Source organism: Andrena cerasifolii, chromosome 5 (assembly GCF_050908995.1).
Source record: "Andrena cerasifolii isolate SP2316 chromosome 5, iyAndCera1_principal, whole genome shotgun sequence".
NCBI lineage: Eukaryota > Metazoa > Arthropoda > Insecta > Hymenoptera > Andrenidae > Andrena > Andrena cerasifolii.
This window is the reverse complement of record NC_135122.1, coordinates 10,665,476-10,736,515: the sequence shown is the minus strand read 5'-3', so window position 1 is coordinate 10,736,515 and position 71,040 is coordinate 10,665,476. Positions and strand designations below refer to the sequence as shown.

The window sequence follows — 71,040 nt, the reverse complement described above, 5'->3', positions numbered from 1 at the left end:
AAGGCTTTAAATTAACGATATGCCTGGCAAATCCTTCGAAATAGCATTGGTTTGCATCAGACATCTGGTGTCTGATTATCTACAGTCCGATTCTACTTGACAACCGTGTGTTTGCCTCATAACTACTTGCAGGATATTTGTCTCCACTACTTATCGGATGTGGCTGACCACATATGGGCCTGCACCACTTACTGCGTGTTTACCCATTACATGGCCCTATTATCACGCGTATATCCTCCATATCTCCCACATGTTATCCCTACATATTCGATCTTTAATTCATTTGCACCGTATTATCCCCCCCCAAAAAATCCATCGCCCATTTTTAAAAATATTTCAAGGAAAGAACAAAAACGCGCACTCGAACAAAACCTTAAACCAAATTTTCCTCAGCACCTCTGCAACAGCCTCCCTCACACCTGGAACCTCCTTCCTATCATCCCCCACAGTGGCCAGCAATCGAATCCAGAGCTGTACAACCAACCTCTCTTCTCAATCTCGAGCGCACCATCGTTCCGCCTCTCAGACTCCTTCGTTCTCCACCTATAACGTAATTAGAAGAATCCCAGAACGTTCTAATCCACTCCCCAAGGCCCAATTAGCCCCCCTCCCCCAACAAATGACCAGGCCGACATCAAAGGGGCACGTAAACAAAACCGCGCGTGGCGCGCGAGCGGAATTTCGCCCACAGAGCATCGAAGCCACTTTCCCCGTCCTCTCGTCTCATTTTCCCTGGTCGTGTCCATCGAGCTGCTTCCCTTCTGGAGGGAATCCCATCGACGTTAGGAGCGAAGCTTGACCGAGACGAAACGACGAACGGGGGGAGGAGAGAGCGACATTCGAGACTGGGAAAGGGAAGGATGTAGCCGGAGAGGTGGATGGAAAGGGTTAGGGTCCAGGATAGGTATTGCCTGGCGGGTCTCGCGACCCCCCAATCCCCTTACGCCGCCAATTCGGCGCAATGGAAACCCGCATTTCCTCGGCTAAAGCGTCTCGTGGCCGGTAATCTGATCCGATCCGAAGAGGGCTGGCCCGCTGTCGAACAAAAGCCGCCGTAAGGACCAAGTAGGGCAGAACAAACCCGGATGGACCGACACTGCTACACGATTCCTTTCCCCGTCTCTCCCTGCTCGCCCTTGCCAAGCATGCGTTCCGTTCTCCGTCGATCCTCTTCCGCAACCCGGGACAGCTGAAATTTCTTTGACCCCCCTCCTGGTTCGTGCCGACGGGGTCACCGGGGAATTCAGGGTGGCTCGGTAGTTTCGGCACGGGAGGATCGATAGGCGACACTCGTTGCTCGTCGATTAAATAAGTTTCGCGGGGAGATGGCTCGTTCGGGGATGATCGATGGGGGACGGTGCCTCCCCGGAGCGAAGTGATTGATCGTGCTACTTAATTCGGACGATTCAATGTATCGCCGGGTTAGATGGGCTGGTAGTGACAGGTCGAGACGCTGGTACTTCGGAATTATTTATTCCCGGCTGCCACAGATATCCGCGGTGAAGATAAGGAAGAAGCTGAGGTCGATGAACCGCTTCGAGGTACAACGTGGCTTGCAGCGACAGCTCGTGATCCTCGGCTGACGTGAAAGTGGAAGCGAGGAACGGTGTCGCGTTTTACAGTCGCCGGTACAAGGATGCAAGTGAACGGAAGGAATCGACTTAAAGGGCACTCAAGCTGCTGGAAACTTTCGGAGATTCGACCGCGTTAAATCTCGCCGACAACTTACCGTGGGAGTAAACAGTTCTGGGGAACAGAGTAGCAGTTTTACGGGGACACTACTGTTGTCTCTTGAACAAAACAAGCCCGCTGAGCTACAAGCCAAGGAGACGAAGGAACACGTAAGCACGATTAAAGAAGAGCCTCGTTCTTTCGGCGCGGTGCTACTCACTCCTCGGGATTGCATGTTTGTCAGTGGAGGTTGCAGGAACAACGAAACGATTGCTGGAACGCACAGTCGTCTGTCAACGGACAGACATTCCCGGTCTTTCGGCCATCGATCATCGGAACGATTAAGGCAGAGATTGATACGCGTTCATCGAGCTCCATTTGTTGGGTGGCGAAAGCTGCGACAATATTTGCCGCGCAGCACCCCTGTTTTCGTGGGTAGAAATTTATTAAATCGTTTATTACGTCGCCTCCTTGTACGATATACCCGACGGGGACGAGGATGGCAGCAGGCGTTTCTTCGTCAGATATTTATCCAAGCCGCTCGAGGGCTCATGGACCGAGACTGGAAGTCACGCGCTCTTACGGAACTCCCGCATGAGGTGGACAGGTAGGTGTTATCTTAGAAGCGAGTAACTGGTGACACAGTGACGAGCAAACCAGGCCAGCTCTCTCTCTCTTGGAATGTTTTATGCATCGGGATTGTAATTGCATCGAGTCGTTACGATGTCTATACGTGACCGCGACAAGAAGAAAGCTGGACACGGGGAAGCTTAATCCCGTGAACGGTCGATCAGAAACAGTGGAAATGACACGGACTGCGTCAATAAAGCACGACGTCCATCAATAACGCCGATGAATATTCAGGCTTCATGAATACCGAATTAAATTTATTTAAAACTCCATTCAATATTCATGAATTTTTATCGACTGCCATATGCTGACAGTTGACGTTCCGTCGTTGATTATCGATTCCTTGGCTTCGTGGCATCCGTACGATCGTTTCACAGTCTTCATCCCCTGGTCTTGAAACAATCCTCAGAAAATAACAGAGGATCTCAGAACCTCTACTCATGCATCGGAACAAAAGTCCTAGATCAATTACCAAGTAGCACATTCGACATCTAAGAGTTACTATCACAGTAACCATCGTCCTTCTCCTTAATTCGACTAAATTTAATTACGAACGACGGAGCATCCTTCCAAGGTGGTCGAAAATATTGTCACAAAGGAAGGGCTGCTTCAGAACCGATCGTAAACCATGGTCTACGTGCTATTGGCCAGAATGGCGGGGTACTTCGGGCAGAAAGGAAGGGACGACGATGTTTTCCAGGCCTGGTGTTGTTGGAGCCATGAACGTGAGCCCTGCTCTAATTAAAGGCGCCTCGAATCCCGTACTTGCTGGCTTTTAATCGCCTCCACTGTCACCGGGATGGGCCGTACGTAACGTTCCACGCGAGGGGGTTGCTCATGAAATTCCCTTTGTCTCGTAGCGAACGGAGGAACAATGACTTAGTTGCCAGGAGGCCCCTTGTATTTAACGAAACTACTTTTCTTCCGAATGTCCGCGTTGCTCGCTAGAAGAAAAAAAAAGAACATACGCGCTACCATCCAGCTTAACGCACTCCGCCTCTACTTACGTAATGAGCTATCCCCGGGGAAACGCTTTGCAGCGCGCACGTTTTAAACAATCCGGATAACGAGTGGAGAAACGTGACTCCTTTATCTTAAAGCAGGAACGTCGAAATTTCATGGATCCTTTTCAATAAATTTGCGTCGCGTGGAGCACGAAGACTGAAGGAGATAGAGTCAACTGTTACCTCAACTACCACGCGTGTATTTTTTTTTTTACCCTGTTAATGGAGGAACAAGAACGACGCTCGTCAATTTAGACATCTATTTTGTTCGCATTCACCGTCGAGGCAGGCCGCAGAAAAGCATCGAAACAGCCGTTCAGCGACAGCTCGAAGTGTTTCATAGAAATACGGGAAGTTTAAGAGGCTCGATGTATCAGCATCGAAGGGAAATCGATTCGCGAAATCGTCGGAGAATACGCGGACGGAAACGGCGTGGAAGCCGCGCCACACGGAGTCGCGGAATCCAATTTAAATAATACTTGCCTTTCTTCCCTCCTTCTTTGCCGCGACTTCTGACGTGCCCATGGGAAAGCATCCGGCTGGATCCTCGCCCCCCCGCCCCCCGTCGCTCGCGACTATTCGTCCCAAAGGAGCTTAAAAAATGATCCGTCGAAAGAAATTTCGAACGCGACGCGACCGTTCGTCTCTCGCCATCCTGTTCCGCTGGATTAAATTCTCTATTGAATTCCACGCTGCGTCCGTTCGACGATCCGACGCTTCCGTGCCGTGAATGGCTACCTCCTTTCGTCCAATATTCCACGGGACCAGTGTTATTCCGTGGATCGTCTTCGTAGGGAAATACGACCGACATCACGCTCCAAGTAAGCCTTATTACTCGCGATAATGGAATAACGATGATTGTACTGGTGATCACGTAGCGGTGAATAGTGGGCAGAATCTAAAGCTCTTCTTATCGAGGCGAAGCTAGAAACTCATGAAAGAGACAGATAATAGACAAAAGTCCGTAATGAATTAGTAGCAGCTGGTGCCGCCCTGCTTTACGCGAAGTAATTGCCGCCTCATCGGTGGGAACTGGGGACGGGATTGAAATCCTTGCTTTCGTCGCTCGATAGGAGCGGTTATCTGCATTATATCGGCTGAAAAGGGCTCGTCGAGCAATTATTTATCCGCTCCCATCAGTCGGCGAGTTCGAGGCGCTCGCGTGACGCGGTGAATCGCTTGGCCCGTCTATTTTTAAGTGATCCATCCGCGTGCACTTCGGGACACCGGGTTTGGTTTTTCGCCAGGGACGTCCGCCCGCGGGGAAAGCCGCATCCTAGATACCGTGATTCGCGACACGCTGCACGAGCATCCGGATCCAGCCGATCTATCGACGTTACAGCCTTTCCGTTTTCGAGTGGCTGACAGGCCGGATCCATCTGCTTCCGCATCATCCTTCAGCTTTGGCCCCGAACAGGCCGACGCGATCGAGTTTACAGATTTCCCGGGCTTCCACCGTTTCGGCAAAAATGCTCCGGGAAATCTGTCACTCCCAGTGTCGGCCCCTTTAGCAACGCGAGCAGCTGCATATAAATTGAAAACTTAGGAGCAGCAATGCAAATATTGTAATAGATTGATCACTCCGTTTCGAGCAAACATGAATATCGCGTAGGGGAGTATATCGAGGCCTGCCTTTCCAATTTTCCATTCGAACCTGGCAAGAAGGCGTGGGTAGAAAAGGGATCAGCTGGTTTTAGAGCGAGCTGTCTCGGTTAACCCTGCAGTGCCCACGTTGTGTCATTATCCTGTGCTTTAGAGATATTAATCCGGGGCTTATCTTATGTCTGGTAGAACTCGTCAGAAGGCAGAATCTACTGACGCGGTGTCTGAACTGATCGCATTGTTCTACTAAGTCAGGCTTCTAATCTGTTATTAGTTCTACTGCTATTTGGTACGTCTGACCAGTGGCGGACCTGTTCTACTTATCCCTCTATTAGCTAAACTGTACAACACGGTGGCTCTTATTTACTCTTGGTGAAATTTTTTTCAAGATTTTCTTCGCGGCACCTTTTCCCGTTATCCCACCGGGCTCAAACTTTACACAGATTTTTTTTATTATTTGGAACTATTCAGGTGGCTGCCGCGAAGAAAATTCAAAAGTCGAAAATAAGAGCCATCCTACTGTACAAAGAGTGCGGATAGATTCAATTTGAATCTATCTGCACGCGTACCCATAGAATTTCCAACATTTCTTCGCTTGTTGAGGATCGTTTCACCAGCAACTCTTTCAATGATCATAACTCCTTCGTTAAAACTATTCACCGAAGTGGTCTCCGTACCACGTGACATCACTCTTTTGAACAGCAGGAGGTGGAAATGTCCACACGGTCCCGGAGGCACCATTTTAACACTGAGAACTGCGTGCTCTTTCTGAGGCATGGCCTCGTCGAGGCTCCCGGACATTTCAGGGTTCAGATTAGGATCCGCCGGGGTACGCAGATGCTCGCTGGCATAGAAATTTTATTAACATACAGACGTCCGCGTCCACTGCTCGCCCCGTGTCCCTTAATTCCCAGCGTCCCTCCGTGTTTGAAATTCTGAAAAAGCGGTGCGAGAGTTCGTGAAAGGACCCCGCGTCGGTACTGCGCACCGTCGCGGAATAAAATTTCAGTTTACGCGCGTGACGCTTTGTTCCTCGTCGACGTAACGGCGGCTAGGTCTTTGAAACGCCCTGTCACAAAGATATGTTTAGCAATCCGCGAATTCATGTCCACCTAGCTACGGATCTTTTCACCGATCCACGTGAATATGCTCCAAGAGCCAGCCATTCCTCGCGCGCTCATCAAAGCGCCCTAGTTCGTTGAATTATTACAAATACCGCTGTGGAACAGCTAAAATTGAGAAGAGCTTCCATTTACACATCAGTGGCACACTTTCGAGCCACCGAATTCCTCGCTCGGATACCTCGAGACATCGCGCTTTGTTCGCATTTCAGCGACTGGAACATCGATCATCCGGCAAGGAAGATCGCTGAATTATACGAAATCCGTGTCGAAGGAAAAACAGAGCCACGAAAGAAAGGAAATACCTACCCCTGTTCTCCTTAAAGTCCCTCATATATCGTTAGGTTCCCTCGTAACTGCTGTCGTCGATGAAGTCGAAACTGCCGTTCCGTCCTGGAAACTGTCTCGACTTGGCGAACGCCGGTCCCTGGAACAGTACCCTCGGCTGTGAATGGCATGGTAACGGCCTGAATCTCGCGTCTGCCTGGTGAATTACGACGGCGGATCGTCGTGGGAACGACGCGTCGGCGCGCGAGAGGACTGTTACGTCCATCTAAGTAGCTAAACGAGAGAACGTGCCGCGGTAAACAGCCCCCCGTCCGTGCAGACGAGAAGATGAACAGTCTGGAAGTACCAGGAAAGGCAACGATCAGACTCCAGCCCGAGGGATGAAACGTCAATCCGAGCAAACAGAATGAAATCATAATTCGGAGCGCGGAAGCATCGGGCAAACAAGACGTCCCGCATCGCGAGCGGGAAGAAAAAGATTAATTCAAGCGGGATACTCCTCCTCAGCCTGAAACACTCGTCTGCCCGTGTGTAAACGGGTGGGAAAGCGGATGGGGCGGAGGTGAATAGAGGCAGCGGGGGCGCGAATTTGCATAGCGGTCGACTCGAGAATCGCAGCCGCGACGGCTGCGCTGAATCCTAACGACGACACGGTGGAAAGAGTCGTGTCCGAGGGCGTCGAACGTGAAGATCCAGGGTCGAGACGCAGTTGAGAAAGCAGAGAGAGAAAAGGAGGGATCGTCGGCGTTTAACTGTTTCGAAACGTTTGCGCTGCCAGTCACGGACGCTCCTCCACGTCGATTTCCTTTCGCGAAACCTTAAAGCAACCGGGGGGCCCCACCCACGTTCCTCGAGCTTCTCTCCATCCCTCTCCCCACCCCCCTCCTGTTTCCGTCTCTCAACCCTAATTCGTATGGGCGATCACGCGCCGATACCCTCCTATCTGTGCCCCATTTTTCACCCCTCGGCGCTCTCCTCGCGAAAAGATAGCAGCCTCCTGATAATTTGTTGGCTTCCCGCTGGAGGTATCGTCGCGATTCTCTGACAGTATATTATCAGCCGGTGTATCTGACAATTGGGGGAAAGATCGATGGGGGCCCGGGTCACGGAGTGCGAATTCTTCGCGATCGGTGAACGCCTCGTTAAGGAGGACGTTACCGGGGATGGAAATCGCGGGATGGTTTAATTATACGATGGAAATTAGCTGCTGGAAGTTCCGAAGAAGCCTCAGTTTTGTAACTCGTTGGTTATAAATGCATTCGTCGAGACGCAATGTAGCAGGGATTCGTGTAATTGCGTTCTTGACGAGCTCGTTGGAAACTCGTTTGCGCGATTGGGGAAGGTTAATGGGCGGTTTGGAAAGTTGATAGTGTTTCGAAAGTTGTTACTAGGAATAATAAGGACCGGTGAACTGTTACTTTCCGAGGAAGTTGTTTATTGAAGCCTCGATAAGCAGGAGAGTTTCGCAGTGGCGGTATCATTCGCCGGATGCGTCTTGAATTTCAGCGCCGGAGTTGACAATAACGGACGATTCCGGGCGAGTAGTGCCTAAGGAGAGACACCTGAAGGCGGGGAGCGCTCTCAAGCTCAGGTGCGAGGCCAGGGACGTGCTCGAGTCCCTCAAGGAGTCTGTCATTTGGACCAGGGGAGATGAAACGCTCACCGACGACGTCAGGTAGATCTCTCCAGTGCTTTCATTCGCCCCCCAACCTCTAAACTCTCCCGCGTTCCCACCATTCCTGAAAGACAGACACGGTCTCTGTTTAAATCTATCCGAACAACCCTGAATACAAATCCATGGATCGTTCGTTAGCGAACACGTTGCGTTCGATCGCGAATTCCCGTGAAGCACGAAACGCGGACGGTCGCGAGCCATCCTCCGAGAGCACTTTCACGGAAGGACCACGCTGTCTTCCTCGCCACTCCGAGTTAATGAAATTATCAGGCACGCGGACTGTAAATGGAGCGCAAAAACACCCCGAGACCCATATCCGTGAAACGATAGGAGACTCGGTCCCGCCTTTCGTCAGCTCCTACCGCTACCAAGAAATCCCGGTCTCCTTTCCTTCGGACCATAACGTGGATACGTATTCCTGCGCGGCGGTATTACCGCGGTACGTGAGCCGGATGTGGGTTAACCCCGGATATCTCGTTTCCAGCGAGAACAGGACGACGGAGATCTCAGCTGGCATGGAGGTCCTGGTGATAGTCAGCACCCTGATCGTCGAGAGGGCCAGCCCGAGGCACGCTGGCAACTACAGCTGCGAGGTACCCGGAAAGGCCAAGACCACCATCGCGGTGCACGTTCTCAACGGTGAGTATTCTCTCGTTTCCGCGTGATTTTCGAGAAGAAAAGAAAGGACGAAGAAACGGGATGTGGTCAGCTGGGTCCTATGTCGCTTCATTAACATCTTGTTTCTTAACTATGCTCGCGCTGCTGGCCACCTGTAAATGCGTTCAAAGGGACTGGACCAGGGGATTAAATTACCCCTCGTATGAAATTTAACGCGAGAGGATAGATATTAATTACTATCGAACGGCCGAGTACCTTCGCATGGAAATTACTGCCTTCGCTACGTTGGCTCGGTCCCGTTGAAAAATTCATTAATTTAAATCGCCCGATCGTATATTAAAGCCTTCCAGGAGATGATAAAAGCGATTCCTGTAAAAGATGGGCTTGTTCTGCAGCGGGAGGGCTGCGATTTATCGCGCCGTCCTGTTTTTCTGTTACAATTATGGTGGGCGGCGGACATCTCCGACCGTGCAAACTGCTCGCGATCCTTTGCACCAGCGATCCCAGCGAGTCGAAAAGAAAGCAGCAGGTGAAAATATGACCGGCTGAATACCCTTTGCGCTGCAATTGATCAGCATTCTTCGTCCACTCTTTAATTACAAGAGACAGAGGGGAATTGCAAACATTCTAGAGACGATCGCCAACAAAAGAAGCGACTGTACGGCTGGCGGAGTAACGGGTGCAGACGTTTGAACACTACCGAGGAAGAAAACCGACAATATGTTCGCTCCGTATCGACAGAAGTCACGTGAATCGCCGAAAGCACGACGAGAACGCGACGAACTCGTCGGCATTATAACGGGGCTCACGTTTTCAGGATGAAAGGAGCTGAAAGCTCTCGCGAAAAACCGCTTTTTCCCCAGAAATCCTTCCGGTTTTTAGATACAGAGAGAAGAAGTTCTCTCCCCTGTTCCCTCGTTCTCGATTGTGCGATCGCGAACATAACAGACGTTTCTACTTTCACGGGGGGGGGGGGGGAGGTACACACCACCGCGAGTCACTTTTTTCCCCCTCGGTGTTCCAGCGCTGCGGAAAATAGGACGGTCACGATCCACCCCAACCCTCGACGGTCGCGATGCCTTTCGATCTTCGTCGACTCGAGCCCTAATAACTGGGCTTCTCGTTGGAATTACAAATGGCTTCCGACCAATGTCCCAGTGGGTGTAACCGCGGGGATAACGCGAGATTAATCTGGTCGTTAGAAAGGTAATCCTCGATCGAATTACTTTGACCCGTTTCCATTCTGCTCTTCGATTCTTTTTTTTTTTTTTCTTTTGGTTCTCAGTCGTGACTCGAATGCCGCGGTTGCTGCTCAGGAGCACCGGAGTGGCACGAGTCACTCTGCGGAATATGTTAGAATTTTTGCATGAAACCCGATCGATATTCCCACGTCCTCGGCATAAACGGTCTCCGTGCACAAGTTGCACTCGAACGTATCGCCGGCATCGCAGCTATCTGCTGCGAGTATCGATTGCTCCGCTGACGAGGGCACGTAACCTCCTCGAAAACGTCTCCAGAGGCTTCCGTTTCTTTTCTATTCCTCCATCGGAGTCGCGACGAGTGGCTTTTCGAGCTCTGCGGCGAATGAACGGAACAGTCGCGATACTGATTCGGAGGCGCCTCGACTCCCGCTTTCTCTCAAGCTATGCCCATTCTTACACGAAGGCTCGCCGCTCCCCCAAGAAACAGCCTACGCTCTCCTCTTGCGAAATCAAAAGCCCAATTCCCCCCGGTGATTTCCTCCGCCACCGCGGCCGCGGCTCTTTGCAGACCCCTAATCAGGGTTCAGAAGCGTGAATCGGGCCAGGCTGACGCAGCTGGGGCGCGATAATGCAGATTAACCGGCGGCGAGGTCGAGTCGACGCCCACGGATGCAATCTTTATGCGCGCAGCTTGGTCCCGCCGTTAGCGAGCCGTCGTTCTCGTCGACGACACGCGTTTCATGAAAATGGAAGCGCCGCCAGTCTAATGTGACGGCGTGGTTCAAAACGAGATGACCGAGCTGCCGGTTGAACGGGAGAAACTCGTTGAAGGGTGGTGCCAGGCGCGATGGGGGCATAGAGAAGCGCGACCTACCCGGATGAAAGCAGACGTCGACGGGAATAGGGGAGCGTCGGGGGGCCGAGGGTGCCGGCGTTATCGTGCGGGCCACTTTTTTCCCCCCCCCCCCCATTTGCAAGCTTTATCCACCGTGCCACGTAGGCTCCCCTGGATCTTTGACGGTTCGTGACTGTGCGGGCTCAGGGGGCAGCTTCTAATGCTTCCTGGCCCTAGGGGCTCCGCGAGACCTGCCATAAGAACAACTCGAACCGGCATAATAAAGGGATGGAAGGATGGAAGGATGGAAGATGGACGATCCCATGGCACGTTAGACTCGTACCGCCAGAACTCTGCCTCTTTTTCGGCAAGCAAAACCGCTGGCGGCAGAGCAGAGAAATGAATTTTGATCGAGGATGTGGGTGAAGGGTGGTCTATGAATATCGTGTTCATCGTCTGAGAGCTTCTCGGGGTATATAATGTTTTAATCGACCCGCGCGGAATCCGTGTGTGTTAGTGGTATTAGGAGATGAGAGTTTTAAGTGATGAGTCTGGAATTATTCTGAAGGGACGGCGCTGGTGAGCTGGGAAATATAACATAAATGGGGTAAGGTGAGGTCCCACAGACCCAACCAAATAATCTATGTGGAGAAACTACGCTGAGGCACGACTCACTGCCACGTATTGTTAAAACTTATAGTCAATTTAAAATTTTTCGGGTCTGTCACACCCCATCTTACTAACGCCGCGTTAAGGGCTCTCCTTACCTTGACGAAAAATGACGCGGACTTTGGGAATTTTTTAAAATAAAACCATTCAATATATTTATTTCCAGCTTTGTGGCTTCATTTGTCGATCTTTAGAGAATATGAAAAAAAAATTGTATGCAAAAATAGTGATTATATCCGTAGTTATAGTGCTTCAAATAGAGCGCCTTACAAAAATCATATGTGCATTGTTAGCATAAAATCAGCCGCTGTAGTTGTTTGAAATAGAAAATTTAAAAAAAATTGTAATTTGTACGAGTGTGGCTATCGCCCAAACTAGATTAAATGAGAAATACTGAAAATTAAAAAAAAATGACAGTGTCTGAAACAGACATCGATTTCTGCAAAAAAATTCGCTGTTTTTTTAAATCGCAAAAGTCTAATTTTGCAAAAACTGACTTAGTTTTAGTACCGGCGAGAATGGGACATCTACTGAAGATATATGCCAACTTTGAAGTAAATCGGGTGATTGGTATTTGGGATATCATGATAACAAGTTCAAAAAACATCGTTTTGAGAAAAACGTGTTTAAAGTTTCAAGTACTGTTTTTTTAATTAAAATTTTTTTAAATGTTGCCTAAATATGTACAAATATAGGCATAAAGTTTACAATTTATATAATTTGAGGGTTTCTCTTAAAAAAAATTTCAGGCCGTCGAGGTAGGAAGACCTCTTAAAGTAATTGTAAGATGATTTTGAATTTACTAGAATCGTGTTTGCTAGAGTGTAGCTACTGCAGGCTGAGACTTTCTCAGCACCTTGGTCACTTATTCATCCAAGAATTGGAAGGCATGAATGAACTTCAAATGAGTCGTACATCGTCTTGGCGACACCCCTCGCGCCGTCTCGAGTTGTACACAAGAAACACCCGGACGAGACAATAGAGCACGGATTAGACCCGTCTGTAATTTGCTGAATGTCAAACGCTGGAGTATCTTAATTGCTCAAAGATTCTAGGGTAATTCGCGCAATTAGCGAATTAGGCTAATTTCAGGCGGGGTAGCATGCATACCGCGTAAGAAGATTAATTATCGACGAATAGAAGATTGATAATTATCGGGATAGTCAACGTCTCTAGAAGCTTGAGACGGTGTTGATCAGATCTCCAGTTAATTTCCAAATTGAATGTCCCGCTTAATTGACTCCACGTTTGCCACTCAACGGTTTATAATTAAATTGTCAGGATCTTAAATCGTTGAAGCCATCGGGGAAGGTTTCCATTATAAGCTAAGCAGATTATTATCCAACGGACTTCGCCTTACTATGCTATCGAGTAGGTCAATAGTGACTCCCCTCGTCACTGATAACGCCACGATCGATTCTCATTCAGAAACTTCCTGACCTCTAACTACGGCTACTCAAGATCATCAATTTCGCGCGAAATTTCAGCATCAAACGCGAATCCCTGTCGGTGAAATTCGCTCAATTTCGGTTAGCACGCCTAACTTCGCTTCTGAGGAGCGATGAAGTCGTTAAAATTTTACGTGGCTCGTCGTAGTTATGCCCTAATATCCATCGTCGCGATATATACGCGACGAACGAGTGATTTCGATCCATCTGACCGGTCCCAGGCGCAAATATCGCCGAGCTTTCGGCGAGCAAACAGCCACGAACTGCGAACTACGTGGCCATTCGGGTCTGAAACTACTCGCGAATGTCGGTGTGCCGGGTTTTACGGCGTTGTTCCCGGTGATACGCTACTGGTTAAACTCTGAACCACTGCAAGAAGCTAAATTCGCGTAAATCGTGGTCGCTAATCCTCGCACAAGCAAGATGTGTAGGATGGTGGCTCCGATTTCCCTGAAATTTCCGTTTTCACTGTTACATTTCAATTATACTGTTGCAAAATCTCTGGTTACGCGGTACCGGCCGTAAAATAGAAAGCGTGAAATTAAAACTTACTGTATGGTAGAAATAAATGGAAGCAATGGGATGCGAGGACCGCGCGCCCCCCTTGTTATAAGAACTCGATTCATCGCCGATATTTTCGCGTGTTACGTATCGCATTTCCGTGGAAATTTCATTTCTGATTTATTATGAACGCGCATATAAAACCGGAAACAAAGTAGAATTTATCAGATACCGTAATGCTTCGCATCGAAAATTCATTATAGTTAATGGATAATTGGCTCTTCTAAACGAACTCGTTAACGAGCGAAATCATTACCAGTTGCATGGCTTGGCGGAAAAATCGAGAACCCGAATATTAATTTCGGATGCAATCAAGTAGCCCCGCTGCTACCGTGCTGATTAATGTTGCATATTAATTTCCTCTTTACGATTGCTGCTGGATTCAAACGAATTGGTCGTTCGCTTTGCTTCAATGTTTTACACGCCGAGGAATCCCATTTTTACCAGACCTATGCTTTCCTACCCGTTCAAACAGAAATATACAGAATGGACTTATTTTCGACCGTACCTTCTCTCGCAGACTTTCAAATGTAAGAGGAGTGTAACTCCATATTTGACAGTTTTCGAGTCATGACGTGTAATACACGTAAAAAAAATTCTACATCGTTTGGTGCACTTTTGATGCAAATCCGATGAAAAATGAGCGATTTATTGGAAATTTCGAACCTGCACCCATTACCGTTTTGTGTAATAATTTTGTTTCGGCCAGCTCCGGATTTGAAAGATTCGCCAAAAATAGAAATGAAGACTGAAAATATATAATTTTCAATTAGTGTTCTCTTTTTAATGTTAAGTCAAAGCAATAGTTTTATAAATAATTTTTTCCAATTTACTCGAAGTTAGTAAAGATGGAGCTACACTCCTCTTAAGGCTGATACAGACGCGTCCAGTAATTTAATCGAGTAGCGAGTAATTTAGTAAGTTACCATTCTTTTACTAAACTACTCGACTAAATTAGTGTCCACACACGGTAAATTACTAAATCACTCGTTACTCGACTAAATTGCTGGACGTGTCTGCACCAGCCAGATCCCCAATTGCTAAAGTTCGTTTGTGCTCGATGAGTGGAACGACTTGCGTTTTCGCGCGTTCTAAGGAAAGCGCGAGATATTCCCCTGTTTAAAATGTCGGCCACGCGTGGCGTCATTTTTATTCGCCCCCGACGCTCGGCTATCATCCACCGGGCCCCGAAAAATCATGCGGCTAACGCGTCACGTCGACTCTTCTTAAACGAAATAACTTACTGCCTGTACGTGCCTCGGATCCGAGGTGGCCCGATAATCGAAGCGGAGGCCAGCCTGCGCCTCCGCGTGCCTCCGTGCTCTCCTACCAAGCTGGCTGCTTTATTTTCCACGAGGTGACGAAAGGACAACTGTGAACTCCCGCCGGAGCTATTTCCAGGGCTCACGACCGCGTCGTAGAGAGAAATCTTACGACGGATGGCAGTCTGTCGGCGCAGCGACTTAATCCACTAATTCCTCTTTCTTCGCGCAAGCCGCGAGGTAAATCAAAAGGCTGCCGAAGCGAGCATCGCGCGGGTCTAATTAAGCCGCGCTCGGGGACTCGATAATTTCGAGTCTCTCCTGTAATTCGCGCCCCCGCTTGATTAAACCGCAACGTGGTTAATTCGTGGACGCAGCTCGGGAATTATTCTTATTCGAGGCTCATCACAGAGGCATACCTTGCCTTCTCTTTCATTCGGATTTGCCGCCGGAGCGGTCCTCTTTATAATATCAAACGCAAATGAGAATGAAGTAGACTTCGAAGTCGCCGCCTCTCAAAAATCCTGCAGGTTCGATAAAGAACGACAATTCTAGGTAAGAGAGGATCGTATCCTCGTATCCCAGCATCTAGACCGTAGTTACGAGGCCAGGAACTGGCCAATACTAAACTCTGCTGCGTGATTCCGAAACGAGGGTTCCGCCTGCAGGAAGTGTGGCCGCATATGAGCCGAAACGGCCCTTCTGACCCGTGGCCTTCCGTTTTATCCCCGTGTGCCGTCGTTTTGACAAGTTTATCGCCGGATCGCGGATGATAGACCGCTAACGCGGGGGATCCCTTTGTCTTTATTAAAAGGGACCCTAACGCCGAGGGTAACGTGAACTCGTGATATACGCGGTTGCGAAATTTTTAATGAAACTTGGGAATGCTGAAGAAAGACACTTTCTTTAAATACTACAAATAAAAGAGGTTTTGTGTATACGTCAAGCATTGGAAAGTAAGGGGACGAATGGAACTATGGATGGATCTCGTTAATAAATAATTTCCATCCTGAAAGTCCACCTGATCTTGTACTAGTAGAATCATAACGTTCGTGTAAGACAACTAAAGAAAAACAGACGACAAGATGATTGCGCGTCGCTTGAAGATCGATAAGTCAACAAGCAGCCGTGTAGTATCACTGAGGAAACGAAAGAAAAGAGCGCGCACTATATAAGAGGACTGAACGCAAGCCCCGTACACTGAAATCCTCTACGCGAAGACAAACTTGCCCGCGGAAAAAGTCAACATAACAGACACACACCGCTGCCAGGATAAAGGATGAAGGAAAACTCTGGTATATCTGAAAAGTGGCCGGCGAAATAGTTTGAGGCGAAACTCCCTTGGCATGAAATGAAACTTCCCGCGTGGTATAAGAAGTTAACCGAAAAATAGAACAGAGAGAAGTTAAGGGAAGCGTCGATGCGCCAAGCAGAGTTGCAAATTCGAAAAACCAACAGTGGGGGATGCCAGTTGCGGCGCTGACCGCGGCTGAGGGTCTTGGAATTGAAATTCCTGACTCCAGAGCGACCAGTGGGGTGGGGAGGGGGCGAGGAAGTGGTCAATAGGAAGTTCTGCTACGTGCACTGCCGTCCCAGAGCACTCTGCTGCGTGCAGGAAATGTATCCAACCGGGCTGAATCGAAATAACAATGGAGGGTCGGCGGATGGTCGAGCTGCGACTACATTGTCCAGTGAATGTGCCGCTGTTGTCCATTGATTAGTAAACCATTCATGCCAGCCAATTGCCGCGACCGTGCACGCACACATACCTCGTTATTTTCTTGTTTTCGAAACGTCACACGCCATAGGTTCGGCGAGGACGCCGCGTTATCCCAATATTACTTTTATCGATCGGCCGCGAGCCATCGAAATTTTCGAGGGGTTGCATCGGGAACCGAAGCGCACCGTCTGCCAAACAATTCCGCAAGGAATTCCGCCAAGTTTCAATTCTGGACTGGATTAATTAGCCCCTTGGTTCCGTTCAGTGGTTTATCGAGGGTTCGATAGATTATCGCGTGGGCTAATACGCGAGCGACGACTGTTCGATATTGTTATAAGCCTCGGAGCGCCAGCATACCGTTGATATTGGGTTAATCAACGCACACCGCTTCGATGCCTCAGGTACGCGTACCGTTCCCCTTTACCTCCGAGCGACGAGAAAGATCAAAGTATTATTCGACAAGGTTCGGAGGAAGGAGTGGAAGGGTAGCTTTAATTTTCAAACGATCAACGAGCCTCTTCGGTTGTATCGTCGAATCTGTTGTCGTCAGCCTCGATATCTTTGCCGAAGCTCGCGTGGGAACGCTGGACTGAGATTAACAGGGGCTACGTGAATTCTAACGTTTCCATCTGGAAGGGGGCTGAGAGGAAAGCGGCCAGATGAAATTGGAAGAAATGGAGGGAAAACGCGGACCACGGCGACAGATTTAAAGAAGATGAAAGGTGCCCGCTGGAAGCGAAGGGAGCAATGGCGTGGAAGACGGAAAGCTCGACGTGGCTGGTGGAAGTCGTTTAAAAGGGCAGCAAGAAGAATCGGTGGGAGGGTAAAATATAGAAAGCGAAACAGGAAACAATGATGGAGGGGAGGGGGAGCTGGACGCACGAGTCCACGGACGAATGTCACGGAAATCGGAGGGATAAATCTCGAATTAGAAGGACGAGGGGGATGAAATTGAAAGATCAAAGAGGCAGTCGCCGAAACGCTGGGGAGCAAGAATGCTTGGTTGGAGAAAAGAAGCAGAGTGGTAGTACGCGCGTGTGTTAGGGGATCGAGGGGAAGTCGTGGGAAGCGACGAAGGAGGTGACGCAGGGACACGAGCAGGCAACGAATTGAAAAATTCCAGGAAGAAAACCGAAGAACGGAAGAAGGCAGAAGCTGGTCCCGCCGGAAGAGGGGAATCAAGACAGACAAATTCCACAGCGATCCTGGACACCGGCCAGGAGCACGTTTCCTATCGAGGTCTCGAGACGAGGCGGGAGGACGTTCCGTCGATCCTCTAGAGGATTCGGATGATCGATAATCACGGGGGTGGCTTCGAGAGCTCGACAACGCGCGGACAGGTATTCTTCCTAGCCCCGAGAATCTCGAATCTCGGACGCGGATGATTAAGTTCCGTTTCAATCTGTGCTGCAGATTTTTTTTTCACGATAGCTCCGCAATGTCAGACAGCGGGATGAGTTAAGTAGATAAGAGATTTGCAATAATGAATTATTATTATTATTATTTTCCCTCAGTCACGGAACGTTTGACGCAATTTCCAACAGCTTTGTAGTTACTGTCAAGTGGCTCTGACTCGATCAGTCCTTTTACTTCGTAGAGATCCACCGCTAGGTTCGAATATACCTGCACCGGGCAATCAGCGACGTGAAAATATAGCGATCGCGCCAAATGCAACTAGAAAGTTGCGCGCAGCGTTAAGCCTCGCGCGTCGAGACTTAAGTCGAGGTGTTTCCTGTCGAACGAGCAAGAGCTGAGAAAGCGCTAGGCTGGTGGCGGCGCGAGGGCCATTAATAAGGACTGCCTAATTTCATGAAAGCCGGCAGCCTCGAACTATTATCTAGGAAACGTAACTCGGTCGAAGAGCGATTAAACGGACGCCACCAAAATACGTCAAGCTGCGGCGGGCTGCGCCTGACAGAAAACCTATAGACGGAACAGCCATTAATGAAATGACAAATGTGTTCTTGTCGGCGGCACGAGCAGTCGCGCGCGACCGTTTACAAGCCTGTCGCCGGCTTAGCCTGCAAAATAAAATACATTCGACCGCGTGATTTACGAACGCGACTCTATGATATCTCTCGCGGCTCTCGACGCCGCGCTACGCGGCTCGATTGATCGCCGCTGCGATTCCACGTCGCTGGGAATTTGTATCGAGGGGGGGGGGGGTGTTTGCGTTCGATTCACTTCGGTAACACGATCGATGGGGTGCGATGGTGAAGCGTGCGAATATACGAATCTGAATTGTGATGTTTGGCGGGGTAGCCATAGGTAAGCCAAGGTCCAATGGAGTTCACTTGGTTCCAGTAGGTACATCTGCGATTTGTTATCGTTGGAAGATGGTATGATTCTCTTGCGGAGACATTGGTAAAGCAGGGGCAGGCGATGTAAGCACAGCTGTGGTCAACATTATTATATTATCAACATTATTCCAAAAATATAATTTTTCCAATATTTTATTCAGTTTCTCGAGAATTCTCGAGAATTCTCAAGAAATATGATCTCATTTCTGATTTCTCGAGAAACAAAAAATATAGAGAAATCAGGAACACTACGCTCAGACTACACCGGAGGAGACGTATTGCGTAGGAAAATGGGGAATACGGTTAGTATTAATTAAATTACTAGAGGATTCATTCCGCCAGTCGCTCGCTCTCCCACATAGACGCAACGAACGACCGATACGCAGCAAGTGAATTCAGTTTTTCCTATTCTCTCGTTTCAGGAGAACTGCCAGCCGCGGTGCACGACGGGAATGGTGTCTCCAGAGCGTTCCTCAACCTGTGGCTAATTCACTTAACGATGAGCTACGTATTCTCCAGATGACAATACTAAGGTGAGTCGATTCTTCCAGCTTGAACTAATTTAACATAGAAGAACTCCACCGCAAACAGAGAGCTGTGCGCACTCGAGTGCTCCACAGGATAGAACAGTTAGACCGAAATAATTTCGTTAGAAGCTTCTTTTATCGGAAAAAGCCAAGGTCATTGTGGAACGCTGTGGGGTTAGTCAGTGAGTGTCGAAGTGGTTCCCTTCGAAATTCGGTAGCACGGAAATTGCGGTGAGATTTCAATTTCGCTCCGGAGTCGTCGTCACGAACGAAGAAGATCCTGTCGAATTCGACGACAGGGTCTTGCTGGAAATCGCAGTGAATGCTCCGGTGCAAACTCCCCGCGACCAGGCTGGCGCTCGCATAAAACCGCCCGCGAACTATGATTGCGACGGCGGTCGAGGTATTATTACATCCGTCGGGATTTCCGCTGGAACTTCGCCGATTTCCGTAATTATTAACGCCGCGACGTCGTAAAGCGCTTAAATCGTTCGATATCCCCGCCCGCGCTTCGAGGCTCGTTCCGAACCTGCCCGAGTTCGGCAACCCCTCGCTCAATCGTCATCGTCCCCCGTCCACCCTTCCTTCCCCTCGTTCACTTCATCAGACCCTTTGTCATCGCAGCTCCTCCGCTATTTATCGTTTAATGAATTTTTTTTAACGCTTCTCGTCGTCCAGCCTCTTACTCGGTGGGATCTCTTTGTTCATCCCCTTGAGCTTGTCTACCCGAGTCCCTTTCTTTCCGCGCGATACGTCTGTTTGCGATCGAAACTCGTTTGCTGCCTTCCCATCGCCTCTCGTCCTTCATTTCCGTCAACTTTCCTCGCCGCGCTCTCCTTCATTTCCCCCCCGCGCTTTTTTTCCCCCGGCCGGTGCGCTTTTCCTGGCTCGTTTCTCTGGGATCTGGGGATCCCTTGGCAACTCAGTTTCCATTTCCTTTCTTTGCCCGTTTTTTTGCCAGCTCCCTCTGCCCGCCTCCCAGCCCTCTCTCATCCGTTTTTACCATTTTATGACCTCCCTTTTCGGTTTACCTACCCTTCTGTCCGGGGATCTGTTCAATTTCACCTCCCTTTATCTTTACATACTGGACTCGCCACTTTGTTCTCCATCGGATCCCCTCTCCGTCCGTGATTCCAGTAATTTCTCCCATATCTTACCTTCCCCCTTATATATTTCGTGTTTCCATTATAACCACAGTGGAAGTTTGCCCTCGTTCCCTCGGTTCGACAAATATTTCTCTCCTTTTGTCCTACGACACTTCGGTATTCGAAGCTCCCGAGCCCCGGCTCTGCGCTTTCCTCCTGCTCCGCTAGCTTGTCGCGTTCTCTGTGCACACTTTTTCTGTTATTTTTTCAACGGGACACCCTAATCCGAGTTTTAGATGAGTTTCCAGACGGGCGCGCGAAAGCCCATCGAGTCATAAGAAAGTTGCGTCTAGTTTCCGGGTTAATGCGAAATCTTGCACGGGCTTCCGTCGCCGCGCCTGAAACCGGAAGAATAACGTGACGCTTTAATGAAGAACAAATTACCTCGAGACTCTCACGCGTCACCGCGCGGCATTCATTTTCGTATTCGCTTGGGGCACAACCTAAACACGAATCGCTGAATCATTAATCGGGATTGGAAAGGAGCACGCAAGATTTTTCTTGCAAACAAAGCTTCTCCGTTAATTAAATTCCCTCGATTAAAGTTCGTAGGAATGAAATTTTCTCGATCAACATTTATAGAAAGTCCTTTCGCGCTCGCCGCTGAGGGATTACTCAGTAATAAAATTGTCGCGGGTTTTTGCTTCTCGCTGGTTGAAAGGAAAACAGGGAAATTAATTTTACTGTTTGCTTTGCGTCCGCGTAAAAAGCTGCAAGGATAAACCGCAAGGATCGATATGATTTTAACGGGTAGCGCGAGTCTTGATCACGGTCCGTTACGAGATTGAATCCACTTAATTGGATTTTACACTGGTTTACGTTCCACGGTCCCCAGCCGGTGGAATAAACACAACTTCAGCGAAAAGGGTGGCTGGGAAATGTCTGCGTCCACGTTTAATAGAATTCTATCGAAGCGTAAAAACACTAATGCGGCTACAGCGTCAGGAAGTGACTAGGAACTTATCCAATGAATAAATTCTACTAACTAAAGCGTGTCTGGATTACTTGGAGATCGGAACAATGGATTTCAATCGCAGATCCATACCATTTCTCTCAAAATCGAAGTCGTTCCCAGTCTCGATAAACTCCAGTGCAAATGAAAATGGCGCCAGGACAACCCTCTTGCAGCGACTATAACAAAGAAACGTCATCTTAAACGTGAAATCAAGATGGAAAATTTCTAAAAATTACCACGCATACACATCTAGGTCCTTTGCTCTTCAATATATTTATTAACCACCTGGGCCATGCCCTTCGCAACTCTAAATTTTTGTTATACGCCGATGACCTAAAAATCTTCAGTAGGATGAATGACATCCAGGATGCGGATAAACTGCAGGCGGATTTGCGGAGTTTAGAGCAACGGTATACGTGCTATAAAATGACGCTGAACTTAGCGAAATGTGCAGTGCTGAGAGCAGGTTTCGATTCCAGGTTGCCGGTGTATAATTGTTGGGCAGTTGACCCATTGAATAGAGCCATGTGGAGTGCGAATGAATTTTTAGAAAACTGTGATCTATTTACCTGTTCACTAGATTCAATGCGCACACAGTTACGGAACCGTCTTCCGTACCGTTAATCGGTGTAAATTGTGTGATTTAAGTTTTCGTAACCCCATTTTGTATTTCTATGGGTTTTCCCGTTCATATAAATAAACAGTAATAATAATAATAATAATAATACATTAATCCTACGTGGAAATTAAGAAATAGGATTGTCAAAGTTATCGTGGCGCATTATCTGCCGATTATCGCGTCACTCGATGGCCATTTTTCGTTCGCATTTCACAATGGAACAGTCGATGTCACGATTCGCGGGTAATATACCGCGAGCAAGCGTATCGGAGCCGATAGGGGCCGTGAATTAACCGATATTCATAATTCAAGCTTTTATCGCGGGCGATCCCCGTATTGTGAGAGTGTAATTTCGGTATGGCAGCCGAGGAGGAAGCTGGGGTGCCACGTGACGGGTGCCGCGGAAACTATAGCTTATGGCCACCCCTGCGCCGCGGTATCTCGCCGTCCGTGCTTTCATTATCAGTTACCATAGATCACTGCGCGGTCCTCAATGACGTTGCGTCCGTTCATCCCTCATTGCAAAACATCCCTGGGCCAGTGACACCGCCGAACATCCTCTTTGTCGCGTTTCCCGCTCCCCGTTCCCATGACTAGAGTAAACGAACCATATTGGCGGGTGGAAGAAAGTTTTCATTTACGGTGCGTCTGGGTAAAGCGCAAAGGGAATCGGAAATTTGTCGGTCGACTGTAGAATCAAGAGGAATTGGATACAGTCGTCCAGGAAATCGAATACTAACAGGATCGACTGGCATTTCAATATTCTCGAGACACATTGAAGTCGATGTTCGCAAAGTACGTAAAAGAGATGTTGCTTTAGATGTTAAAATATAAACTATAGTCGTCATATAATTCCGTTACTCGACGACGTTTACGACCCAACTAGTAGTCGAGGCTAGAGATCGAACCGAGATACGGAACAGAAGTCGCGTGTATCAGGCTTAATATCTACCGTTCCGCGAGGAAAGCCCGGTTATTACGCACCCGAACAAGGAACGAAGGTACGAAGGAATGCAGAAGAACACTGATCCGCCACGTAAACAGTTTAACGACCGTGATTCATCGGTTTAATCCAATTACGAGGCGAGCCGGTGCTATCTCGAGAGACGCAGACCGGCTTTAAAGCGAATTGATAAATTTTCATCGTTCACCGTCGATTCTCAACGCTCGAATATGTATTCCTTAATCCTCGGCCGATGGCGCGCGAGCCCGCGTAAATATTCTTTCAAATCCGTTGTTTGTCGGGGCCAAACCGTACGCGGATTCAGCAGCGCGAGCTTGCAAGTCGCGCGAGTCTTTTAAACGATCCCGGAAACACTTTGACTTACTGGATCGACAGGATCAGCGTAAAAGCGCAGGAGCTTCTCGAAACGAAAACGCCATGTACCATTTGGACTTTAAGCTGCCGATCTTTAAAAGAGCCAAGGGCCTTCTAATTATCGAGATTTCTGTCTCGTCGGGCATCGCAGAGCCCCGCGGAGGAATCGAGCCCAAAGTTAGCGATGGGTCTGGGGAACGATTCAATTAGACGCTGGCAGCTCGATTCGAAAGTTTGACTGTGATTTTAATACGTTTATCGGGGAAGGAGCAGCGGCAAATGGCTCGGGCATTAACTGTAACCCTTGTTCCCTCCAGTCAATTTCTCATAATCTCGATAAAGGCGCAGAATGAATCTGTCAATTAGGCGCGGGGGCGCAGTGCCAATTACCCGTGGGAAAGTGCGCAAAGCGGATTCGTCATTAAATCCTGTGGCTGGTCTACTACCCCTCGCGCTGTCTACTCGGCTCAGCCTAACAGTAACGGGATCAGAAGCACTGTGGCTCAAGAAAACATCCCCCTTCGTTAACGACGTGGCGAGAATATTTCGCGTTCGATATCCCATTATTGTTTCTGACTCGCTAATGATTTCTGGCATTTCGATCTCTGCAACACGTTTAAAACTGTCGAACGTAAATTCAATTAGAAAGGGAAGCTTCATCGGAAAACTGGCCCTATAAGTAACTCTGCGAAGCACCGTGCTGCTATATAGAACAGAATCAATTATTCCTGCACATATCACAAGTGCAATTAATCGACTCTGTAAATACGAGGCCACGAATTCGTCGGCTGACCGAACAGGCGTTTTTCGCGCGCATTCGAGCGTGCCGAACTCCTTTCTTCCACCTCCTGCTTGGTCCACCCACCCCTGGCCGTTGTCCAAAAAAGTGACCGCAAATGGAGAATCGATGGAACAACAAGCGCATTCATCGGACACATTAATTCTGCAACCGCGTCGAGCGGCGCGCGGAATCGCCGCGTATCATCCCCGTCGGCGATTTATCACGTTTCGAAGGAAAATATAAATAAAGCGGGGCGGTGGCGTATCGTTCGCGGGACCAAATTTATGTAATGCTCGGTTGTGCGGGTGGACCGTGATCGTCGAGCGATAGAAACCTGGGAGAGGGAGTTATCGGGGGTGAAATCAAACCCTCCCGCCGTTTTAAATATCTGGGCGATACTTCGAACTATCTAGCGCCTAATAAATGTGCTCGAGTACCTGTGTCGAGATACGGTTTCTGATTCGAGTTACTAGCGTTTCTCGAAGTTCCCTCGAAAGAAAAAGTCTGCCCCCCCCCCTCCCCGGTGCGAGAACTTTGTAGCTTCTTTCATGAAGTTTGCTCCGCAAAGATTCCTTCTTACACGCTCCTTGATGTGCGGCTCCAGTTCGAAGTTATGGTATTTCCAAAACCCAACGCGACCGAGGAACGGTCAAACGCGTGGCCCTGGAGAGAATTGTTTATTTCGCCAGGAGAGACGCGTTGCATTGTCCCTGTCGATTCTCGTGTTCCACCGGAAAGTTTGAATAGCAAATTACAGTTCATAAAAATTTTCGTGCAAATCCTGGATGCGCGCAAATTGACAAACTGGCTCCGATTTCTCGCGGAAAAACCGCAGGAATTTCTGCGAGCGTCGCGTATGTTGGGCTTCGATTTAAAACAATTTTGTACCCGCGCAGTATATGCAAAGCGAAATGGAGATACCCACTTCGCGGCATCTACATGCGCGTTATAAATATTTAAGGAATACTCGACCGTGCTCGGCAGCTTTTAAAAGGGAAGTTTGACGCTCGCTCGTCAAACTACCATAAATCTCCGCGGGAAGAGTTATAACCGACGCATTCCATTGTCCGATCGCGTTTTATCTTCGTCACCGGCTTCCTCTGTGAACCACTCCGAATTTTCAATTTTCTTCCACCCCCATTTTTTTTCATCCGTCAGCCCTGCAATCGTGGCACGCTGGCGCGGGGTTTGCAGAGTCTGCAGCGAGCGCGGCGATTATACCTTTGCGCCGTGCACGGTGCTACACAGTTCGCCCCCCTCCTCCCGTGAAATTCGACGTTGATCGAGTTTCTAATTTCTCGAATTGGACTTCTAGCATCTATCGAAAATGACGTGCTGTAATTACGCCGCTAATCAACCGACCCTCGTATTGAGACCCGATAGGTGTATTCGCAAACAATTAAATCCCACCGCGGCGAATAATTGCTTTCCTTCGGGCAGGGACGTCCAAACAATCGCGGGTGCGCCCCTCCAGTGGAATATCAGTTCCATCGGGGCGAGAATCAGCCGAACAGCGCGTGACAGTGAATGCCAACACGATCCTCGGCTTCCTGTTGCCGCGCGCGTTCCCCGAGTGCGTTTGTTCGCGCACCCGCGACCCAAACAGAAATAATATCGATAGCCGATGAGACCGGTGGCCGCAACACGCGCCCGTTGCATTCCACCGACCGCGGAATTTAAATATCTATTAAAGTACGCGAGCCCTCTCGCCGCGGGGGAGGATTCGCATTTCCGGGCCGATGTTTTTTTTTCCTACTCCGTCTGACCCTGCCGCGTTGGAAATCGGGAATTTATTATCGTTTTATTGGGTCGTTCTCGCGACCGCTGACCAGACAATGGCCCTTGCCCAGTGGTTTGGCCACGCCAGAATCGGATACGTTCGAACGTTAGGCTTTAATAGAGGTGGTTGCATTCAGGGCTCAAGTGCATCCAGGGGTTGCGCGGCTTTCGTTTGATTTATACGTGGTTGCCACGGTGACGTGGTGATAAATGAGCGCCGTGGATGGGCTCAGGAAGGACGTGTATCGATTCTCGCGGTTATATTCAGAAAATAAGGGGCAGGGGGATGAATTGTTTACGATAGCGCGCAGAGTGCTCCAATTTGGCAACTGCATTTCGATGCACACTCGGCAATATTGTTTCGCCAAACGCGCGGAGCGTTGAACGTGTACTGTCCTTTTATTAAGGGGAGGTTCCGTCTAGAGCCCCCCAAAATAGGTGATCTTTAGGAATTAATTAAAGGAAAAATACTATATATAATTTAATGGGACTTTTTGCATTGTATTAAGGATGTCTTAAGTTATAGAAATATGTTTTTTGTTTTACAATTAATCATTGCAGACGGCAGTGGGGAGTCGTTAAAGTCAAGGCGTCAAAAAATTGATTTAAATCGGTGGGACCTGTATCCCCAAAAGTTATTATCCGATTCGACTGAAACTCTTTTTATTTTGAAGAATATACTTCTGGCTAGGGGGGGGGGGTACCAGAAAAAATACAAAATAACATTTTTTTAGAAAATAACGACACTTGATGTTTGAAATCACTTTTTCCCTATATTTTTCACACTTTCAACGCCTTTGAAAATTATAAATCTTCAATTTTTGTATTTTTTCTGGTTTCACCCCTAGCCAGAAGTATATTCTTCAAAATAAAAAAAGTTTCAGTCGAATCGGATAATAACTTTTGGAGATACAGGTCCCACCGTTTTGGGAACACTGTTTCGAGAAAAACGCGTTTAAAGTTTTACGTGAGCGCCGAGCGGCCGGGTGTTACCCATGCATTTGCCGCTACTCAAATGCCTATAACTTCGAGAATCTTACGAATTTCAACAAATCCTTTTAAACACGCATTCCTAAAAGTTTGAACATTCGAAAAATGAAACAAAAAAAATCGACTTTCAGCCTGTCACCTCCCCTTAAGCGTGCTACAGCTAAGTGATCCAAGAATCTAAACACCCGCGCTACCCATCCAGCCGAATGCTTTCGTTTCGCGTAACCTCGACGAACCCCGGACTCCATTAACAGACATGTTACACCGTTTCAGCTTCTTTTCCTCCGGCAGCTGTAATTAGTATACTCGTGCCGTTGCCCGTGAACGAGGCCGGCGGATAATCGAGTTCCCAACACTGTCCCGCGATTCCCCACTAATGACGCATTCAATAATCCGGCGCAGCCTGGAATCCGCGGTGTTCTCATTACACCGACGTATCGGGCCACGCGTCGGTAGGTAATAAATCGGAATCGAGGTTCGATCGTGCCCGAAATACTTAGGCAATCGATGCCCCCGCCAGCCTGGCTGATGGGAGGGTGGGTTGCACCAGGAGGGGCGGGATGCGCGCGATGGTAACGCGGCGTGTAAAATGAATAATTAATATATTCAAATGGAACACACTTAAACACTGTGTAGTGGCACTCATCCGACGGCTTCCACGGCGCGACGTACACCTCTATCTGTCCAAATATCCATTACACCCACACATCGGCACGCGCGCGGCCTCATTTGAATTCACACGTACGCACGTACGCGCCAAGCGCGCGTGTGCGCGTGCACGGATGCGCTTCTGTTCAATATATTCATATTCGAAGTTACATTCCTCCCGCCCTGCCGGTCGACGCTTCAATCTCTGCGGGAGATTGGACCGAGACACGGCTACCTGCGTGCGTACGTCTCGCTGTAACGAAGCCTCTCGAAATTCATAACAACGCCCTCGAGACGGGCCAGCGGGTGCTTTGAATTTTTCATTTCGGCAGTCGTCGAACGGTTAAATGCTCGTTCGCCACGTCCAAGAAGGGGATGGCTTCCTTTCCCCCGGTGTTTTTGGCCGGCAACGATCCGGGGGCACTCCGTTGCGTTGGAACGGCTCGCTTATTTCCTGGGACGTCGTTCCCTCCTCCAAATAGCCGTCGAGTGGAAACGAAGGGGTCTATAGGCGCTAGAAAAAAATCTCATCTCTGCACCCTTGTATTTTCTCTGTTAATACGTTGTTTCGCCTTTATTGCACTGTTCCCGGCGGACAGCGCCCTCGGTGCTTCTCTTTCAGGATCGACTTTGCTCGACTCGTAATGGGGTGGGTGTCCGAGTTATTGGAATTCTCTGCGTGGAAATTATTTAGAAATCAACAGATCCCAGTTGGGGTTCCGATCTGGTATCCCCCCAACGTCAATAGACTCTGCAAGCGTGTATTCAGCTGCAGCGAACTCTGCATGCCCGCAGCGCGAGTCGCAGCACAGACAGCTGTATTTATACCCCCCGGAATCCGCGGCGAAAGTACACAAAGCGACGGTTTCATTTGTTGCAGGCCGTTTTACCAGCGCCGAGGGGTCCATCGGCAATCTGGATTCAATCTCGCGACGCGGAACATCGCGGGACACACGTGGACAGCTGGAACGGTGGAGCGGTGCAATGGTGCAACTGTGCAGGAGCGTGCACTCGGTGAGATTAACGGGACGCGCGGCGATCGCGGGCTGTTCGACCGGGCGCCATCGTGGATCATCCCGGGCCGGTCGATCCTCAGCCACGCATGCACGGGGGCCGGTGAATCGTTTTTACCTTTACTAAATATCCTCTCTTCGATTGATCAGTAGCGAATCCTCGACGGATCTCGGCGATCGTTTCGACGGCGCCGGTCAGCTTTTGCGTTGTCGAAGGGGATCTCCTCGATGGGCCCCGCTCCTTTTCGCCGGGGCAATATCGCCGTTACAAAGTGGGCCATTATTGTACAGTCTAATTTAGGCGGACGCTGTAGAGTGCGCGACGATTCTTTCAAGATTATTCCTAGTGTTCGTTGTCGCGGTGGTGGGGCTATCTCGCGGGTGCTGGCAAGTGGACATCCGCGATTAAAAGTACGGTGCGTGGAAGAGTGTGCTGAAGAGCGTGTTGAACGACGGAAGGTGTGGAAGACGGGTGGGTACGCAGTTCGAGATGTTGCATCGATGCGAGGTCAGAGATTTATCGCGTGTTAGGGGAATGGGAGTGTTGAGTGGAGGATTGGGCGTTGCGTTATAAGTGTGTGCTGTTTTTTTTTTTATGGTTATTGGTTGTGCGATGGATTGCCTGACGCTGTAATTGTATTTCCTCCGCATTCGTGGTGCGTCGAAAAGAATAATTCGAAGTCTGCGAGAATAGATTTAAAGAGGATAAGAAGGTCGATCCTCCAATTTCGATTGTCCCTTTGTCTAATCTAAACGTTAAGCAGTGTCTCGATATTAGAGAATACCGAGCCCTCGGAATGCAGTTGTCGGATGCACCAACGCGGGAAACACTTGGTAGGTGAAGTGGCACTTCGTACCCTGCTAGATCTGTACCAGAACTTTCAGTTTAACCCAGATCCTGCGAGACAACACTGGCATTCGAATAACTCGCCGAGAAGAATGTGGGGCGAGTATAATTAATCAGTCGAGATACCGAGATTCTTTCCAACTATTCCCTGTCGTATGGTAGCTGCTGGTTCCGCAACTCGGCCAAAGATCGGACGGTGATGGAAATTTATTGCCCGATTTCCTCTTTCCTTTCACTTCTTGCCGTCTACTCACCTTCCTCCCCTCCTTTCCTATTCTTGTCTGATTTAACGTTTCCCTTCGTTCTGCCTTTGAACTTTCAGTCTCGTGGTATTTCTACTCGAAATACTAGGTTGAATTATTTGTATACCACTTGCTACACCGCGCCCTAGAGGGGCACGAGCTAGGCGGAAGAAAAGAGAGAGATCGCGGCCTGGTTTGACGCCGGAAAAGACAGGACGATCGCCACGAGGAACTGGCGGTGGTTTTATACGATGAACTCCTCGGAGAGCGTGGCTCGAAAAGACGGTACTCGCTTGAACGAAAAGAGGGTGCATTCGGTCCGTTTGAAAGCTGCGGGACCTCGATCAACGTGAAATCCTATTCACGGGACACGATTCCTTGCTTGAAAATATCATAAACGAGCAGCAACGAACCACCGATCCATCTCCGAGCTTCCCTATTTTATATACACTCTTATTCGATCAAGGATGTGTATTCAAAACGTGCATGAAGAACCAGGTATTAATTCCAGCTCTCTTTCGGCCTTCTTTTACTAAACTGAAGAATATCGAAATCCACTCTTCCGTAACGTTTGCAAAGTCACATCCCAACCATTGTACAGTAGGTACATAATACGCAATAAAATTTCACGTCGAATTGTACGAAAAAATCGATGCGAAGAATGCCACAAGGAGGAAATACAGTTAGAGGAACGTCGAGCTTTAAAAAAAAAACTTCTCCGCTGTACATGTATGTATCTACAGTTCCCGGGATTCAATTTTATTTACACTATGTCGATCCGAATCATCGATGTACGTGCAGTTTAGCTGAGAACTGCCGCGTTGATTACGTCAGGGCTACTTTGACATGGCCCGTACAGGAAAGAAAGGGACTGGTCCAAATTGAACGCTCCAGGAACGTACAAATCTACCCCAATTCTTGCCCGTTTTTCGAGGCTCCTGATGATCGCGACACTCTGTATTCAAACCGCGCCAGCGTTTTCAATATCCGTGATACAAGGGCGACGGGAGTGCCAACAGAGAACGCGCGCAGTTTGCCGCGACGGGGATCAACGGAACAGCGGCCCTCGAGGACGAGGTTCAAGGCAATAGAACGCGCAATTTCCCAGGGAGAAGTGCTCCTCCACTCGACCTTCAGGATGGCAAGGGTCGGTGCAATATTCTCCGAGAGTAATTCAATCATCGCCGGAGCCACGGTGGTAAAACGTAGGTACGTTTGTTGTGTCACGCTTCCCCAACAATTTTTCGCCCTCTATCCCCAGAAATTCGGCGTTTCACTTTAATTCGTAACGAATACGTCTCTCGGGGGCGGTGTAAAGGGAGAACTCTGCGACAGTTTCAATTGAAAATTCCAAGAAAAACAGAGGTAGAATCTAAGAAGGTTCTTACATCATCGCGCTTTACGTTTAGTAAACCGAAGTTCTGTTAAAATTTTCAGAGGCAATTTAACGATTTTTCATATAAAAATCCGCTCGTTTCACTTAGAAGAGGATTAACTTCCTATCAGAGGTACTAATTCGTGTGTCCCTCCAGGTATCCCCTTAGTACTCCCTTTCGCAGAGAATGATCGATATCGGGAGAGGGATACGTCCAGGCAATTAAGAGCGTATCAATTTAGACCAGACCTCCTTTATCAATCGTCAGAGACGGGAGCTTCCATCCGATTACGGCGACATCGATCGCGTTCAACGGTACTTTCAATCGTTGTTCCTACGATCCTCTTTTTACTTGCTCGCGACACAGGGAGAGGCGGATAAACGCATTGGTACGCAGCGTCCGGTGAGCGATGATAACGCGACGCGCGGAAAGGTATCAGGGCGAGGTGGAGCGACCTCTGAAATTGGGAAGATTTTATTCTATACATAATTATCGCGCACACGATATACATATTATAAATAGGCCCGATCGATCGCGATAAGATTATATTTTTATATGTAAATATGGCGTTCCTTCTTGTTATCTCATTTAAATGATAAAATATCGACGAGGCGGTAGATAGAGTACGCGACGAGTGCCGCGATCGACCAGATCGATCGGATCGGTGGACGCTAAAGGAACGATCCCCGGCGTGCGAGCGTAACGGGGGAGGGGGAGGTGAGAAGCATCTCGAAACGGACGAATTGCTTTGCCCCATGAATGTTTCATAAGAAACGAAGAGGCAGGCAGGCGGCACCGATTTCAAAGCACAGACGTCGAGGCTTGTTGGGCACGATCGGTATTCGCCTGACGCCGGTAATATCTTATTTCGCGTGGAAAACAAGCTCGTTCGCGTCTATCGACCTCCGCTTATCTTCCTCGGCGAGCATTAATCCCTGACGTTTTTAATAAGCGCGCCACCCCTCTCAGTTATAAACCAGCCCCACCCTTTGATCGCGACCCGCCGAAACGGTCTCTGGGAGTTCGATGAAATTCTCGTCGGGCCGCTTTGCCGGGTACTTTTTATTAGAAATACCTTGTTTCGCGCTCCGGGCAGCGACGGTCGATCCGAGTTTTAATCGATCAGGCATTCGTTTAAGACGCTCGCGCCGGTGGAATTGCTTGTCGGGCGAATAAAATGCTGGCATTGGGGTTCGTGGAGACGTTCCGTGTTGTTTTGAGGAGCTTTCGAGAGGCACGGCGGTAAAAAATGTTTTACGCAGTTTCGCCCAACTACTGCATGTAAATTTTGTCCCTTGGGGGGTTTGCTGGTGACGTTTATTCCATTCGGATGGCAAATTCGCGCGCGAGGGCCCATATATCTTCCGCGTGTTCGAATAAAGATACTCAATCAAACGCAGATACCTCTCCGCGGAGCGGGAACGGCGTTCTAAGCGTGGCTCTCTGAAAACACGCTCGATACTCCGCTTATTTTCCAATTCGTTCGAAGAGGCTTTCGTGACTTGTCGCTGCCTCCCTATTTACTGGCGGGAAGTACCGATCCTGCTTAACAGTCGGGCGCAATGGAACGTCGATAGCGCGCAAAAATGAAGGGCGCGCGAGGCGTGTGCCTGTTAAACAGGCTGGCGTGATGGCCATCCGAGTTGTCGGGGCTTGTCGTGCTCGTAATGAGATTATGTTTCCGATGCAGCAACACGATGCGACAGGGAACATAGCGCGGGACAGAACAGCGCCGAGATCTGTGCAACTGTGTCACAGCTTCCGGATAAATTTTGTTTTCCAATGAATAATCAGCGGTAGGGTGTGTAAGTCGGAACGGTTATCTTCGAACGGACGTGCACGCCACCTTTATTTAGTTACAGGAGGGTGTTTTATTGCGGACCACTATAGATCTAGATTAATCGTCCGGCTAAAATTCTAAAGACCCTTTGAACGCGCCGTGTAAGAGAAATGCAGAGGGTGTTCGGCTCTGTCACAATACATTTTAACGTGTCCCTCCCTCGACAGCTTTCCCCACATTTCCCACCATATTTTTCGTGCACGTGCTATCGGCCGAGTCAAAAGAAATATCTCCATTCCACCCTGGACTAATGTCAAATGGCGAATCGGGGCTCAAAATTCAAACGGCACCTCCACAGGCGAGAAAACGCACGGCCGCATGTGATGCATGCGTCAGGCTTTCGCGAAATTGCGCTGTCAACGGAGTGACACGATCGTGGCCTCTCCTGGACCACCTGAAAATTCCGAAAAAATCCGCTATCCCGCGTACAGAGGCCAGCCACACACTCGCGGAGGAAGAAAAAAGAACGCCAGTTTTTTCGCCATTTATCGTCGTATCAAACAGTTCACGCAGGTAAATCCATCCATCCTATCTGATCTGTGCGCCCGTGCGACTCTATTTCTTTCCTAGCATTTCCCAATTCGAGTCTCTGCTCCGTAGCATCGAGACACTCGCAGTCGCGAATTCACACGCTTCGCTTTGGAAAATATCCGACGATTTCCACGCGATCGCTTGGTCGCCGTGCGGCAGCGTTTAATCCCCGACGCTGCGGCCCCGGTAGAGTCACGTTTTTCGTTCCGCTTCGGACGCGAGTTATTCGAGGAGGAAGGAAGCTATGGTACGGAATAATTATTTATCGCTTCGTTGCTGTTATTACAGCGGTGTACGCTGTCCCACCCGCGATCGTTAAATTAATTCGCGATTTATCCCCGCGAAGTTACGACTTCCGCCTCGCTCTATCTCGAAAGCCCCTCCAATTCGAAGCCCCAGCCGAAAGAATAACAAGCGAGGCGCCGTTCCGGAACCCTCGAATAGAAAACTACCACCGGCATTCGCAATAATGCGATAGACGCGGCCAATCCGGCAGCACCTTTCGGTCGGATGCAATCGCGAATTCTTGCCGCGGTTCGGGGCCGATCTTCCTCCTACCGGTTGCATTCCTCGGATGCACTCTTCTTGCGCCGAGAATTCGGTCGTTAGGGGGGCACCAATTTCTCGCGTCGGGGCGCTCCTCGTTTCATTAGGCTTCGACTGCAGCGAAAGGTAATTGGAAATTTTTGGCGACAGGAAACGGGGACGGGGGTGGGTATCACTGAGGTGTGCCCTTGTTTGATAGAAGAGGGATTTTTTAGTCGAGAGGAGTCCCTTGTTTGAAGTGGCGCGGGGACAGTTTAATGGAATGATTTCTGTGCTAAGTTATTTTGACATTTGTATCGTGTTCCACGAAGTGAACTCCTTGCTGCTGTCACTGTTTCCTTCGTTTCGCACTTGGCAGTATCTCAGTACTGGAAAGTGCCGTGCTTCGCATGGGATGTTGTAGTGCCCTGTGCAAATCTCACTACGCTATGGGGGATGGACGTTGAAGCAGTGGGAACGCAGACGCAATCGTTTGGTAGATTAAACTGATGTTCCCAGGAACACAACGAGGGGGGGTGGCGTGTCTGTGTTCTAATTTACGCGAATGTATTTACTTGCTGTGCCAGAAGATGCGTCCAGATGGTTAATTAACAACTCCCTGTTACGGTGGCCACATTAGAGGCGTCGTTTAGTGTGCACCGCGTTGTGTCTCTGGGAACATTAAGGGTGGAGTAATTACGGGCTGATACTCGGTCGTCTTTTTAATAAAATATTTGCATGAAACTTTACTGGGATATTTGATGAGAAATGGGACTCTGGGAGGATGCTACAATTTTCTATCGGATTCGGATCGAGTGTGTGTCTGGAACGTGTAATTTTCCATTTAATCACTGTTAAATCTTGTTACCATTTGTAATTTGGACGCTCTTCGGAGTGAGCCTGTCTTTGGTGCATCCAGATATCAAAGTGAATCTGAATGGGACGATAAAACGATAGATAATTATCAGGTGATACACCTCTCTTGAAAGCAATAATTTTACAAAACTCGCTGCAGAATCATAGAAAGCGAAGTCACGAATATTCTTCTTCAACGATATATCAAAGATGGGCCATTCATCAGCAGATATGAGCGATATAAATCAGTGTTGCCTGCCTGCAACGCGCGAGAGAGTAACGAACACAGGACAGAGGGGAGATTTAACGACTACGAGCTAGCGAATAAGTTGTATAGCTGTTTATATATAAAACCGTACTACGATACGATAAGATAAATAATATCTTAAAGTCCCTCGCACTTATCGACATCACCGCTGTAAAAATGACGAAGAAAACGTTACGACGAAGTAATTGGATGCGTCCGCGACCGGGTTAGGGGATGAAGATCGAACGAGTGTGGCGTGAAAGAGTACGGAGTCAATCATGGGAGCGAGTGGACGCGTCTGATCCGAAGCTGTATATGTAAAGCAACTGTCAGTTATTAAATAAACGAATTGAAAGCACCATTCCAGCGGACGTTTCCTCAATACGGAGGGTGATCATCCATTTATATTAGCCCCATCTTTCCAGTTTTCACAATCTCCTCCTGATTATTAAGAACCTCATTTAATTTTTATTCTTTCAAGATGCATTCTTTCTGTTTCCCATGGATATGAGATGCTGCACAGCTCGTCAAGATCGATCTCTCGAGGTAAATGTGCACTTTAATAATTTAACTGCGGCCATACCTCGTCGAAGTTTACGTGGCAAGTTCCTTCCTTTCGCTGAAACAGATTGCCGTACATATTTAACAATGTGTAAGCACGCCTAGCGCTTCCCTGGAAGCACGTTTATTTAAGTGCAATTTGATTAATACACCGATCGAGCGACAGCGACGACCATCGACAGCGCGAAACTTCGCGCAGATTCCACACGGAACTCCGTGCACGTTCAACAACTGTGCAAACTCCGCCGAGTGAACGAGGAATGATAAATATTCCTCCGCGTCGGTATTAGTTAATGAATCAAATACGAGAAGAGATTCCTCTGGGTGAACATTGTCCGACCAAATCTTGCTCGCCGTTTTCCTCGCCCTATCCATCTTAGCCCGCCACTTCGCGGTGAGAACCTACTAATGAAACTCGATCGATTACCAGATTTCTGCAAAATCTCACGGCGAGCCCGCCTGATGTTCGAGCGGCGCGTCGATCAAGGTCTCGTTCGATATGCCGCGCATAGAAAATCGGAGCAGCGATTCATTACGATGAGATACAAGCTTGCTGCGAATAATGGTAGCTCGGTGCTCCGAGAAAAATGCGCTCTTCGAATTACGACCGCCCATCGTCCACGCGGAATGTAATCAGATTACTCACGTCGACTTTATTTATTCGCGATGCGAGAGCCCAGCCTGCGAATCGATAATCATGAAGGATCGCCGCGGTAGAACTTGATCCGCGGAAATAAAGGGTCACGAGGTATTCTATTCTGTCGCGGGTGAATCGCTGCCCGGGATTATCCGGCGGTAATGTGCTCTCGCGATTCGCGGAATTATAAAACCGTGATGAACGCGCGCGCGCGCGCGCGCCACAGTGTCCCGTAATGGCAAACACGCTGTTTAACATGGAATTATCCGCTTAACGCTTTTATTACCGATTGGACGCGATTAATCGCAAGCGTCCGGCATTTCTAGCGAGGGCTCTTAATTTCGCGCGCGATTAAATTCGTATTTAACCTTTGCGCATACGGATTGACGAGTTGACGTTTCCCCCTCTCTCTCTCTCTGTCTCTCTCTCTCTCTCTCTCTCTCTCTCTTTCTCCCTGCCAGTGTGCCTGCGTTTCGTGACGTTTAATATTTCATTTAGAGTTACTGGTGCGCGAAATTCGGAATTGGACCAAGGCACAGGTCGTGCTCGAAATGTCACTGGACGATCGAGTTTCCATCGAAACTGGGATAAGGAGAGTGTAAATGAAAGATAGAAGAGTGGAAATAATGGCAATCGGGGGCGATTGGGTGAATCTCAAACGATAATCGTGTGAAAGTCTATGAAATTGAGGTGGGCAGTGGAATAGGTCGGTCACCGGTCAGACGTCACCATTTCAGTAGATTAAGCTTTGTCTGCTTCAACCAGATAATTCAAACCTGGAATATAATTGCATTAGTAATACAATCTACGCGTGGAAGCGCATTATCGACATTATGTCGGCTTTATTTAAATTCCGACGGTGTTGGAACATTAAATGAAAGAGAAGAATGAAGGTAGACAGATTCTCCATGCTTCAGACCATTAATTTCTAACACAGCTCGTAGATATTTTTCCCGGGGACAGCAGGAGCTATAAGGATTTTCGAAAACACCCTGTGCAGGCAGTCGAACGACTTGGCTGGAAAGCGTGGAAAGTTTATGGGGATCGGCAACGAATCTCACGATCCTTCCGCTGGCCCGTGATTCCGAGTCGCTCAGCGGAAAGATAAAGTGCCGATCGATGCGTTCTGCTCGTGGAAGGATTTATACCCGTGTAGAACGTGCTTTTTTCCCCCCCTCTGTCCGTGGTAACACGCCCGACGCGAGTGTTTGTCCGAGGTTGGCGCGAACCGATTTGTCCAGGATCGATCGGTCGCGTGACATCCTTGTTAAGTCCTGCTATCGGCGATACGATATTTTGCACGCTCGTCTTTCCAGCGCCACTCGACTCGACGTAACGTTGACGGAACGTCTATGATTTACGACAGCAATTTTCGAGACACCCCATTTCATTCCTCCGAGCATTTTAAGCCACCTGTATCAAACCCCCGAAGCACACGACCCTCTTAAAGCCGGCAATTAAAGCGCTGATAAATATTAATTAAGAATTATTATTTTATCAAACTTCAGAGTATCATTGTTCTTTCTTTTGCCAGTTCCCGTTCGCAGTAAACACTATCCAAAAGTGGCGAGCTTCTGAAATGTAAGGGGTCGAACGAAGACCGATAAAACGGTCAGCCCTTCGTCGATTCTCTCCAATTTAAACCAGTCGTGCTCGTTACCTCTTTTTATGACGCTTTTTTTCCAGCGCAAAAAAAGCAACGCTGTGAAGCAATTCGGTTCTTCTCTCGATGGTACGCGTGCGAAGATAAAAACAATCGGGGCGCCGATCGAATCGCAGCTCCCCTGCTGCGTGAGAGCTTTCCCAGCGAAAAGAGCCGTGTTCCCTTTCGTTGGCGAGGGGAATTAATGGCAATTTTTCGTCAATTTCCCTTGGAAAAGTTTGCAACGCTTGAAGTAAACGAGCACTGGCCTGACTGGCGACCAGGTTCTCGCCAAAGTGGCCAAATTATTCGCGTAACAGTGCCCGCAGCATTTTTCCGCGAGGCGACTGTATCGACGACACGTCAGATTTGCTAGTGAAAAAACTTTCGCTGAGCTTGACACACGACGCCAGGCCAGCGATTATCAAAGCCGTGGAAAAGTGCCCGAGCGTTCCGGATACATTGGAGCTGGAAATTTGGGCCAGCGGTTGGGAGGACCGGGATGCGGGTGGTAGTAAAAAGCGTCAAGCAGGCTCGAAACTTCGTGCTGTGTAGCAAAGTTTTCGGGTACGGCCAGTTTGAAAATTTATTCACCGCAGCCGCGCGCGGTCCTGTGTTCCACCGAAAATTAATATATTCCGCTTATGTAAGTAACCCTCCCCGCCGTCCCTCCCCTCTCTGCTCGCCCGTCTACCTTGTTCTACATTTCAAATCAGCGGCAATCCTTTTTCCGCATTAATATTAATAATCTGTCCAACAGTCGCTAACGATCGTTACGAGATCAACGTATTTTACGTTCTGTTTAATCAGCTTACGTACCTCGGTCGTTTTAATACGATTTTGTGTAATTACCGCGTTTTATTTGTCGTTACCCCGGCCTTTTTAACCCTGGCATATTAAATTTACTTTGCCTCTTTTTCCGCCAATTTATCCCCCGTAAAGCACACAGTAGATTACATCCGCTGTTCTATCTGCGCAGTCGTAATTCCCCCGGCTTGAAGCACCGTGAAATCAAGAACAAATATCCTCCTCCGTGATCACGTTTAGTACTTCTCCGCGCGGGAGAAATTTTCACTTACTTCACATTCGACAGCTTTCACCGAATTCGATGCGCGAGGAAAAAGAGAATGAAGAGAAATTTAGAATTTAAAGATTGCAGAATTCGGCTGTATCGCGGGTTCGGTTCTGTGTCTATCAGGTAATTAAACACGAGTCGCTACTTCGCTCAGAATGATCGATTACCGGCAAAGATGGAGCCTCGATATTTTGAAAATAATCCAGAACTGCGGCACTGGTGATTTCCCTCCTCTCGCTCGAGGAAACCTCTGTTCTCTGTGAACAAATCTATTCACTTTTCCAAATCTCCGAATCACTTGCGTTTCCCGCGCCGATTAACGTCCGCAAACAAATTTATCGTCCCTCGACCTCGGAGCAAGAAAAATTCGCCCCATCGGTGGGCAGACCGATGTCCACGATCGTATCGACTTCGAATAACGCCCGGAGACCCCTCGAATATATTCATCCCCCGCGAAATACGGGCTTATAAAGATATACGTGGAAGGGTGGCCTACCCCTGGATGATGGGGGGGGGGGGGCGGACACGAAGCGTTGGAAAATCTCGCCACTTTACCAAGACCGCAGAACAGGCATCTCTCTTCGCGGCTGGAAATCCGATTCGAAAGGGTGGAAAGGGATGCGCCAAGTGCGTCCATCCTGGCTGCTTTCGTCGGGGTTGATCGCGGGATATATGCTCGCCAATTTATCTGGCATTTCGCACGGGGCTTCCGCGGCGGAAAAAATAGAAATTCATCCGTTGGCCACGGCAGAAATTAAAACGAATGTTGCGTCATTAATTGCAACGTTAAGCCTGAAACGATCTGTCGGCGTGAACCATTCGGAGGCTCTGTTTCGCGGCAGGAAGACAATTCCTGCCTGATGGACGTTGTAAAAGTTGGTTGGAATAGATTAATGCGCCCCGCGGTCTCTGTGGTAAAAATTGAATCCGTCATACGCACTTCATATAAAGGATTTATGCTCCGTGGATGAAGCTTAACGGGTTGAACATTTCAGATACGAGGAATTCAAGCTTGTATTTAAATTTGAAGGGCAGTCTCTACGAACCTTGGATGAAATGAAATTCTCTAAGTCGTTTGAAATGAGAGAGAGAGAGCTACGGACGGCGACCTCCATTGTCTGCTTTCTAGAGAATTTTAAGATAATATGCGAGCGTTGATGTGCTCGCGAAGCCACTCACAGAAATATCAACGTTCTCCAGCGGTTCTTTTTGTAGCGATCCAGTCGATACGAAGCGGCCTGAAGCGACCGAAGAATAAAAGGATGCGTCTAGCGCATCGCGAATGAAGCACTCGACTGCACCGCCTTTGCCGTAAAATCTTATCAAGAGAACCTCCGTCGCTGGGGGTAAAAACCACACCCTGCTCTGTTCGCCACCTCGATACGCGATGTCGTAAGAGAACGAAGACGAGGAATCCTGTTCGTCGCGGTCGTAAAGTTGAGGCTAGTGAGCTGGGCGTGATTGGAATGCAGCCATTTGCAGAGGGCAGCTGAAGGGAAAACGGCGAAGCTGCGGGAACGGAAATAAAGAGATGAAGATAAGAGGCGATGGTGAAATTGCAAGGATGACTAAAGGGAGGTGAATTTCACGTGGAAGCAAAGAAAATACAAAGGTCGGGAGGTAGAAAGAAAAGTAAAGGAGGAAAGTGGACGAGGAAACATTGTAGAAGAATTGTATGAGTTGGTGAAACATAATACTGCTCGGGAGAGCCGGAGAAATAGAACAAGCAAGCACAAAGTAAAAATAGAAGATGATAGAGGAACGGAAGGGATGGGAAGCTATAAAGTGGCAGGAAAGACAGAAACGTTGGCGCGTGCACCGATAAAACTTTGTAGGGTGTACACGAAGAGGCGAGTAGAGGGAGTGAACAGCAAATGATCGGAAGCTGCAGAGAAAGAAAATGGAAGAAACGTGGAAAGCTAACAGGCAGCTCGCGAGTGGCTGATTGGGAGGAAACGAATCTGTGGGTCTGCTCTGATACCGGCGCGTGTAGAGGCGTCGATGCTCGATTCTATCACTACAAGGGATGTTTTACAGAGTATTTGTAATTATGATTTTATCCAGCATTACTTTTTTCTATACTTTTCTGTACACTTACCCTCTTTTAGTAAACTACCTCTTCATTTTCCCGAAAAAATGGGCCCCTCAGAACGTTTGCCAGCTGGGCCTTTTTTCTTAAATCCGCCACTGGCTGTGGCCATGCTACGCAATTTTTTTCAATCTAGCAGCATAAAATATTAGTTAAACATACTTATGTATTTTCAGTTGGTAACAAGGTTTTTTCGTAGAATGTTATATTTCATTATAAAAGAATGCCTTGAAGATAGCCTTTATTTTCGACCGTCACAGTGGCTTCTCCCCTTGAAGCAAAGATTTAGAGAAGTAACAGGATCGAGAATTTTGTGCATCTTTAAAAAAGCAACGTCAATGATATCCTTTCCCCTCGGAAGATGTTTAAAAAATTAGCAATGAGGGAATTCCAATACCCGTCTATAAATCAGGAACGTGACATCCCCAGGTGTGCTTTATGCCCCCCTGCGTTCTATATTTATGGAAACGTATGTGCATACTTTTATACGGGATATCCATGCTGCTTCAAAGTTAAATCGAGATCTGCATCGAGGAGCTCCGGGTATTAAGATAGAAGGCACATTGATTTACCCTGCCTTTACATCCAGTCAAAAAGGAACGCTTGGTTACCGTGGAAGTGGAGTTCGCGGTTGGATGCAGAGAATATTAGACTCGCCGGATTGCATATCTCCGTTGCAACTTCTCGTTTTTTTTCACATCCACCGACAAGTGCACCATCTTCGTTTATCGTCGCACACATTTTCAAAGAAGAACAGCTGTTGCAGAACTGCTCGAACAAGAAGCGAAGTGCACTCGGTTGATGTAGGTCACACGAGCCTCTCTACAAAATATGTCCGAGGCTGAACTTCTGCTCTGTTGCAGATTTACCGAACTTTAAAGAGAATCCACGGCCATCGATTTCCCAAGAAAATTGGTGTCAAAACGGATGGCCTAATTGAATCGTGGCCGAATAAAGGGTCTCCCTTTCCCGGCCCGCGGAAATCGAACATCGGATATCCCCCTCTGGCCTGCAAAAGGGGGCAATAAAAGGACAGACGACGTCTAGAATTGGACGCTACTTAAACGGACGTTTAATTTAATTCCTCCCCTGGACTGGAGAAGATCGGCGATCTTTTTACAAGAATCCTTTCTGTGCACTGATACGTCGCATCCTGAATTTCTAGTCCCAGCGACGACGGCTATTGGATTCGATCGAGGTCTGAGCCTTTGATGCTCGCGGATCCATTCTTTGATTACACACCGCGCGTGTTCCTCCTCGAGAACCGAGGAATACGGTAATACAATAACCCGGCGACAAGGGATGCCTCCTCGGCTGCTCCCAGTACCAGACGAGACGCGTTTAATTCAGGAATCTCCGAGTACTTACATGTGTCAGCCGTGATCGTGGAATAGAAATCTTGCGATCCGGGGGACCGAAGAAACCTCACGCAAATTCTTCATGAGCACTCCACGTCGCTGATAGAACCATATGGGAATAATTAATGTAGCCTCGCTAACGTTTCCCCTTCGATTCCACGATTTCACGGCTCCTCATGACGAATTCAACCGATTGCGACATTCTGTCCGCAATTGGACGGGGCTAGAGAACTCGGCGCGCTCCATCCACGGAAATTTCACCTCTCCGGAAACACCTGCGGCGAATTCGAACGACCGTCGAACAGAACCGATGTTGCGAGGCAATTTGTAACGAGGGCTACCGCGTGCAGGGCAATTCAGAACGCGAGACAGCGGATCTCCGCCTCAGAGCCCAGATAAATTACTTTGTTTTGGCGGGGAAGAACCGCAGCCCCAGGGGCTGGCGGACATCAATATCAACGACTGATGAGTTATCCCTTCTCGGCTCCGTGGCCGCCTGGATCCTGCGAGCCTGCGGACCCGGCAACTTGCCGCAACCTATCGGGGGAGTCAAAATTGCTGCGAGATATCGCCCTCGGGGAAGCGCGAGGGAAGTTGAGAAGAAGGAATCGGCGCACCCGAAGCGAAGCGTAGAGAAAGCCGGCGGGGGTATTGTTTAACGCGTAGAGACATTCACTGGAAGGATATCTGTGTACACGTGCATTATGGAAATTTTCGTTCTAACGCGTCCTGACGGAAAGTTTTCGGATGGAAAGGAACCGCGGGAAAGTTGAGCGCAATTCTCATTTCCCTGCCCGTGAATCGCTGCTCCCAGCCCGAGGAGGGGTCTCAAATTTTATTGCCCCAGCCGCCGTTGGAAGACGCGGATGGTTATCTTCCGGCGTGTACACAATGCCGTCGTTTTGTTTGCTCGTACGAAAATTCTTGAACGCTCCCCGCCAGCGGAAAGTTCGAATTGCATCGGGCCGGAATTGCGGCGAAAGTCGTTCCGCGATATTCTGACGGCGAGCACTCGTGTCTCCGAGCGGTTTCGAGATCAAATGCACGGGGACTTGCCGAGTCAACGACTAATTTCTTTTCTGATCGATTTAAACCACCCCGCACGACCCCGGGATACAGATAACGCGATTCTGGATTCCCGCTTTGAAATACATATCGTTCATTATGGTTGACTGGTTATACATATTACTTTCAACGTTATGTAATGCTTTGAGTGGCGGATTATTTACCACATTAACTATTAAATTTGGTACATTGGCAGTGGTGTTGCGAGGATTTCCGCACTTTTGATTTACTTCATAATATTTAACAGTTCCAACCCTGACATGATGTTGGCCACGTGATTGGTTTTGCCCTCTGGACGTTCTTATTTTCTGTGTACTGTTTGCCTCAGTCATTGTTCAACCGACTCGTACGTCGCACGCTTCCATCAAGCATGTTACATATAAGCATACGCAGTATTTAGTTATTCAAACTTTCCTTGATAAAGGTCTAAATATTGACCGAAACGTCGGAAGATGATACTTCTTATATTTGCAAATTAGCTTTTATTCTTTTAATTGACCGAAACTGTGCGCCGAAATCATATGTTTTAATTTTTTTTAAAAAAGAAAAATACCGTTTACTCCTCAGGAAATGAAAGTTCCGCGGCGAGCTGAGCTAACATCGTGTCGAAGCTTAGAAGAGGCTGGATTAATATCGAAAGGCGCAAGAGCTTTAGACACTGCCGCGCGTTAAGTATCGCGGGGCTTCCACCGTATCTCACGCTTCGATTGAGGCAATGTTTTTTGCGAGAGGGATTACTTAAACGCGCGGCATAACTTGCTCGCTCGATATCCTACAGCTACGACCGAGGATTATTACTCTTTCAGATTCTTGATAGCCACATTTGTCTCTCGCACATCCAGCGTCTCGTTCCCTTGACCCGCCATCGGTAGCGCCAAGACACGTTTAGCACGTGTCTCGTTAATAACACCCTCTTGCTCTCGCTGCCATCTCGATCTTCCTTTATCATCGCTCTGCTGCGAAGCATTGCGCTCCTTCCACCGGATGGGAAAGTTACGGAAACTCTTTGGGACTGCATTCGTCTTGCGGTCCGGAGTTATACGTTCCCCCATCAAATGCTCGGGTCCAACTTCGGCGAATTGTTTCCGCGAAACTGAAATTTGTCGGCCATCAGAAGCTCAATGTCCGCAATTTTTATCGCCGAAGGTTCTATCAACGGAAACGGGCTTCGATCTCGGATATTCCGAGTGGAACGACGGAATTGAGGCTCGCGCGCGAAGGGTGCATCGAATATTCATCGCCTTCGTAATTCTTTGGCTTCGTCCCTTGGCGAAATTCACGTGAAATGGAGACCAGTTTCAGGAAAATACAGGGGAGACTTGAGTGGACGTTTAAATGACAATGATACTTTACTTCGTGCAATTTATTACAATCTTCGAAGCAAACGGGAGCAGAAATACAGGAACGCGAGAAGCACTTAGAATAGATCATTCCGTCTAAATATTTTTTATATCGTTCTTCGAGCGCGGAAGTAGCTCGTTCCAATAAATAGCTTGTATCGAAGGCTGGTTACATAGAATTTCATCTTCTTCTATTGCCTTGGGGTAAGGGTCAGGCTCCATAAGCTTCGATAAAACGAGAACGCTAAAATAAAACAGTTCCACGATGCTGATGATGCTGAAGCCAACGAAGAACGCGAATATACCACCCAAATCGCCTGTAAGAAGCTTCTTTTAGTGCCTCGATCAAATAAAATTTACATTAAATCAAGCATCTCTAATTTTTGCATTCGGACGAACAGGCCTGGCTCGAGCCTTTCTTGCGCCCTAGACGAACTTGCCAAATCGCGCCGTTTATTTAAAATACGTTTATTTCAGTTTTTTCACGGGCTTACTCTGAACTTTTATTCGTAGCTTAAAACGTTTATGGTACCAACAAATTGTAATATTTTATTTTAAAAAATGCCAAAAGGAAAATACAATGTTGCGCCCCCTGTCAGCTTTGCGCTCCAGGCAGCTGCTTAATTTTCCCTGTGGGGACGAGCCGGGTCTGTAGACGAACACAGAGATAATTACTCGAGCTAGTTTGTATCGAGTTTTCTCGAGCCAGCTCGATTTTATTTTATTTTTTTTTAAACTACCCTCCCAGTGCATTCCGCATCCTAACTACTAAGCACTCGCGACAGCGATCTTGCCTTGCCCAGTCCGAAGTGCCAGATGTTTTGAACGTGACGCCTCGATACACAATTCCCTGTATTTATGGGCTTCCGGGTCGGTTCATCGAGCATAATAGCCTCGGGCGCTCTCGGTCGTTTAACCAAAACAAATTGCCCGCTTCGCGCTCAGTATTCAAGGGGCCGTCGGAGCGCGAACAAGGTGTTGGACCGACCTCGTGAAAATTAACGCCTCCGCTTAAATTTGTCGCGCTTTTAATAAGCACAGAAGCATCGGATTACGCGTAACCTTCACGGTGCCACTGTTGACTCTGGTGGTACGCGATGCCCGCCATAAATGCGACGCGCTTCGACCGCGCTAGAAGCTCCGAGTGACAAGTGTATAAAATTGAAATTCCGTCTTTTCGCACGTTCACTTGTAATTCTCACGCGCGTGTTGGCGACGAAATGCGCAGTGTGCACTGGGAGGATGAGTATTCGAAGCGATTGTCCTTTGGAGATAGAGGAGTTTCAGCTCGCTGGCGTGCATGCTCGGCTGGGCGCAGGAATTGGTGAGGAAAAGTGTTTTTTCTAATTTCATTGGTTAAGAAGAGGATATGGGTTTGATGGTAAGGGAGATCTACTCACTCATGTACTCGTACCAACGGTAAGTCTCGTCTCGCTTCAAAGACACGGTCCCCAGGTCAGAGAAGAATACGCGCAGGATACTTTGGTCCGTGATATTTATGCCGGGGCTAGGGGTTGTTTATTAGTTGCAGTTTAGTCGGAGGCTTTTACGAATTAGGGTTTGTCGGAGGCTTTGAATATGTTTGTTCTTACAGTAATGATGGTTCGTAGTAGCCGGGGTGCAAAACAAATACCGTTGATTTCACCTCGTAAGTTACATCGTCGCAGGAAAGGTAACAGTTGGGACAAACAAATGTGTCGCTTTCGGTTTTCATAAAGTCGTCCACTGTTTCGTCTATGGAGGGTATAAAATTCCGGGTCTCGTCTGGAATTAAAATTATTTCGCAAATTTCAAGAACCATCGTTAGGAGCGATAGTTACTGGGATATAGAGGCGTTAGTTTGGGGATGTTAAGATAGGGTAGCGTGGGGCTGAAAGTCCCGTTTTTCATATAGACCTACGTAAAATTTAGTAATAACAATCTAGAGAGAGACGGTGTTATTTTGTATAAACTATAACTATTATGCTTTACTTTTACAAAGTTGTCGGTTAATGGTGTTACTTTTTGTTGAGTTATATCACAAAATGTATGTCAATTCAAAATTGACTTTTTACCCCGTGCCGGGGGCAAGAAGTTCATTGCTTGGGGTAAAATGTCCTTAATTTCTTCTAACCAGCTTTTCGTGTAATTTTCGTGGTTTACTTCAAACAACACAACAAAAAAGGAGTACTTCTTTCGCTTCTTGATATACATAATGACGAAGGAGTCATATGACACGCACGAAAGCCCCAAAACGACTGACGACTCTGCGGCCCTCTCCATTACCCTTGCCATCAACATAGTTATTCTGCAATATTCAATCGATTGTTTACGAATGGAGATTTTGCATTCGGGACTTTCTACCCGCCGGACTTTTAGCCCCACTCTACCCTACTGACAACTGAAGCATTGGTGCATTAAGACATTAGTGTGCTACATTGTCTAACCATCGTATTATTCCTACACATATCTAAGTAGAAATGATCAATACAGTGTTACTCACTTTTGTGCTGCGCTATACAAAATATATCATCGTGGCTGCAGATTTTGTAGGACTCTATACAACGATAAAGATAAAGCATCATTCTTCATACAGTATAAGAGAACAGTTGGACTTCTTAAGGGGGAACACCACTGTGACGGCCGGAAAGGTAAGTCATTTTTAAGAATTTTTTTTCAGGAATAATTTACAGTTATCATAGAAAATTTGTTTTACCTACCTTTAGTCCGCTGTCTTAAGAGACTGTGGAAAAAAAATAAATAGAAAAACATCCATAATTTTTAATATATTAATTAATCTTCTAGACCCCCCCCCCAACGCCAGCTGGTCGAATGTGTAACTATGGAACAGCAGGTCCGAAATCAAATTTCATTTTTTTTTTACGAACTAGGTATATGAATGTAGTTTCCGTTGTACGTGCGGATCTCTTTGATTGAAAACAAATTTTTTGAAATACGCTTGAAAAACTGTCCATCTTATTTGCGAATTTTCGAAACTTTTCTTCCAAAACGCACCAATTTAAAAAAATAATTTGTTTAAGAAATCGGTACGTACAACGGAAACTACACTCATATAGTTTATAAAAAAAAAATGAAATTTGATTTCGGACCTGCTGTTTCATAGTTACACATTCGACCAGCTCGCGTGGGGGGTCTAGAAGATTAATTAATATATTACAATTTATGGATCTTTTTCTCCTTATTTTTTTTGTATATTCTCTTAAGACAGCGTACTAAAGGTAAATAATAAAAAAAATTATGAAAACTGTAAATTATTCCTGAAAAAAAATCTTAAAAATGGCTTACTTTTCCGGCCGTCGCAGTGGTGTTCCCCCTTAAAATCTATCTTCCCGATACCATCCCCAGTAAATATAAGCATCCGTTAGAAAAGAACGAGAATTCATGCCGACATGGTGCCGTCCACTTTAACGCTTTAACAGTAACCCGCGGCAAGGGCTCGCGAATAGGTATATACCACAGTAGGCACCACGAGCAAAGTTCCCTCGTCAAACATCTCTTTCTTCCAAAAATACCAACCCCTCTAACTTTCAGTTGAAATCCACGGGTGAAAACACGTTTAAATTCCTGCAGATTTCAGCATTACCTTGACCTTCGCGTTGCTCCACCTTCGGCTCTCTGTGAAGCTGTTATCCTCTGAAAAGCAAGAATCTAGATCTACATGAAATTCCCTTTTCACTTTCACTTATGCAACAAATCGACATAATTCCCTCGTTCATTTCTGGGACAAGGTGGCGCGCAGGCCTCTATCGTCAAGGGAGCAGGTTCTCTTTAATGTTTCACGCTCTCAATACCCCCCGACAATGGCGGGACGCGTGCGAGGGCACGCTTGAATTAATTACGAGCGCAACAAGCATGGCTTTCAGCTTAGCCGGAGTAATTAAGAATTGTAAGGGGAAAAACTAGGCACCGCCTCTTTACTAACGCTCCCCGAACCCCTGGGTCGGCCAGAAGAACGGCATGCAGTTGCAGGCCCTCCCTATATCCTCGATCTTGCAGGCAAGTATGCAATCGCTTCCGGTGTACGTCGTGGTGATGGATCGCTTCTCGCGCGGAAAGAAGCATCGGCGTTTTTCTATCGGAAACGATCGAATGGCGTCTGTGCTGTGCAATCCGAAAGCACGCACGTGCACGTACTTCTCGGATGACGGGGACACCAAGATCTCCGTCACCCCGCCGCTGGCCATGTCAGGGAAATCGTGAGGGTTGAATATCATCACCTAGAGAATTGTTCCTTAGCAATTAAAATCGTACGGGGAGCCACCGTTCGCGACAGAGGGTGGACCAGCTCTATACTCGTACATAAATAGTCTATCTCGCGGCACATTCGCGTCCATTGTCAAGCTTCTCTGTATTCCTGTTGAAAATTGTGGCCAGCTCGAAAAAGTGCACCTTATCGCGGGGAATCGTTAAATGGGTCATCTCTGCGCTAAACGTTGTACATTCCGGACGGTTGCTCGGGCCAGGGTTTTTCCAATGTAAAGGGAAATGTTGCATCGCGCTGCTAATGACTTTTCCGGGCTTTTTATCGGCGGACATCTGCACTACGAAATGCGATGACCGTTGGTGACCGAGGCGCGAAAAAGGGGAGCGATTAGGGGCACAGTGTCGCGCGGCAAAACGGGCAGAATGATTTCTTTCGCGAATTCGTCAAACGACCAATCGCGAACCAGGGATAGCGGACGGAATTAGGCGATGCCTGACATATCGCGAACTTTTGGGTGTGGTAGATCAGGGTTTCGTTGCTGTAGAATCGATTGCACGAATAATGCTCGTGAGAATTACCTTCCATCCAGTAACAGGTAAGAGGCGATAGAAATAATCATCTAAAAGAGGAGCCAGCACCACGGTTAAGCCATATGTCAAGCTGGCGTCTCCTATTTTATACACGTGGAGAGACTCGGTGTTCTTATCGGCTCCGCTGAAATTACGGAAAGCTATTCACCGTCGAAGTACTCTAAAATTGTCTTAAACGTCGAGGGACATTGAAAGCCGAGCAGAAAATAGGTTCAACAGCGACGTGAAAAGATACAGCAGCTAGTCTTTCTTGGAAATTGCGAATCTGTAGGTTTCTGAAAGCTCACGTCAACTTATTAGTTTCGTCCACGTAGTTAAACGTGCAGCAGAATCCTTCTTGCGTTTTTCGCGTTTGAAATAGACTCGAGCAATTTCGAAGCTCGCCGTGAAAGGCGCAGAGTTGCAGCACGGCTGAGCACGGTGGTGTTAGCTGTAATTTTTAGTCGAGATCAACTTACGTTTCTTCTAAATCGTGGATGTTAGAATACACGGGATAATAGTATGATAAATAGAGCCTACTTACGCGTTTCATTATATTGGTAACGTCGTAATCCTTTCCATACATTTTTGTAAAAAGTTCAGTGCTCAAGGTATAATTGTCATCTCTCCGGAACGACGTGTCGTACAAATCACCGAGCTGTCGGATGCTTTCGACCACCTCTTCGATGCCCAGGGTAGTAATATTTGCGTCCAACCTGTACAAGAATGAATTGGAACTCTCTCATGAAAATTCAGCTTTCTTTATTGAATAGGTGATACTACTTGCTAGGAGCTTAGCATTTAAATATAACGTAATAAAAATTGCAGAGAGGTGCACAAGCGAGGTCGATGCAAACGATGTGCGAATGATTATTCATGCGCAAGTGAGCGATTGAAATTCACGCGAATTTTCTGTCTTCTGAATATAATGCGTTCAAACTTGTTATTAAATTGCTCGAAACTAGTCCCAGATAGTGTCGGTCGTTAAATTAATGCGCCAATCGATTACTATGCCCACCCTCGCGGCTCGATCCTCAAACAATGAACACGTTCACGGTGATTATCAAAGTGATTAGGCCGCTCAGCTCGCGCAGTGTACGTTCTTCGTCGCGGTTATGCTTTTGGAGCGCAATTGTCGAAATTATCCGATGCAATTGCCTGCGTCGCGGCGAAACGACGTGCTAACCACCCACGTGCAATTGCGGCCCCTGCGCAGGCCCTGAAATCTGCGGTGCATTTTCATTCTCCGTGAACCGAACTTCGTGTTTGTTCAACGCTCGAGTGCCCCTCACATTTCAATCGCCAATTCCCTGACCGCTCGACGACTTAATCTGTTCATAGTGCAGACAGCCACGCCTGGAAACACATAGAAAATTAAATATTCGATCGAGATCGAATATAGAACTCCAAGTTCCGATTAATTCAGATGAAAGCTGCAGCGAATATTAGCGTAGGTACTTGATTATTTACCAGGAAACTCCAACTCCTCTGTAGGAGAGTAGTGTTCCTCGACCATGGTTGCTACGGACATACCCGCGAAATCCTGATAGAAGATCGTGGTAAAATAGATCACTACGCACGCAGTGCACGAGTACACTAGGATCCACAGAATTCTGGAAATATTTAAAAGGGCGCTGGATCATTTACGGCAGAAGGCAATTGTAGGCGTCGACCACGTGAATGGCTACTTTTATTACAAAAACTGTCATCGATAATGGCAAATTTTTTAATCAAGCTTTCAATATGTTATCAAGTCTCGTAAAAGCAGCTCGTATCGGGGAACGAGTATAATAATTCCCAACTTTTTCTTCTCGAGGAGAGCGTAAATCGCGTTCCGTTGCCATTAAAAGCGAGCCTGATTGCAACGCGAACTCCTATAAAAAATAATACTTAAAGTCGTCCCGTAAAACGACAAGGGAAATGAGGAGGCAGTTTATTATCAAATTTGCGTTATAAAAGTCACGCGATACGTTGCTTTACGTTCAATCACGCTTGTCGTTCTGTAGCATGAGTAGGGGAGACCGGAGCTAGTTGATACAGGGACAGGTTGATACAGACGAATTATCTCGACACCGTATATATGTAGCTCCGTTTCAGCGAGATATGTGAAGTTTGTTGTTCAATTCTTTACTACGATTCAGCGTACGTCTGTGTACCTTGACGTTAACAATCGTTTTTTAACTGTTTTCGTATATATGGAGAAACAGTAAATAGTTTTGATACATCCAAATTGTTCGTCCAAGTAACATTTTTTCATTCATTTTGTATGTATTTTCTCAAGTTTTCGTTTATTATATATTAAAGAGGAAAGACCAAAGTATATTTTGGCATATTTGTTATTAAGGAATTAATTCAAATAAAAAATGAAAAAAATTTAAAACTGAAGAACGTATCAACTAGCCCCGGTCTCCCCTATCTGGCAAAGCTTCATCACCGTGCCCGCTCTTTGTTTCTATCGATGATTTGTGACCATCCTCGTCTCTAATCCCGCCATAAATCTCGCCTCTTCCCCCGGCTGACTTAATCAATTCTTAAAACAATGCTGCAGCATATTTTTACACGGATTCCAGCGTGCATATCCCGTTCGTAAGATTGGACGAGATTTATGGTTGTGTGCTTTAGAGCTTCGGAAGGATCATACGTTCGCGTGAATTTTTTCCTAAAGTCTAATCTGATAATACGAAGACTGTGTACTTGAAGATACGTATTTTGGAATCACACCTTCTGGAATACTTTGTTTTAGAATAAATAGCTCAAAATTGTATCAATTTCGTTTCCTTCGAATTTGAGCAAGGAGCAGTTATTCTAAAAAGGAATGAAGTATTACAGCAATTGTCGATTATAGAATCCAAGTGTGTAGGTACATCAATCCGATTTAGAGAAACGCGCGAGTTAAATGGCATGTTAGTCGTTCTCCTTGAATTTCTATCTTTGCGAATTTCAATTACCTCTCGATCCACGTTGCTCGATCCTCCGCGAGATACTTGAGGCCGACCAAACTGGAATGCCTGCAGTACAGCTTGAAGTATTTTATTAATGTTTGAAAGCAGCCTGATTGCGCCGGGCGTTTGCGTGTAACCGGCGAAGCCCATCCGTACGAAATCGCGGCGAGTTTTCCTGCATGCTGCGCTCTTCTCCTCGACCCATCGTTGTTCTTTGTAGCCATCGTTTCCGCTAACGGCAGCCAGGAATCTAGAATGCTGGATTTCGCCGAGGTATTCGTTTGAGCTCCCCCGTGAATCGTGACTTCGAGCACCCGTAATCGTCGGCTGAAATCATTCGAAGTTACTGCAATAATCGCACGCATCGGTGAAACACAAGGCCCCAAAGTGATCTCACTTCTGACAAGTTACGCGGATGCTTCGTACGAAATTGATATCGACGAATAATTCACTGGTGCTTGAGACGTTTCTTCCGATCAGAGACCACAGTCTCACCCTTCTGAATGGGGCCTCGATGACACAAGGCACAAACGCACTCGATCCGACGGTGTACAGTTCAGTGTTGCGCGAGGAGACACCAGCGAGACTTATTCTACGACTGCACACGGTGCAGGCTTACTTCCTGTATCGTAAAACGCCCCCGGCCTCGTTCCGCTTATTACACGTGTCGGGCGCGTGACACGGCGATTCCACTTGCAGTAGATCGCGTATCTCGTGTCGTTGAGTTAGCGATTCACCCTGCTTATCTCACGCACGGCCAGTTACTTGTCCTGTCGCTGGAAAGTTAAGGGTCTGGGTTGAATCTGAAGCCTTCGTATACGTATATTGCCCTTCGTATAGGTATTCGCAATTTCGTTTACGAAAATAGGAAGCCAATAGTCTGGAATAGGAGTTGCTAGAGATTCTATGCAAAACTTCTGCTTTTAATATCCTCTGCAGATATTCTTCTATCACAGAAATAACTCTTTGGAAGCTTTAGAAATGAGATCCCAGTGTCGGTTTATAGTCTTGGAAAAATAGAGAAGCTCCGTTGGGCAAGTATCTCCGCCAGGCGATGAGAATTATCGCGCCGACAAACTGCCCTTGAACTTCTCCGCCAGCCAGTTATTAAGCTCATAATACTTCGGAAGTTCGTCAGGTGTCGGGTTCGTGACTAGAATGATCCAGCCTGCAAGGTCTCGGTGGCCGTTCAGTCCCACTAATCCAGCCGCTGGATATCTCACGTTAGATCGTTGGAGGGCGCGAGTACTTAGCGGGTGTTGCGTACGTGTGCCGTTATGAAAATGCGTCGCTCGTCGGACGTGACGCTTGTGAATATGTTGCAAGGGCGAAGGGGGATGCACGTGCAGCCGCCGCCAGCAACCTTGCAACCCCGGGCGCAAGCCAGGAACGAGCGAGTGCACGTAAATTAGATCAAGTTTACACGACGTTAATCGAATCTCCATACTCGACCGTTTTCCCCTCTCCTGTCCTCGCCCCTCGCGCTGTCGATACGTGAACGTCTGTACGTGGCTCCTGGCACTTCCTGGCCTTGCAAACTTCTCTGCTGCATGCCTGCGAACCTTCGCCACGTCCTCTGTGGCAATTCACGCGAAGATTCAGGAAGCAACAGGCACGCGAACAAGGGATTTATTCGCGACGATTTTCTGGAGGGTTGTGAGTTTAAGAAGCTTGATCGCATTCCTGTTAATTAGTTTGCATTTAACACTGACACGGTGTGCATAATTCTATCGGGGAAATGAATCGTTTCGATACTTTATTAACCTCGCTGGTCCATTCGTGGCGCCAGCCGCGACTGACCAACGATTGACCTGTTCTACTTGGACCGTGACGGGCTTCCAGAGTAGGGCTGGCACTATTTGTCGAATTTTTCGGTATTCGAATATTCGAATGCTTCAGTTGCTCAATTATTTGGCGAATATAACTCGAATATCCAAGTATTCGAATAGTATTCGAATATTTAAGTATTCGAATAGTATGGTGTGAATTATAAATGAAGTTCTTCAGGTTCATTTGTCAGGGTGAAATCTTGTAAGCTAATTTTGACCCACTTCACACCATACTATTCGAGTACATCAGTATTCGAATACACTAAATATTCGAAGTTTATTCGTAGCATTCGAATACTTGTAAAATATTTGAATATTAAATTATTCGAATAGTCCCAGTCCTATTCCAGAGCCGTGCTATTTCGAACGGAATTTAACAGACTGTAGTATTTCTGAGTCCCTCAATGCATCGCGCAGCCCTTTGCGAGGGTGTTTTCTAACCTTCGAACCATTGCGCGCTCATACTGCTTGCGATGCCGCGAATCAAAGCGAGCCTGAAATCAATAATTAATAACAGCGTTTCGACGCTTCGCATCCCACAACCGCGTCCACTAGGCTTCAAATTAGACCGGACGATAACTCATGGAATGGAGAGTTGCATACTTCTGCCTACGTAGTCCTTTGTACCTCTCTGCAGCTCTACGAGAACCAGTGTAAGTGTGTTTGTGCAATTGCATCGTGAACGACCCGACGATTCGCGTATGTTCCCGCGTTCGGCCAGTGTTTACTTTGAAAATTCATCAACGCAGAGGTAATTAGAAGCTTGAAGCGGTGACAGAGACGAGAAGCGGGGCCGATTAACGAACACCTCTGAAGTGGGAACGGGAGGCAATTTAATTTGCAACGAAACGCGTGTCCTACTCTTTTCCTGTATTCGCTGTAATTCGTTACGGAATTCCTTGAAAACGTTGCACGAAGGCGCACGTAAAACGTTGCTAATTCGGAGGGCACCTGACAATAATTGAAACGTAACGATTTCATTGTGCCACTGTCGCGGCTTTGAATGCACGTTTCACTGCGCCAGGATGCGTTTTGGCAGTTTGCTTTTTTTTCCAGCCTTCGTTCGTTCCATTGCGTTTCGGCTTCTGTTCCACCCCCCCCCCCCCTCGGTAAATACATGTTTAAGGGCAGTCAGGATTGAATGAAACTGACGCTATAGAACCAGATCGAATGTGATAGTACCGCAGTGTGGTAACGCCGGAGCCGAAATCTCTAAAAAAAAATTGGAGGCTGCGATTTCTGCTCTGTTTCGAGATAATGATCCCACCACTGACCCAAGTTTCCAGTACCACTGTCTATTTTTTTCCGGAGGAAATTTTATTCCACGGTACTCCCTGCTATCTTCAAGAGCCACGGAGGTATTTCAGGTTTTATCGTTAACTGACTCGCCCTCCGCGCTGAATTTGATCCTGAATTTTACGCGAAAAGTTGGAAACGGTGTGTTGGTAAAAGAGAGTGGATAATTCGATGGAAACGTGGGGCAACGTTGCTCGAAGGAAATTACAAAAGCTATCGTCTACCCCCTTCGACTTTCGTATCGGGTAAAAGGCAGTCCATTGTGATACTCGAGCAACAATTAGGAGATATCGATATCTATTTCCACAAAGCTCCACTGGCTCTCGAGCCCGGCAATAATTCACTTGGCTGGATCGCCCGTTCACGCTGAATTTCATCTTCGTCGGGGGTTCTCCCCGGTGCAAGTCGATCCTCTCGAAACCTCGAGCACGCCTGGAACGATCGAGTTTCATAACAATACCACTGGCAAAGCCAACTGAAACATTATACCGTCCTACGTGTCTTCGCATCGGGGGTACAAGTTGGAGACCCGAAAGAGTATTGACACTGAGCTCCCCAATTGTTTTCGCTTCCCCCGACGTTCCCAACAAAGCGAATTGGGGTTAGGGGTTGAATTACAGACTTCAGAGGATGCACTCCCAGTAGATGTAAATTTTATACAAGTTAGAAGGATACAAGTCGTGCACTTTTTCGTAACAATCCCCTGGAACTGTCGTTGGAGTTTGTGAAACTATTATTCAACGTTTGATCGTAGACTCGAGGTTAGGTCTTAGCGGAACGTTCAGAAATTTCAGTGCTTATTCTCGTTGAGAAGGTACAGGATTAAAACACGTTCCTCTAATTAAAGGTACATATGCGAGCTCGCTTGAGCGCAACGAAAAATGAGAAATGAAATTGCCGGTACCCGCGGAGTGATTTTAATCCTGTTCATCAGCATGGCTTTCCGTCTCTGTAGTTTCGACGGTGGAATATGTATCAATAATAAAACTCGATGTCAAAATACGAAATTAACGTTAATACACGGTTATTGGTCTCTCCCGTTAATTCGCATGAATATACAATCTCCATGGAAACGGTGCAACAGTTCTCATAAAGCTTCGTGTAATTTGCCATGTGATTAAAGATTCCATTACACACGCATAATTAAAAATAACGCCAGCACCCTCCGGCAATTAATTCGACGCGTATTCTCAACTATAGCAATATATTTTATTAACCTCGTTTCTCCGCAATGTGCTTTATTAAATTCCTCTCTGTTTGCTTTCGTAGCTGGCGCGCTGCGTGACCATTTCCTCCGGTACATTTCACGATATCCTTATTAAATCTAGAGACCGTTTAGACACATGTTAAGGGAGATCGAAATTTCGGGAAGGGAGTTCCCCGAGAATTTTATAAGAGACACTCGCGGTTAGGAATCGTTTCCAATTTAGCAGGACTTTTTTCCCCGGCGTTCCGTGAGTTCTGTGCCACGCTTGGCGCGATCCGCTTTAACCCTTTAAGCTAACCCACGGCGAAGCCTCGTTAGAAAGCTCGCAAGCTTATGGTGCAATACGGTGCACGGGGTTTCCTCGCAGATTGCTGGATCTCCTTCCACTAAATTCCGGGGGAAAGAAACGAGAAGGTTCGCTAATTTCTCTGAGAGATACGTCCGTGCATTGTGGACCTACTTATACGAAATAATTCACTAAAACAATTTTCACATCTTCTACAGTCTACAACGATTTACGAAATAACTCTTCCTCGTTCCTGTGAAATTCTAAGCATCCAAGATTACGTTAATACTTATCACGACATCCACCACGCCGATGTGTCATCACGTTAGGCCTCGTCCTAGGGTACAGCTCTCCCCAATAAATCGACTGTATCTTTGGTCGTTTAAGCTCAGCCTGAATCTCGTTCGCCCTTGAAGAAGACGGCGCCGCCAAAAGATCGCACACGAAGATCCAGACGAAGTAGACGAGCTCCATGACGCCGATTAGGCTGAAACCGATGAAGATGCCTCCGATGCCGCTGGCGTCGCCTGAACAGCACAAGAAACCGATTCTAAACTCATTTCGCTCTGCGAAGCCCGAAAGGGTGGAACTGAGACGCGAAGGGTTCTCGGCTGAAATTGAGAAGCATAAGGCTGAACGAACGCCTTCGCAAATATAATCCCAACGCGGCCGAAAGACAGGAGTTAATCTCCCGGCAGCCACCCCCGTTTTTTATTCAACGGGCGAAATTTACATGGAATTTGCGTATCTAAAACGCTGTTAAAGGCGTGCGGGAAGGGCCGCCATATTTTTCTGTTACGTAGACGCGGAATTATGTACGTCATCGCGCCGCGGCACAAAAACCGTTGAGCCCCTCTCTCTCTCTCTTTCTGCACGGTACGTTGCGCGCCGGGGTGGAAGTGGATTTTCGTGACAAAAGGAGGAGAAAAAAAATATAAGTCTTTTATCCCCAGAGCGCATTACAGCACTTGTAACGCGTACCGAGGCGAGCGTGTCTGTAACATAATGGATCAACTCGTGGCGGAGCAGTTTCGTGCGCTTTTATTTCCTCCCCGGCTCTCCGAGGCAACAGATTACATTCGCGCGCGCGGAAACTTTACGCTACGAATCCCCGCGTTACACAACGGAATCCTCTGTGTCGCGATCTTTGCCTTCTTGCCTCCCGAACTTCCTCTCCGCGGCCTGTTTCGCGGCAGAGATTCGAGGCTTCGGCCGGCAGAAATGATCTAAATCGCAGCGCGTCTTCGCCGCGGCACTTCTCAAAGCCGAAGATTAAGATACGATTCTGCTTATCGAAATGTCTTTTACCATACTTTAATGCATTCGTACTAGTTGCTCCGGTGCCGAAGTGCCTTACCCCCGGTTGAAACTCATCGAGAGCAATAGCTGTTCACTTGACGCAATTTCAGAAGCTGCTCGTTCTCACTCGGAAGTTATCGAAAGTAATCATTGGGAGTGAAGGGTTTACTGAGTCAGTTAAACTGTCTGTATAAGCGAAGCTCCGCGTTTCGAGCAAATTGTATGAGGATCGAAGCCAAGTGGGCGGCAGTAGGACAATCTGAATGCGCACCCCGAAACTGCAACTTTGCCAGTGTGTACAATCGATTCCACCCAGGGGAGCGAAGAGGGTGCTACGTCTTCTTTAAAGCGCAGTAAGCAATGGTACTCACTGAGGAGTTCGTACCATCGAAAAACCACGTCCTGCCTGAGCTTCACCGCGCCAAATCGGCTGAAGTACACGTGCAGGACACTTTGGTTCTCCAGCTGGAAGCCGTCCCTTGATATCGTGTAAACGCAAACGATTAGAGCAGCAATGTGGCAGAATCGCTGTCGAGTACCTTCCGTCGTCGCGGTTACTCACAATAGCTCCGTGTTATGGTGACCGGGCGCCAGGCGAGCCTCGAACATCTTCGCGCTGTATCTCACGTCGCTGCACTCCGGGTAGCAATTAAGGCAATGCAACATCCACGTTTTGTTTGCGATGAAGTCTGTGTCGTGATCTTCGTGGGGGATGACGGAGAACCACTTGCCTAGAATTTAAGGAACGAGAATTACTTAAATAATTAACACAGGAGAATCATCGAAGAGGCGATTACAAGCTGCTTGATGGTGGGGAACTTGGCGTCGATTAGTTTCACTCGAAATGGGGTGTAGTGATCATAAAAGTAGAAACCAGGGTAAAGGGAAGCTGATCGTTGATCGTTGAACAAGAATTTACTTAATTGGATTCGCAATGGGTTCGTTAATTGGCCAGACCAACGACACTGCTGTGAATACTGAGCAGCTGGAGGGTGAATCTAATTTATGTCGCTAGAATTTCGGTAGCGCTCACTTTTGTGCCGGTTCAGGCAGGGTACATCCGCCAGATTGCAGACTCTCCTGGATTCTGAAACACAGCAAAAAGGAACACTTGAATTACTCAGAACGCACTGGCGTTTAGTTTGCAACGGTGGCTGATGAAGCAGCTCTATGCGAGACTGGCAGATGAAACGTATCGAGAACAGCGCGCACCATAAAATCCACCCTGGAGCCGCTGAATCACCGAGGCGACTCTGGATTATTCGAGTAATACTCGCGGCGAAGCTCACAATTACCTAACGTGGCTACCACGAAAAATATGTTTGAGTCCCGGGGCGCAATATGCTAAAGATACTCCGAATTACAGGAGCCACTATTTAGCTTCTCAGCTCGCGAACGGGGTGGCCATGAATAATTCATACCCCGCCATTAATAAACCACAAAGTTGCATAATGAAGCGGCTTTATCTACGGGCAAGTTTAAACGTCGGGTATAAAAACTGTTTAAAGTGTTCCAGGTTACAAAATCGCGGCGTTTCAGCTTCTGGACTCGCCGCGCTCGCTCCAGACGTTTCGTGTTATTTTAATAAGCAACGGTGAGGCTGGTGGCCCGTCTCGGGGGTGTGCGAGGGTGGACGGGACGCCTCGAAGTTGATCTCGGTTTCGCGACGGTCTACAGGCTCTGGGGGGTGTACCTTTTTCTTCGGGTTTAATTCCGCGATCCGCTTTAACGCTTTAAGCTGAGCCTCTCGTTAGAAAGCTCGCGAACGCTGCGGCGCCAGTTCCCTCGCGGATCCCTGGATCGTCACAGCATCTAATCCCTGGAAAGGAGGGGGTGGGGGGGGGGGGCGCAGGGGATTGTTAAGTTCTTGCAAAGAGTTGCTTGAGTCTACACTGCGCGGTTAGTCTCGGCACCTGGGGTTGAAAGTAAAAATGAGGGGTGAAGACCGCTCCGGGGGGGCTCGACCTTGACCTCGCTCGATCGTTCGCTGGGCATTTCGCCCTTTAACGTTTTAAAGCGTAGGATAAAGTGGAGTTTAGCCAAGACTTCGCTTCTTAAGCTGTGGTAGCATTTTACAATGAAACTGTCTAGGAATCTGATCGTAGAGTGAATAATGGGGACAGTTGAAACGGGGATTGTAAAGATTGCGAGGGATTGTGCGAGAGCAGGAAGATTATATCTCTGTTCATTTTCTCAAGCAAAGTGCATCAAGAATGCATACGCTTCGCGCACTTTCCGCAGCGAGCAAGCGCGGTTGGAGCGTTTCTATTTTCAAGTAAGTTGATCCCTCGCGTAGAGGAGACTCGGTGCGCAGAATTTTGTCAGATATGGCATGCGAAGCGGGAGCGGCGTCGCCTAGTTTGCCTCTGTCGGGAATTCACTCGGTAAATAAACTCGCGTAAAATTAATCAAAGGTTAGAAAACGTGTACACACTCGTTAATATTGCTCGGCTTCTGGATCGTGCTCGAGCGTAACCTAGGGTAAAGCTTCGCGTGTGGTTTTCCGCGTAGGGGGGATGGCTGATGAACGAGGTAAAATGTAAATCGGTTGCTCGGGCCTTGTTGCGCGTCCCACCGCGGTCACGTCGGGAGAGTGAAGGGATCAAGACGCGAATACAATGTAGGTAAGTAGAATCGAATCTCACCCCGGTTGGGCAAGTAGAAATGTATGCAGTTGCAGATCCGCCACACGTCCTCGATCTTGCAGTCGACGATGCAGTCGCTGTAAGTGTACGAAGACCTGAACGGGGCCATCTCCTCCGCGAACACACAGTGACGTTGCCCCAACGAGTACGGTATAATGTTTTTCGTGCTGTAAGACACGATCGCCTCGGTGGCCACGCTCAGCTCCGTTCTCGGGGACACGAGGACATCCATCACACCTCCACTGGTCGCGTCCGGATAATCATGGGGATTGAAGAGCGTCACCTGTCGAGCGAGACGCGCGAGTTACGAGCTGGCTGTCGGGAAGCCGAAAGAAATTTACCTTCCAACCAGTGATGGGGAGCAGGGAGTGAAAGTAGTCGTTTAGAAACGGCTCCAACAGGACGGACAAGCCGTTCTCCTCGCCCAAATTGTCCACCTTCAAGGGCTCCACTTTGTGATCGACGCCGCTTTTTCTGCAATAGTAGAACGAGAAACGTATCGTGCAGAGCAACGTGGGGAAGCAGACGAAAAAGCAGATATTCGCGGGCACGAGATACCGCAGTTATCTTGGGATACTGTAATTCCGAGGGAGCAAGAAGCTCGGTGGGGGATAAAGGTAAGCTGCGCCGTGTTTGGAAAGGATGGAGAAGCAGAAAACCTCGGGAAGTTCACGCGCACCCTCCGCAAATGAATCTGCCGCGGCCAGGTCGGGAGGCGTCGCGGCGGGTGAATTATGAATCGACAGAACGAACCAGGGATTAGGGACCCTTGAAACTCACAACGGTATGTCGTCCCCTTTGGTGGCGTAATTGAAAGTGCAACAGAATCCGTCCTGCGTCTTGCGGAACATGAATATTTCCGAGCAGTTTCTTTCATCGGCTTGGAAGCGACACCTTAAGAGTATGTCCTCGCAAAGCGGCGTCAGCTGAAATCCCTCCGGCATTGTCAAGTACTCCTCGTCACCCGCGTATAGAAACTACGCTCTCACAACGGGGATGAAACATGAACTGTCGCCGCGAGACTCGATCAAAGAAAGTGGAGACTGCGAATGCTTCCAGGGAGAGCGGAAGATCGAGTAGTTACACTTAACAGTACTCACGCGCTGCATTACGTCGGTGATGTCGTAATATCCGTGATAATAACGTGCCAAAAGTTGATCGATCCGGTGCGATCGATTCTGCGTGAGGAACTCGGAATCGTAAAGGTCGCCCAGCTGCGAGATCATGCCGAGAATCTCCTCCAGCGAGAAGCGAGAGACGTTCGCTCTGAATCTAATCAAAAGAACACTGGATATGCCTTTCGACATCGTAAACATCCTTTAAATTGCTCATTTAAACAGTTAAGGAAAATAATTACGAGAGCATTACGTGCAAATTGCGAGCATCGGAATGAATGGCGCAAAAAATCCACCAGAATGTTTCGAAAGCAAAGTGCCGAGGCGTGCAATTTTTCAATCCACCAGCGAATTTGTGTAAATGGACGGTTTGCCAGGGAACTAGGCAGACACAGTGGAGGGATGATAAAATAGAGGAAAGAGTTAGGATTGCCGTCGAACTTTCGAAACGCTTTTGGTTAGAAATTAAATTAAAAATTCTATCCTGCGCGGGAGTGACGGGCACGCGAGCTTCATTTCCGTGGGAAAATCCGTCGCGAATCCGCGTTCGGATGGGATTAGAGGAACGGGGTTAAATATTTCCCCTTTGTTGTCGGGGATCGCGATTAAGTGGGACCGCAGTCACGATCTCAATATTAATGGATATTTTTGCGCGCTGGAATTAATTAGAGCCGCGACTGTACGCGTTGCATATTAATAGAAGATCGTTTCTTTCATTTTTTTTTTCTTTTGCTCGGGGCAGACTTAAAGTAGGTCTTGCTGACTGAATATTAATAGGAGTTTTCGTGGATTCGAGGCTAATTAAAGAAGTACGTTTATGGATTCTGGTCTGTTGATGGAAATTCAACTAGACTTCTCCGCCTGGACCCACGTTCCGCGATTACGCAATATTTTGTCGCGATAGACGTGCAAGTATTCGCGAGCTTCGTCACGTGTTCCTTGGGATTGAATTTTTTCCAGGGTCGGGGATATTGGAGGGATCTGTTTGCGGACGAAAGCCGACTGCAGCTCGAAGTGCAGCAGTGCACGGTCAGTGGGCGATGCAACGTGAACCGCAATCGAAATTATCCATGCAGTGCAATTTGGTGTTGCCCGATGAACCGACACCCAAACCACCCTCCACTCGATTGCACTCTTTGCGACCACTGTGACCGCGGGCGCGCTACTCCTGAATAGCGCTGGTGTTCATTTAATACCGGAAGCTTCTCACACTTCGTTCGCCAATTCCATAGCGGCATGGCGACTTATACGATTCACGGAGCAGATGGACACGCCTGAAAAGGAACGTTTCTGGTCCGATGAAACGGTTCTCCTAACGAGTCGACTAGCGTTCAAAGAAGCGCGCAGTATCTCAGCAACGACAGCAATCTGTGCGCGCGTGATTGAATTAGTAGTTTAATGATCCGCGGAGCAAACTCACCTGGGAAATTTAAATTCTGCGTGGGGAAGTACTCGGTCTCCACGCTCGTCATGCAGGGATGCTGTATAAAATCCAGATAGCCATGGTAAATCGTGTAAATCATCGCGGGCACGGTGATCGCGTACAGCAGGGACCACAGAACTCTGGAAGCGTCAGAAAATTCGATCCTGCGAAGCTTTCGCGGCACAAACACCCGGCGACGACGTGAATTTTAATTAACAAGTCCTCCCCTCCCGCTGTAAATTCCAAATATTTGCCGCGAACGGACCGCCGTAAACAGTATCCGTCACGATCCGAAAGTTACTTTATCGCCGGCACGTTCGACGATTAAAATTTCCTACGTTTTTCACCAAGCAACGTCGTAACGAATTCCCGTGCTCGCAAATTACCTGTCGAACCACGTCGCACTAGAGTCCACGATATACTTGAATCCAGCCAGCTTCGTGTACTTGCAGTAGAGCTTCACGTGTTTCGCCAACGTCCTGGTAAAATGCGACCGGTCGAGGCGTTTACGCCGGTCGCTCGAACCCCAGAGAGCATTGTGCTTCTTTCTGTACTCTAAAGACTCGTTCGCCTCGTAGGTACGCATCTTATCGTCTCCAGCAATTACCGCCGATCGTTAAGCAATAATTCCCTTACGATTCGTCTACTGTACAAACCTCCGACACGAATTAATTGACGCGACGAAGCCGCGGAGAGATTACGAAATTGGAATCACGTTTCCGAAGGCAGAGTTTCTCGACGAGCCATTCCCTGCGCGGCAGGGAGGGACAGAACCGCGGTATTTGCATACAACGATGAAAACAAAAAGAGAGAAAGTGGTGTAGATGCCAAATGGAGGAGGGGAAATATCATGGGTAGGAAAAACAAGCTTCCTTTTTGAACGCACGAAATTTCGGAGTTCCGAAGTGACTCGTGATTGCGTTGTAGCCACTGCCACGCAGCTGACCCGCAAGCTATCAGCTTTGGGTGTTGCCAGGTTGACTGGCGGTCCGCGGCATTTATATTCGGCCTCGTGTCGCGTTGTCGTGCTTACGATACAGGGATTCACAAGCGAAGTCGTCGTATCTGCGGCGTATCGTTCGCCGCTGATGGGCATCGCTTGTTTCACGCACGTCCGGGGCTTGGGATCGTCCACACAGTCACGAAATTCGCGGTGGCCTTTCACCTACTGCTCTGCTCTGTCTGCGAACGGAGGAGAAGATCGCGTGCGATAGACGAGCCATTCTGTGTGTATCGGTGGAGCTTGTTTTAGCTTCAGAGGAAGCTTGATCTAGTGGTGGATGCAATCTTGATCCATTAGTGATTAGAGGTACTTGTTCCAATCTTCCAAGCTGTTCGACGGCATTCGTTGGTGCTTCAGCTTTCCTGCACCGTCTGGTGCAATTTAACTTTTAGGAGATTTAACGACACACTGTTTCAAAGTGTGTCGTTAAATCCGCCTGGTCCCACGATAATTCAGCCCCCGACTGAGTCTCTGCCAATAAAAATGCTAATTGCATTCTTGAGCTCGTTTTGCTTTCGAGCAGCTGGTAAGCCGAAGTCCATCAAGATACCGCGAAACATCGGCGGATGGTCTGTAGTTTTACAATCGCGAATCCCGGCATGGTTATCTTAGCGCTCGATCATTTGGATATGAATTATGCGTTGAAGCATCTACGTGCATCAGCGTAAAAAGCCATCGTCGCGCGCCCCTCGTGAATATTGCAGCGTGATAATGCAATATTCAGGGACAGTGGTGGAAATGCTTATCGTAACTTTAAACGAAGTGTGATCGCGCTTCCATTTTCATCGGGTCTAGTGCACGCGAGATGCGCTCCTGCGCCCTTAGCAAACCAGAGAGACGTTCTGTAATTCTTGTTACGCGTCCAACCGTTGATTACTCGATTAAAGAAGACGGCTGGGGCTGATCGATCAGACAGCCGAGTAAAAAGAGAATGGCGGAGGGACGAAGTTGCCGCAAACTTTCCAGACCGTTCGCGAATCGGTGATTTCGGGAGCGCCAGTTCCATTAACGTGCTTACCTGTCGCGAGGAAGTTGGTTAAGTCTGCTGAAGTCGAATCGATAGGTTTTCGGCTGGCCGTGCTTCGTTAAATGGCCCGTGACTGTACGGCCATCATCAATTAGGCTGCACGAATCGGGCTTCGTTACGTTTACGTGCGTGCAATGGCGTGATTAACGACAATCATCGGTGACAATCGGATCGCGATATCGCAGCGCGGGCTGAAGCTCGAACGATGATCGATCGGTGAAGTTATTCGCCCGTTACCCGTGAATTATTAATCGAAAATTTCGGCCCTGAAGGGATCTTTCTGTGGGCGATAAACGAGGGAGCTCTGACGATAAGTGGAATATTCTGGATCCTAGAAATTCATTGTTGAAAAGGTTAGCATCTCCCTGTGGAGAATAGAGTGTCCATTAAGGGATCATGCTCAGTCAGGAGGCCGAAAAGAGGGTGGTCTTTGGAAATTTTTTACTCAAAAGCTATAACACATTTCTCAAAAAATCTTTTTTCCTTTTAAGGATTGCATCTAGCACCGTGCATCGTAATTTTTTTATTTAAAAATATTTATCAATAACTAAGTTATTGTCCATCACTCGAAGGTTCTCTAAAAAAAAAGGCTTCTGCGGTGACCACTGCTGCTCGAAAGTCGATCATCTAAAATAAAAAATTCAAAAGAGTTTACTTATTACATTATATTATCTAGTATTTCAACGAAGGATTTTTCGAAATATTGATTTGGCAAAAAATGGCTGATGTTTAAAGTAAAAGTTTCAATTTTTATCATAAATCGTGCCTGATTTTCGTCAATTAAAAGAAAACTAAGCATGGGATAAAAAATAAATCCTTCGTTCAAATACTAGGTAATATAATATAATAAGTAAATTCTTTTGAATTTTTTATTTTAGATGATCGACTTTCGAGCAGCAGTGGTCACTCTCGCAGGCCAAAAAAAAACAAAGAAATCGTCGTCACGTATGATTTTATATATATAGAGTAGATATATCTCTTTTTACCACAGACGTATGTTTACCGCGAGATTTGGGACCAATGAGGAGCATTCCAACCGTGTTAAAACATTCGCGTCCTCCCCGTAAGACGCATGCGGCTCGTTAATCCCAGAATTCACGTATCGCGGCAGCACGGTATCGTTACGCGCAACATTCCCTTAAATCACAATGCGCGCCGCGACGCGCCGTTGTATTTTCCGCGGGCATTATGGCATTTTTTCGCCCCCATTTCCTCAGCGGCCGTGATTTGCGAGCCGCCTGATTTGCGACTCGCCACCAGCTTCAAGGTTTCCTCTCCACCGCGGAATCGTATTTTTTTCCCCAAACAGAGGAGGGCGGGGACAGACTATCGCGACAATTTTATTACGAGACATTAAACACGCGGTCGCGCGGACGCAATTATAACCGCGGCTCGGCTAGCATCAGGCGTCGTCAGGTTCGCTGTTGCTTCCTATTTATCCTCCGCCGCTGCAGTCGCATGGATTTCAATTATCCCGAGTTAGCCAGTCTGATCCCCAACGAGGAGGAGTAAACCGCGACGCCTAGCACCGCGGACTGGAGATATTTTATTAACGTGCCAAATCCCCGCCGGATTTCGGCGTGGATTCGCGGGAAACACCGGCGCAAGAGTGCATACGAAGCACCGACTTTCCACCTGGCTTCGAGCTCCGCGCGTTTCGGACTTCCGTGATCCTCGAGCGATAGAAACTTACGGCGCATCGAGACGGGGGCGCCTCGAACAAGCAACCCTCCCGCCTTCTACCCCGGCTTAACAGCCGCCGTTTGTCTGAACCGTTACGCCCCGCGAAAACGAGAGAAAAAAAAAACAGGGAAAGGGGAAAGAAACGGGGGCGTAAGTCGCGGCGAGCAGCGAGCGCGACTTTCTCCGAGCAGAAAATTTCAGTAAACCTAGGCTGCATTATGGTGCTGACACCATGGTGCATCCGACAGCTGCGTGACTACCCTCCACCTCGAGCAGTGTCGTTTGCCTTGGAGATTCTAAAAAGCTGAGACCACGCGGGGGCGTGTGCTGGCGTCACCTTGGAGAACGAAGGGTGCCTGAGGAACTGGGTCATGCTGGAGGACATCGCGTCGTTGGTTGCTGATAAGTATTGATCATCTCTTATGTATGACAAAGCTGGCGGGGAGCTCGGGAACGTATCATCAGTGTTGAATGTTCAAGTCTTTTTTCCAAATTCCTGTTTCAGGGTGTTGAGAGAAGCTATGTTATAATCTAGCCGATGGTCAGGGTTTTTCCCTGAAGCAGCGTTCGTCATCTGGCGGACACTTGGCTTTCCGTCCTCGTCCATAAACTCGGGACTTTTATTAAAACTCAATTGTAAAGCCTACCGAGTGTTGCTATTAGCGCAGCCAATTTGGAAAGTTCAGAGGGATTAGGACAGCGAGCAGATGCGCATTTTATTGCAGCCGCACGGTCACCACGCCAAGGCCCAAAAGTCCGCTTCGCGTATACCTGTTGTTTTTCACCGGTCCCCAACGCGTAGGAGGGACTTAGATTTTCTCCCGCTATTTTCACCCTCGCCACTGTTCTTCGCGATACGCGTACGCCAATCGGTCGTTTTCAACCCTCCTCCTGGAACCACCACTATTTCGCCGAATTCCTTGGAGAGGGAAATTTTAGTTTTCCTGCGAACGACCACTACACCAGAATGTCAGAATTCAATATCACTTAATCAGAGTCACACAATTCGGGAACTCAATCACGTGTAAGCAGAATCACGCGATTCAAGAACTCAGCAAAACCTTAAGAATTCTACGCTTCGATAGTATTCACAGTACATTCGTAACCATTGACGATAAATCTATTACGCGTCAATTACAATAAAAATTCAGTGAGCTCTTGTGATTTTAACCCGTCATAAGAGTGTGGCAAATTCAGACTGGTCGTTGATCATATACGACTTGATCTTCCACGCCACAACACAGGGGTTGATTGGGGTTCGAAGAAGCGACAGTGGATTCAACGATGTCCCCGAAGCACTAAGGAGTTCCTTCGCAAGATCGTCCATGAGCTCAGGATACTCGCGAGGTCGCTGAGAGTTCTCAAAATTCACAGAACCTTTGGGCTTCTCAAGACTCCGAGGAGAGGTTACATCGATGCGGCAGGTTGTAAAGGGCGCGTAAGAAATGACGCGGCACGGTCGTCGTATCGCGAACAGCATCACCCTCTCGTCGTCCCACGACCGTTTAAGTGTATTCTCCCTAATTAATCTCGAGATTAATCCGCGTTTACACCGGCGTACTGCGGACAATCCAATTTAAATCGCGTGCAGCAGGCGCGCTCGCTACGTTGTAAATTGCATGCAACGCGGCCCCGGAATGGAAATTACGGTGACGAGATTCCTCGTCGCGAGGAAGATGCTCTCCCTTTTACGTACGGTGGGAATTTCATCGTGATTCGCCCGTAGACTGGGACCGTTGCTCCTTGTAACGAAATCAAGCCATAGGCGGTGCATCGTGTCTTTTAAACGCCCCGCTTCCAGTCTCTTTAAAATCCCTTTAGATTTAGATAAACGGGCGGTTTGGCAGCGGGTGCTTTAATCTTCAAGCGCCCAGACCCTATATAGACACGTCAGGCGAGCTTTTAATTTCCCTCGGCAGAGTAACAATGAAATGTTTCATAGCATTTCTCATAAAAATTTCCGCGTTAATTTCTTACAACACCGATTACAGCTTTCATTCCCTCTAACTGAATGATCGCGTAATTCTGATTAGTGAAGGGGGATTCACAGAATGCGAATCGAAATTGAATCATCTCGCGCAGATACATCGCTCCCGCGAGAATTATTTTAAACAGCCACCGCGTTCGATACCACCCCCGCCAAAATGCTTTGGAATCGCACTTATCCGTGCATTATGTATCGACGCGTTAATCACACCACTGCAAATAGTTTTGTCGCCGCTATTAATTTACAATGCTCTAGTAATATCCTCCTATGAATTTACACGTGAATGGGGGGGAGTGGTGTGCGCGTATTTCGAGGGATTAAGCGATCAGTCGATTTCGATAATTAATACCAGCAATCGGGAAGCCTCGCATCGGTATCTGGAAAACACACGAGTTGCTGCAAGCTTTGTTAACGCTTTCGCGGTGGATAATGTCAATGTCCAACGTGTACAGCTGGGGATCCGTGGATTCTATCGTTGAAACAGTAACCGTGAATCCGGCGACTTTAATCGAAACCACTTGTTTACGCGAAAAGACGTAACAGTGTTCTAACAGCCTGGAAAGTGTTGAGGAAGAAAGGCCGAGGAAGCAGGGAGATGGGAAGCGACAGAAATGGTGGAACTGTACAGGGGTTGCAGCGCGAAAGGAAAAACGTTCGCCAAGGAAGCGGTGAAAAGAAGGGGCGAAACGTGGCGTGCTTTTTCAGTTCGGCGTTTAATTCCTCCGCGGCTCGATGCGTACTTGGCGAACGTTTCAGCGAGAAGTCGCGGGGAACAAAAGAGGCGAATGCCGGGAGCACAAAAGATTAAGCGGGGAGTTAATTACGGTCTGCACCGGGGGTGGACGGGGGTCTCGAAGTACGCGTACGTAGTCGCACCGGGCGGAGGAGAGATAAAGGAAAAGGAATTAAGAGAAACACTGGGCCATTTTCCATGCACGACAAAGCGGCGGGCCCTTTGTTTGCCTCTAATTGCGTGACTAGTCGCGTTACACGTTTCACGCTCGTCTTATCTCCGCCTTTTGGCCATCCGCCTTTCCTCCCTGGCCTTTTGTTTCCGTTCCTTCCGCATTTAAAAATGGCACGCCCGCGCGGAAGAAGTCGGTAAAAATTCAGTAGCTCCTGCTCCCGATTACCTCGAACTCCTTCGTGCCCCAGCTCGAGTCCCTCTGGACGGGAGTACTCGAGGCCCCCTGGTGGCTGATATCTCGAGCGTCGAATTAGAATCTTCGGGGAGACGATCGGCGAATATCTTGCGGATATTATTCAAATCGCGGGGAATTCGGCTTTGAGTGAATGGAGCTACCAGTGATCGAATCACGAGAGAAATTTAGTGACTTTCGCTTGAGGTGCGTGCCATTTTTATTGGAGATGGAAAAGGAGGGACGATGGGTGGAGAATGAAGAGGAGACTCGCCGCTACTCGTGCGCGATGAACGAGGCATGTGGCGAATAGCTGTGGAAGACGATGGGAAGAAAAGTGAAGCTTTGTTAAGCGCAAATTGAATGGGTGATCACACCCTTCCTCTCGTCGCTTCTTGTAACCAAACGTGGCTGGGTTTTTAACCGGCGAGGACCGAGCTGGCGAAGATCGGTTCGATAACGTACGTTCGATGCAATTTGCATGAAAAGATTGTGAGGAAAGTGACGTGGGCTCCGATGGGATCGCAAAATTTCGAGTCGCTTCAGTACCTACCTTGCGAAGATAAAATGCAGAACTACTAGCGCGATGATATTTATTTTAAAAAAAATTTCGCGCCAACAACTCCTAACAAGCTCATTAGCGACGTTTCTTTAATTCCGCGCGGGTGATTAAACTGTACGCTTTCGAGCAGCTTCGTGACGTCCGCGATTAATTATTTGGCTTTCGCACGAAATTGAAAAACGGGAAGGGTGGAGAGTTTGTGACGCGAGCGAT

At 47.9% G+C, this 71,040-nt stretch overlaps 3 protein-coding genes across 4 annotated transcripts in view; 1 reads left to right on the top strand and 2 right to left on the bottom strand.

The window, feature by feature from the left end:
- The window catches only part of LOC143369251 (uncharacterized), a 185,419-nt gene extending 150,226 nt beyond the window's left edge, over positions 1-35,193 (top strand). Inside the window, exons 8-11 of the mRNA XM_076812952.1 lie at positions 7,823-7,991; positions 8,476-8,630; positions 19,029-19,139; positions 28,249-35,193. Coding sequence (XP_076669067.1) covers positions 7,823-7,991; positions 8,476-8,630; positions 19,029-19,129 — 425 coding nt within the window. The 3' untranslated portion in view covers positions 19,130-19,139; positions 28,249-35,193. The remainder of the gene's footprint in view (positions 1-7,822; positions 7,992-8,475; positions 8,631-19,028; positions 19,140-28,248) is intronic.
- Positions 35,194-44,625: 9,432 nt separating this feature from the next.
- LOC143369058 (sodium channel protein Nach-like) lies at positions 44,626-53,234 on the bottom strand. Of its 2 annotated transcripts, XM_076812478.1 has the most exons (12): positions 52,724-53,234; positions 52,333-52,653; positions 50,855-50,997; positions 50,677-50,740; positions 49,929-50,100; positions 49,693-49,835; positions 49,394-49,529; positions 48,534-48,828; positions 47,094-47,147; positions 46,204-46,375; positions 46,012-46,118; positions 44,626-44,928 (listed from the first exon to the last, which is right to left on the bottom strand). In XM_076812478.1, exons 2-12 carry the CDS (start codon positions 52,548-52,550, stop codon positions 44,708-44,710), a joined length of 1,725 nt encoding a protein of 574 aa, XP_076668593.1. In that variant the 5' UTR covers positions 52,551-52,653; positions 52,724-53,234; the 3' UTR covers positions 44,626-44,707. The 2 variants fall into 2 exon arrangements, with proteins under 2 accessions (XP_076668593.1, XP_076668592.1); XM_076812477.1 differs by having other exon boundaries at positions 52,333-53,234.
- Positions 53,235-56,219: 2,985 nt separating this feature from the next.
- LOC143369018 (sodium channel protein Nach) lies at positions 56,220-64,341 on the bottom strand. Its single transcript, XM_076812373.1, has 11 exons — positions 63,813-64,341; positions 63,424-63,566; positions 63,214-63,277; positions 61,989-62,160; positions 61,669-61,814; positions 61,230-61,362; positions 60,889-61,171; positions 59,277-59,330; positions 58,806-58,974; positions 58,615-58,721; positions 56,220-57,471 (listed from the first exon to the last, which is right to left on the bottom strand). The coding sequence occupies exons 1-11, from the start codon at positions 64,010-64,012 to the stop codon at positions 57,227-57,229; spliced, it is 1,716 nt and encodes a 571-aa protein (XP_076668488.1). The 5' UTR covers positions 64,013-64,341; the 3' UTR covers positions 56,220-57,226.
- Positions 64,342-71,040: the final 6,699 nt, after the last annotated feature.

What these genes read in the sequence shown, in the direction of transcription:
- LOC143369058 (XM_076812477.1), bottom strand. Translation starts at nt 52,691, where the DNA reads ATGCGTGCGATTATTGCAGTAACTTCGAATGATTTCAGCCGACGATTA. An exon ending in AGGGAATTGGCGATTGAAAT is followed by an intron (nt 50,101 to 50,676) that starts GTGAGGGGCACT and finishes ATTCTTGTACAG; the next exon opens with GTTGGACGCAAATATTACTA. An exon ending in GACCCAGGGGTTCGGGGAGC is followed by an intron (nt 47,148 to 48,533) that starts GTTAGTAAAGAG and finishes ATCGTTGTATAG; the next exon opens with AGTCCTACAAAATCTGCAGC.
- LOC143369018 (XM_076812373.1), bottom strand. Translation starts at nt 64,012, where the DNA reads ATGCGTACCTACGAGGCGAACGAGTCTTTAGAGTACAGAAAGAAGCAC. An exon ending in GCAGAATTTAAATTTCCCAG is followed by an intron (nt 63,278 to 63,423) that starts GTGAGTTTGCTC and finishes GTTCCTTTTCAG; the next exon opens with GCGTGTCCATCTGCTCCGTG. An exon ending in ATGGAATTGGCGAACGAAGT is followed by an intron (nt 62,161 to 63,213) that starts GTGAGAAGCTTC and finishes TCTTTTGATTAG; the next exon opens with ATTCAGAGCGAACGTCTCTC.